Source organism: Myripristis murdjan, chromosome 8 (assembly GCF_902150065.1).
Source record: "Myripristis murdjan chromosome 8, fMyrMur1.1, whole genome shotgun sequence".
Lineage (NCBI taxonomy): Eukaryota > Metazoa > Chordata > Actinopteri > Holocentriformes > Holocentridae > Myripristis > Myripristis murdjan.
Window position 1 is genome coordinate 14,347,502 of NC_043987.1, and position 72,089 is coordinate 14,419,590.

At 40.6% G+C, this 72,089-nt stretch overlaps 3 protein-coding genes across 6 annotated transcripts; 2 read left to right on the forward strand and 1 right to left on the reverse strand.

Annotated features, from left to right (window-relative positions):
* The first annotated feature begins 20,673 nt into the window (after window positions 1–20,673).
* sgsm3 (small G protein signaling modulator 3) lies at window positions 20,674–42,351 on the forward strand. Of its 2 annotated transcripts, XM_030057651.1 has the most exons (22): window positions 20,674–20,844; window positions 28,179–28,277; window positions 29,534–29,619; window positions 30,229–30,292; window positions 31,063–31,274; window positions 32,018–32,125; window positions 32,759–32,902; window positions 33,073–33,268; window positions 34,910–35,055; window positions 35,333–35,566; window positions 35,661–35,843; window positions 36,111–36,266; window positions 36,402–36,456; window positions 36,553–36,602; window positions 36,826–36,978; window positions 37,165–37,235; window positions 37,742–37,790; window positions 38,335–38,420; window positions 38,906–39,028; window positions 39,488–39,548; window positions 39,700–39,771; window positions 40,277–42,351. In XM_030057651.1, the coding sequence occupies exons 2-21, from the start codon at window positions 28,271–28,273 to the stop codon at window positions 39,769–39,771; spliced, it is 2,256 nt and encodes a 751-aa protein (XP_029913511.1). In that variant the 5' UTR covers window positions 20,674–20,844; window positions 28,179–28,270; the 3' UTR covers window positions 40,277–42,351. The 2 variants fall into 2 exon arrangements, with proteins under 2 accessions (XP_029913511.1, XP_029913510.1); XM_030057650.1 differs by lacking the exon at window positions 39,700–39,771.
* A 171-nt stretch (window positions 42,352–42,522) lies between these two features.
* On the reverse strand, window positions 42,523–58,408 carry gtpbp1 (GTP binding protein 1). 3 transcript variants are annotated; one of them, XM_030057652.1, is made up of 15 exons: window positions 58,324–58,399; window positions 57,987–58,197; window positions 56,307–56,418; window positions 55,910–56,090; window positions 54,686–54,869; window positions 53,068–53,232; window positions 52,635–52,758; window positions 52,192–52,306; window positions 51,055–51,199; window positions 50,695–50,877; window positions 49,611–49,746; window positions 46,287–46,465; window positions 45,517–45,678; window positions 45,093–45,143; window positions 42,523–43,755 (listed from the first exon to the last, which is right to left on the reverse strand). In XM_030057652.1, exons 1-15 carry the CDS (start codon window positions 58,329–58,331, stop codon window positions 43,639–43,641), a joined length of 2,073 nt encoding a protein of 690 aa, XP_029913512.1. In that variant the 5' UTR covers window positions 58,332–58,399; the 3' UTR covers window positions 42,523–43,638. The 3 variants fall into 3 exon arrangements, with proteins under 3 accessions (XP_029913512.1, XP_029913514.1, XP_029913515.1); XM_030057654.1 differs by having other exon boundaries at window positions 57,987–58,408; XM_030057655.1 differs by lacking the exon at window positions 45,093–45,143 and having other exon boundaries at window positions 58,324–58,396.
* A 4,799-nt stretch (window positions 58,409–63,207) lies between these two features.
* lgals2a (lectin, galactoside-binding, soluble, 2a) lies at window positions 63,208–68,527 on the forward strand. Its single transcript, XM_030056924.1, has 4 exons — window positions 63,208–63,275; window positions 66,035–66,114; window positions 66,876–67,047; window positions 67,731–68,527. Exons 1-4 carry the CDS (start codon window positions 63,270–63,272, stop codon window positions 67,875–67,877), a joined length of 405 nt encoding a protein of 134 aa, XP_029912784.1. The 5' UTR covers window positions 63,208–63,269; the 3' UTR covers window positions 67,878–68,527.
* Window positions 68,528–72,089: the final 3,562 nt, after the last annotated feature.

A 72,089-nucleotide genomic window follows, 5' to 3' on the forward strand; every position in this document is an offset into this window, starting at 1 on the left:
CACATGACAGCGGCCCTCTAAGCATCCAGCCAAGTCAACCCTTGAGTAGCTTCAGAATATGAAAGTCACTGGGAGGCACATGAAAAGCTCCGACTTGACTCCACTGAAAATTCGTCAAATAACTTGAGGGTAACTGTTCACAGATGCTCCCCCATTCAACTTGATTGAATTTGAGCAAATCTGCTAAGAAGAATGGCTAAAACTCCCAAAATTAAGATGTGCCAAGCTGATAGAGACATATCCAAGAATAGTGGGAGCTGTAATCACTAAGGCTGTTTACCCAAGGGGTTGAATACTTACTTAAATGTTTTGATAAATGTAAAACAAAACAAAACAAAAAATAAATAAAAACAAAAACAAACAAACAAACATCTAAAATATGTTTTCACTTTGTCATAATGCCACTGACAAAATGTCTCCATTTTGAATTCAAGTTGCAACATGACAAAAGAGCAGAAGAAGTCAAGGGTGTTAATCATTTTGTGAAGGCACTGTAAAGGCATTAGTAAGTGATCTGGGAGGATGGTAATTAAACAAAAAGTTCTCATGGCATTTTTGAGCTCAGTGAAATTAGGATAGGCAAACGCTCCTGTCAGAGCTGCCACCAGGCACACAGAGATGAAACGCTTAGTCTGTGATGCAATTACTGCATGATGGCACTGCATTTACATAGGGATGAATTATTCATTGTTTTTTAAGATGACAAGAAGATATGTACAGGATGGTTTAAGTTTTGAAAGTGTGCATGGTTTAACACACACTCTTATCCATTAAGGTTTTGTATGTGCATGTTTGTGTGTGTGTGCATGTTGAGATCAGTATGTGGGAGTAGATGTGTGTTCCTGTGTGCTTGCAGTATTTTTGTGTTAATATGTCCATGGATGTTGCTGTGTGTGTGTGTGTGTGTGTGTGTGTGTGTTCGCGCGCGCACGCACGCACCTAAATCCATGTATTAAACTGTGTCTGTTTATCTGCAGTTTGGAGCATGGCTGCATTCAAGAGCACGTGTACGGGCATGTTTTCCACCAACAGATGGAGTTCTTGGAAACTTGGAGGCTTTCCTGTTGCTCGCTTGGTTCAGATAACCGCCGGGACGTGTTTACTGAAAACAGGATTTAATGAAGTCTCAATGGTAACTTTTCAGACAGTGTAGGCATCCAAATTGTACCCAGCATTTTACCTTGATCTTAGGCAGCAAGATTTTAGAGTCCAAATGCTCTCTTTGATGACATTAGCATTGTTATTCTGTATCCTGTTAGTATTTCAGTTCCATGAAACAGGGCTGAGATCACTGAGTTATCGCTTGTGTTTTGCTCTCAGTGAGATGCTACACAGACTAGTGACCTGGAATATTTAAAGCTGTTTGTGTAATCGTTTACCCAGGAACAAGACTTCATCATGAGATAAGTCAGAGGCACAGAGAGGTCAAGCGTCCTCTTTGCTGGAAGTCGGAAAGCCCCTCTGTTCCTACGCACAAACACACACTCACTCACTCTACAACCTACATAGTGTGCTCTCACCCATGCATTGCCACACAAAAGAGGGCTTTCTCACACACAGGTATAGTCATCATCTGCTCACAAACATGAACCACAATACCTCCATGCTAATTTTTTCCTTACCACACACTCCCACTCTCTCTTTCTCTCTTGCTATTTCTCCCAAATATAACTACACAATCACACACAGAGACCCAGCAGCATTTATCAGCAGCCAGAGTGTTGACAGAAAGTAAACAGCACTGTCTCTATCAGCAGATGTGTATCGGGGCCACCAAGACCCCATTCATTCCTATTATCAGTGATTACTGCAGCTGAGTGCTCACCCTGCCCAAGATCCTTATCCGGCTAACTGCTAGCAGGCTAATAGATCTCTATCAGGGACTACAGTAAGTAGGGCTAAAAGTGTGAACGTTAGCATTGGATGCCACATGCTATTGATGGCATGTCTCATAACTCATAGCTGTGGCATTTGGGAAGATAAGGAAGATTGGGTGATGGGGATGTTGTGGAGGTGGCAATGTCGGTCACTGCAAAAACTTGTATAAAAGATAGGTGCGTTTACATACGGAGTTAAAGATCTCTATTAGTATCTGGGATACATTAGCATTTCTGTAAGTATTGTGTATTGCTTTCTATAAATTGCAGTCCATCATTGAAACACCACTAAATATACAATATGTAAATGTATACTACATGTACAAGATGTGTATAAACAGGGGTAGCCTTTGCATGTTCAGTAGGAGGAAAGGATGCAAATTATGGTAAGATGAGGTGCTGGAAAACATGGGGGAAGGGTGAAGAAGCTGTGGATGTGAGGAAGATAATTATGGTCTCAACAGTGAAACGGATGGATGAAGACTGGTGGCGGTGGCAGATAATACTGTTATGGTGATGATGGAGGAAAATGACGATGATAAGGAGGAGAAGGTCAAAGGAAAGAGAGGTAAAAGAAGTAATGACGATGTAGGTGTCAGTTATCATCTTCACACCAGGATGTAAATTTTGTGATAAATGGTGCAGATATGGAAGAGGTGAAGCGATGGTGCTGGTGATGGGTGGGGGTATCGTGGGCTTGACTGATGTGGCACACCACATCTCCACAAAAAAAAAAAAAAAAAAAAAATGACAAAGGAATTGCATGTTTAGGAGTGCAATTTCTTCCTCTTATTTACCATATTTATTTTAATTTGTATTTTTAATACAGTATAAGACAGAACATTGTATTATGATTTCTTTCCAATGCGACAAATAATTCACAAGACAATAATTGATGCATTTAATATTTGTATTTGTCATGGAACTTCGGAAATTCATGCAGTTTCAGGTCTGTAGCAGGGCTTTGCATACATTGTAATAGCATTAGACAGTAAATGAAAATCAAGGAGGGGAATGATAAATATCATAGTAATGAGCAGTGACAGTAATACAGTAAGGTTTACAGGCAGTTCTATTGGATGGTGAGAAGGAATCCAGAGATTACAGCGGCTTGCAGCAGGAATGCCTTAGGAGCGCTGATGGCTCTCGGGAGAAAGGAATCAAACTCATCCTTATTTCGTAACACAACTGTGCATTTTGCAAAGTATTAAGAAAATGAGAGGCTAATAAAAAGAATCAGTTGTAAACTGAGCCCTTAATCTCAGGTAAAACGACGGTATTACAGCCGAAATGGATGGAAACTTTGGTAGGGAAATGGTTTTAGTGCTGTTGCATCTGAGTTGAAATGATGCTACAGTATGCCCCAAACCACACCGGATCTACATAACATGGGTCATGGTTTCACTTACTCAATAATTTATGTGTTCTTTTACTCTATTTTACTTTATGCTTTATGCTTTATATTTTGGTATAATGCAAAGCAAAGCGAATGCATAGGACACGTTTTTGAAAGTGAAGTTTATATAAGAAAATCTGTGTTTTTCATCGCAAAGGGGGAAAAGGGGAAAAGCTGCTTTAACAGCTCCTCTGATTGGCCATACAATTCCCATGAGCCTCCTTGCAGCCATTCACCATAGAGAACTGAAGTATGGTGTCATTTTGAAGACTTGCAGCTACAATGTCCACCATTTGCTAGTCACCAAATGTCAGAATGCGAGAAACATATGTAACATATGTAACACACAAACTGTATTTTTCCATGTTTACACAGCTACAATGAGGACACAACACAAACAGAAGGAGTTTGGTCTGTCACCAAGCTATCGTTTCAGATTCAGATTCAGATTCAGATATTTAATGTCACTCAAACATGTTAAAAAACATGGAAGAACGAAAAGTGCCTCCCAGGACCAATGAATAATAAATAGATAATAATAACCTAAAAACCAATAAGTTAAAAATATATAATAAATAAAAACATATAACAAATCATGTGTAAACTGCAACATGTGGAGTAGTGGTGGAGAGATGCAGAGGACAGTTCATGGCCCAGAGTCCATGAGCCTCACAGCTCCATGGAAGAAGCTGCACCTCAGCCTTGTTGTCCAGGCACTGAGGCTGCGCAGTCTTCTGCCTGAGTGGAGGAAGGGGAGCAGTTCATGGGCTGGGTGGGTGGGGTCTGCTGTGATGTTCATTGCTCTGGTTCTGCAACTGCTGATGTAAATGTCCTCAAGAGAAGGAAGGCTGCAGTTGGTGATCTTTTGAGCAGATTTCACTACCCTTTCGAACACCTTCCTATGAGCCGCAGAGCAGTTTCCATACCATACAGTTGTGGAGGATGTCAGGACGCTCTCCACCACACACCGATAGAATGAGGTCCACACAGCAGCACTGAGGCCAGCCTGCTTCAGTCTCCTCATGAAATACAGGCGTTGGTGAGCCTTCTTGACTATGCTAGCGGTGTTCATAGTCCACTTGAGGTTGTTGGAGATATGCAGGCCCAAGTATTTAACTGTGGTCACCAGCTCCACAGCCTCTCCTCCAATGAAGAGTGGAGGAGGGGTGTGAACTCTACTCCTAAAATCCACCACCATCTCTTTTGTTTTCTCCACATTGATGCACAGGTTGTTTGCCTTGCACAAGTGAACAAGCTCGCTCACCTCCCTCCTGTACATTGTTGTTATGTATTGTGTTGCATCATTACCCAGCACTGATATTTTGAAAATGGTTAAATTATGTGTTTCTCTATCTTCTTCTTAATGCTGAACTGTTGCAGGTTCACATTGAGCTGATTGTGAACACATAAGGCTTTGGTGTGTGTTAGCATGACCTATTTATCAAAGACTATAAATTTGCAACGGCAACAGAGAGCACATAGGTATTTTCCACTCAGGATATGATTGGTATCATCCTGAATAAGCTGTATGTTGTAATTTGTTACATCCCTTTGGGAATCATAGGCAAAGACCCTTCACCTGTGTTTCAGCTGTAATTGGGGTGAGTAGATAATGGGGGGGTGAACTATTCCTTTTAAAATGAGATTAAAAATATACAAAATACTTACAAAATCATGCACATTTAACAAAGGTGCAATGAGGTGTGTTGATTTGATCAGTAGTGTGGGTGAAAGGGGGAGAGAGCCTGGGGAGAGAACCTGGGAAGAACAGGATCTTCCAGCCATGGGAGCCGAACTGCTTCCACTTGTACTGATTAGAGACTCTCCACCTCTGCCCACCAGAAACATGCAGGGGAAGACACACAAACACGCAGCCAACAAGCCTTGTCAGACAAAACAGGAGGATAGACACACTTGTTATGTTTCTTTGCTTTTGGGTTAATGGTTTGCTATGCTTTTGGGACAGCAGGAAAGTAAACACGGAAGAAAACCTCCTGATGGCGGTTTGACTGTTCAGTAGTTTTGAAGCTCTTAGCAGGAGACTTAGGTCTATTTCAGCTCTTTCAGTGTTAACACCTGTTAGGGTGATTGTTAATCAAATTAACGCCTGCCGTGTTCATGTCGTGTCAGATTTACCATAGCCTAATATGATCCGCCAACTGGAAAAAAAATGCTCACATCAGAGTCCTAGTGGTAATTGCAGCTTTTAGATGTTTTTGTGGGCTCTTGTATGTACCACTTGGAGCCATAAATTGTGGAAGTCTCTCAGACAAAGCAGAAAACCATGCAGTGCATCCATTAGTATCAGGAGTCCAAGATAAAAATAACAATTCTCAGATATTCACAGTTATACATTTAACTCTACTTAATAAAAGTTAATAATATGTGATCCAGTTTGTTTGTAGTTAGTAAAATTCTTAAAGGATTTTGGATGTGGGTGTCCCAAAAATTTAAATGTGAACATGTTCTAGTTGTAGTTACAAGATGTTATCCCAGTCTTACCCTTTTTCTGATATGACATGACTGTAGCATAATGGACTTGACAGATGGTAGGCGACGGGCAGCAATGATTGGCAAAAGAGGCTGCCCCCTCGTGTGCCAGGCTAGACGACGGATGCAGCTCCAAAGCAGCTGGAGAATGACTGTTGCCCTGGAAACAGACAACGAATACTGGCTTGGAAGACGGAAATCCCGCCTAAAAGCGCTGTTATAAATAGATTACCCTTATTGCTATTATTTTTATTATCATTTTGGTACATGTTCACAAATTCAAAACAATATAATAATATAAAAAATGTATGGCATCTCTATGGCATCAATGATGGGTAAAGGGTTAAAGGTTGGATTGAGACTTGAGCTATTGGTTCAGAGTCTTTATGTAATAATAACTCTAAATCTCTCTAAATACATTTTCAGTGTGCTTTATATGTTATAAAAAAGCAAACACAGACAAAGGCATTATCACGCTCTCATATTACGAACTGATTTGCATTCATATATTCAGGTGCTGGCTGAGCACAGACAACAACTTCCACTGGCTTTAACAGGGTCACTCGTTGTCCTCACAGGAAGTGGACAATCATGGATCTATGTTTGTGCAAGCGTTGACTGGGCTTATATATGCAATTATTCATATAAGCTCAAGTACGCCAATGCTTTGTATTTCTCTTGTTCAGCTGAACTAGATCTTGTTCTGGGCCACTCCTTGGTATCTGAGACCTACTATGCGTGACAGGGAATGTGGTCCTTAATTGGTTTTTAGAATCACTTCTGAAGGAATCCCATTCCTTAGCGGTCCCTGAACGCAGCCCCTGTGGGTAGGTGAGGTGAGGTAGCAGCCAGCATGCAGCAGGCTGCTTTGGGTTAATTCTCCCCCGTGTGGGTTATGTCAATTTGAGGTATAGGTTATTGTTTTTGATGGCTCCTGAGTTCCATTGTGTCTAATGTAAAGTCACTAACATGTTTTTTTTTTTTTTTTTTTTTTTTTTTTTCCCTGTGGGTCCCCCTGTGCACTCTAGTCATGTGGACCTCCAATTGGGTGCAGCATGACACAAGTAGGCTGAATTTACTTCAGCCAAGGTAATAGGTTGGTCATACACCCAGAATAAATAGATACTGGTAACTAGGGCGCTTTGTAGCACTTGAGGTAGACTTTTTCTCATTACTGTAGTATTGCAGGACAGCCTATTCATTATGTTTGTTTGTCCATAGGTTCCTGTGGCTGCTGTTTTGCCTCCCTGTAGATATTAGTTACCTGGCTGGTTAGTAGCATTTCCCCCTCGTTGCTGGGGTTGTAGCCAACCAGTTATGGAAGTTTAGGTGGGGCCTAATAATACAATTTGTGTTAAGCTCTATTGCAGATTTCTCTGTACACCACTGGTATACCTGTTTTTGTATTGTATCGCTGCTTGATGGTTAACTGTGAGTATTTTGCAGGGGAGCTAAGTGCCGCCTGGTGGGGCTAGCCGCTTGGGTGAGATCCCCTTCACTGCATGCCATGACTTAATGCGCTGGGCACTGGGGTTTGCTGTGATTGTGTTTGAGTGTGAGTATTTGCACGCCCAGACACTTGCTTCTTTTAGTAGTATACCTCTCTTGGGTGGCCTCAAGCTCCACACTGTTTTTAATTAGTATTTAGCAATTGTCTTTTTTATAACACTTGAAACAGTTAATTTATTAAAAGATCTGGGTATTTGTAATAAAATAGGCTTTCCTACATAGACACACTAGTACTGTAGCTTTTATTTCTTTTGGTTTAATTTGCGTTTCCAACACTTTCCAGGCTCTTTCATGAAGCTTATCACTAAAAAGAACTTGTATCTGGAATCACATCTCTGGAATCACATCTCTCCAGGTTACCTGAAAGAACACAGCAATTTCAGAGAGTATAGTAACTATAAGGGAGCCTTTAGCATGCCAGGGGAAGTCTTCCCCTTTCCCATTTCATGAATACATTTTACTGTCACTCATGTTTTTCTGTTGTTGGACCCAAAGTGACGCGCAAATGTGGTGCATATATACGTGCCACAGTCCCCGCCGTGAGCAGTTCACAAGGCCCACATGTGCCAGTCAGTCTGTCTGTCATCTACCACACACATCTCTGTAATGACCAACAGCATCTGACCAATCTCTGCTCAGAGCCGGGCAGGTTAGTTACTTTTGATGAAACACATAAGCGTCTGGCTGCTAGTTTTGTTTGTTTGTTTGTTTGTTTGTTTTGTTTTTTTCAGGTTGAAGTTTTTTATCTGTTGAAATTTTTTTTTGTTATTACTTATTACAATTTATTTTATTGCAGATGTTTTTTGTGTTATTAATAAAGATTGTTACATTAAATGGCATTTTAAGGCCGAATCAGTCTCTGAAATGGGATGATCTTGTCTATAGAAGACTTCCTGTTTGTGTCACCAGCTGTTCCTGTCCTACCCTTTGCCTGGACTGTATCTTTGTTATATGTTGCCATTAATCAGTGAATCATAATTTGTCATTCAGTCATTTTCTAGGTTAAATAATTAATTTTCATTCATTCTTTCAGTCCATTTTCTAAATTCAATAACTTTCTAAGCTAAATTCTAATGTCATTCATCAAGTTATCATGATATCAATTGATCAATTTCTAAGATAATTTTCATTCAAAAAATGGATAAAGATACACTGAGGCAGATTATGGAGAATTATTAAACTAATTATTAACCTAATTTCTAATGGCCTACATTTACCATTCTTATTATCTGCAGGTTCATGTAGTCACTCACTAAAGTTTATTGATGAAAATGCATCATGCTTATTATAATAATGTCAATAATACATAAATGTAATAAATGCTGATATAAGTAATTCAGAGTAAGCACAACATCATGCTACTTGTCCAAAGCTGTTCTGAAAGCAGCTTCAGGCTTTGCGCAGGAGGCATCAACATCCATGCTGCTTTGAGAGATAGAGCAACATCCATGTCGTCATGGGATTTCCAGGTGCTGGTCTGCCTGTTCGCTGCACATGGAGGCTGCAGCCGTTTCTCCTGCTCATGCTTCACTCTGGATCACCAACATGTTGGGCAGACAATAAACAGACAGTGCAGACCTGACAGATACTGCAGGGCAAGTTTATGATATTTGGAAAACACAAATATATCTCTCTCTGTCTGTCTCTCTCTCTCTCTCAGGGAACAGTAAACACTGCCGATGAAAAACATTTTTACTGTGTTACTAAACTGACTACCCGGTTTAGCCTCTCTCCCCCTCTCTTCCTCTCCCTCTCTCTCTCTCTCTCTGACACACATACACACACACACAGACACACACACACACACAGCTCAGGTGTGTTCTGGTTCTGGTGTGGACAGTTAGACTTAAGGTCGAACGTACTGACAAACATCAAATCAAATATTATTCAGAAGCTGCTGCGATCTCCACCAAATATAAATCATAAATATATAAAAACATAACCCTCACCTTTCAGACCAGTTGGGGCTAGACAGACAAGCTGCTGGATCAAATTTTCAATTCACCACCAATTGTCGTAAAACTGCCAGTATTCAAAATCTACACAATTGATTTCTCGGATGAAAAATTATTAGAAGTGAATTTAATGATGAAACAGCATATGAAATTGTCAAGGAACTTACTGTAGTTGTCCTGTTTATATGCTGTTCTCCACTCCTCCTGTCAATGCCGAAGTGAATTCTGGGATATGGCGGACCGCGGAGGATACATCAGTTGTGTCTTCCAAATTCTGCCAAAAGAAGCCAGTATTTCATGGCCGTGTTTGAAGGAGCCTTTGAAATCTCTTCAAATGAGACAGCCTAGTCACGCCACTGTGACGTAATCAGTCTTCAAATGCAGCCTTGGAAGGCTTCAGCCCTGAGTTGAGACACAGCCACTGACTGAATCTGTCTCTGACAACCTGTCACAGCCATGGAGTCCCGGGTGTCTCTCCACTGATTGCAGGGCGATGTCCCAGGACATTGTCCATGTCATACCAAAGGATTTTTTTTCCCTGTCAGACACCACTTGTCTGCCTGCTTTGTACTGAGACTGACTTCAGTTTTTTTAGTTTTTCACAGACCTGTCCCGTTGTGTGTTGGATCGCCGCCACTATCAGCTCTCCTGCTATATATTTCATCACGTCCTCATTTCACCTTTTTGTTCGTTGGACATTATCCTTTGCCCAGTCAGTGAACAGATAATGTCCTCGTTTAACGAATACTGTTGTCTTTTTCCATTTTTTGTGTATCCATTATTCATCTGTGATAAAAGCAGGTTGATGAGAAATAAGCAATGCAGTGACAGCTTTACTCATCAGCTGCACCCGTCTCCCCACCCAGAGCCAGGTAACCCCTTTAATGTTGACCCCTTTAATGTTATTCGGTGGACCATTAACACCTCGAGAGTGGCCCCACTATACCCAACATTGATTAAAGACCAGAGGTGACAGTGGAGCCTTGGTATGCACAAGCTCACTGCATTTGGTGGAATAATGGAAAGGCCAGTCCATACTTAAACATCCTTGTTGTCTGTGGCTCCTGCATAGCCAACAGAGGCTGCTGTCACATCTTACATCATGCACCTCTCCAAAAATGTATCTGCATGTAGAGCAATGCAAGACCATAAGATCTGTGACTGATCCGCTTTGCCACTTTGTACTTCTTCCATGTTTTCCGGTTGATTTCCACTCATAGTAAAGACTACATGGAGCTGACTGATGAGGAGACGAGATGAGAAGGTTTGAATATACAGCATGTGTAGTTTTACAACAACTCATCCCCAAATGATAAAGATTGCCAGATGTCACTAAATTCATGGTGAGAAATATCCTAAAACATTAGTTTGGACAGCAAAGATTGTCCGAGAGTGGACTTTTTTCAAGTATTGTAAACATAATTCCTTCCATTTTTATCTGTGATTCATTAGCACAAGATTATAAATATGTCGCTGCTATCTAGTGTTTGAATAGTCCAGGAACAGACATTGCAATGCAGATCTCTAAATAGTTTATCCACCATAGACACTACTCCAAAGCGATGGCTACCTCTTTCTTGATGTTAACGGGTCATGACAATGGAGTATCCACCTCACACTTACATTGTGATGAAGTTCCTGGTCCAGTTTCTAATCCTGGGCTGCACAGGGATCCAAGGCCTGCACCAGACAAACATATTCTTTCAGTTCTCCTTAATTGTTCTAAGTTTCCAAGAGGGCTTCTTATATTTTCTTCTGTCTGCTCAAAGAACAGGTCGACTGCAACCATCATCTGATATTGTGTTTCAATTAGTCCATGTATAATTGTTTGTACAGTTAGGTAATAATTTGACATGGGTAATAAGGGAAGCACCACTATTTGTATTTGTAAACCACTATGTAACGATTATGCATTCTGCAATTTATTATATGATATCTGGGATTACACTGGCTCAAACTGTAATATTAGATGTCAAAGACAGCTAAAGCAGTGTCATCCTTCACAAATAGACTCGGATCACGAAAATATTACATGAATTATCTAAAGCCATAAGTTTAGAAAAAATGTCCGTAAGGGTAGTTTATTCATCAGAAAGCCACTGTTCGTTACTTGCCGAATATGGATTTAGGTGCATCCCTGAATGGGTAAAAAACATATTTATGAGAGGAGAACAAAAAACTAACCTGTTCCTCCATTTGCTCCTCTCCACAAGCATCCCAGGTATAATTAGGTATATGTTCCTTATTGAAAGCCATGCTTTCAGAGTAAATATTAATTAAACATAATATGTACACTTTGAAACCCTCTAAAAATAATTTGTGTTGTGCACTGTATCACACAAAGAACCATTATCACTCAGATGATGTTGTCAAGGCTGAAGGACAGGAACTCAAGGATATGACAAATAAGAATAGCAGAGAGAAGGAAAGCAAAGCATAGGCACATGTTTGTTTGATTGTCTGTTTGTTTTTTGAGCACCTATGTATTTGCACATATTGTAATGTAATGGGCATGTTGTAAAAGAATTGTACAGCAGTCACAAGATATGTTTGGTAACTATGTTCAGTATAACTGTGACAGCATTTGTATCCACAACAAAGGATAATTAATTCAATTATGTTAGGTAACTTAATTATTCTGAAGCTGAAACAAAAGAGGTTTATTTGTTTTTTTTAATCATCATCCCAGTATAATTTATCTAAACCTTGGGTGTATAAACTTAATTTCGTAGGGAAAAAAAATCATGGATTGAAATGCAGGTTTCTATTACTCCAATGTTAACAGGTATTAGATATCGAAGGAAAACATTTCCCCAGACAATGAAAAATTAAATCAATAAATTAAACAGTAAAAAAAAAAAAAAAAAAAATGTCTAAGCCTGGTCGTTTGAGGTCAGTCTCATCCTCCTCTTCAAACTCACTGTCAAATTCTGAATTGACAGAAATGTGTCCTGAGAACTCTTCCTCTTCATCATCTTCCAAAGTTCATGTCTCTTCAAACATCATTTTTAAGGCCCTTTGAGCAGAGATTGTTTTTACAATCTTGATCGATTGTGATAAGGGGCCACACAGGCAAAGCTATTTATTTGTTGTATCCCCCCAATTTGCAGCTGGGATAGAGTGTGAGAAAATACAGAATGACAGAGGGTAAAATGTCGGGGGATGTGAGAGCAGAGAGTTGTAGGTGCTTGAAATGCTGCAACCTTGTGCAGGAACAAAAGATGCTTAAAGACACACACACACACACACACACACACACACACACACACACACACACACACAGAAACAGCAGGTCGAGGTCGGAGGAGGACAGAGTGAAGGCACATAGCACCTACAATTTCACACATTTATTACCCTCGGGTCCAGAGGCCTCAAACACCACATGTGTAATATTTACATATAGAGGGATGTACTATGTTAAGTCATTGAAAATATGTTCTTTTTTATGTTCCTCACAGAAAATGAGCCAAGGCCAATGAGTCTGAGGTTGAAAAAATAATGACTAGCATAATTTTTCCTTTGACACTGAAAATGGGTCCCACAGACCCAGACACCACACAAGGGAAAAAATCCTTAGGTTTCCATTGATGAAGAAACACCAGCTTCTTTACAAGGAACAACTGACCTAATATTTGATGATAATGGGAATACAAGCATTCACTCTTGTCGGCAATAAATGAAGGACAGCCTGCGATATACAATGACCTTTTTTCTTTTTTTTTTTTTTTTGTATTGTTTGTTTATGTGTGTGTGTCTGTGTGTGTGTGTGTGTGTGATTGCACGTGTAAATGGGAGGTTGCAAAGCTGCACACATATTTTTATTGGCCAAAAATATTGAGGCCAGGCCCAGAGGAATATTGCCTGGTAATTCAACCCCCTTTGCACAGAGGCTTACCCTGGACCACTGGGAGTTGGTTTAATGTAATCTAGCTGCCCATTCATGATTGTCCTGCATTGATTGCATTGATTTGCTTTGATTGCTTTGCTTTGCAGTGTACAGTAATGAATAGTCGCCCACAAAATGAATTGAATTGCTTTTTTCCTCTTTGTGGCTTACACAAAAAGGGTTTGGACAGCATGGTGGCTCAGTGGTTAGCATAGCAGAAATCCCTGGGTCCAAACCATGTTGTCCTTGAGATAGCGGTGGTTTACTCTGTTGGTGTTCCAGTTTTCTCCCACATTCTCAAGACATGCAAGACTGGTGGATATCAGACAGTAAATATCCTGTAAGCTGCGATAGGCTCCACCCTTTGACCCTGAAAATGTGGAGAAAAGGAGTGAATGGTATGAAGTTTAATCTAGACAAAGGACATCGCCATCTGTACAAAGAAGACGTGATGTAACATCAGCATGTAGAGCCAACCTTCTCTTCTGAGCCTCGCAACTTCACATTTTCTGATACAATTGTCAAATGGTGGGAGTACACGGAAGCGACAGGAGCTGAAATTTTTATGACATGACATGAAACAGCTTTGTCTCTCTGTCTTCTTCGTGCTCTCAATCAATCGGCCAGATCCTGCATTAAATCTCATCGGTAGGTGGTTTGGGGAAGAGATGTATCCGAAAGGATGCAAGCTGCAAGCATGGAGATTGGAACCCATTTTTGCAAACTAGTACAAGCTCGCATTTGGGCCAAGACTAATCAAATCTGACACATGCCTCACAAACAGTGGCAGGGAGCAGTGCTATTTGTTTCACCAGGCCTCTAGGCTGGTTCAACACCCGTGGGCTTGTCCTCCTTTTTACCATCCTGCTTTCTGTGTCAGAACACCTCCAAAGCAGCTCATGGAGCTGGTTCTGTTTGCTCCAGATCCACAACATTACAAAATCGCAGACATGTGGAATGTCTGTACGTCTTGTGTAACTTCCTGCCATTTTCTTTCTTTCTTTCTTTCTTTCTTTCTTTCTTTCTTTCTTTCTTTCTTTCTTCTAGCTTCCCTATCTGTCTGTTGCCACTCTACAATCTATGTGTTATCTCTTTCTTTCCACTGTCTTTTTAATCCTGGCCTTGAGATCAATTATTCAGACCCCCCTGCAGAGTAGGCAGACACACTGATTATCCCTGACAGAGCAAGTGAAAGAGAGAGAGAAGGACAGAGTGAGAGAGAGAGAGAGAGAGAGAGAGAGAGAGAGAGAGAGAGAGAGAGAGAGAGAGAGAGCAAAACACAGGGAAGTATGAGGAAATTTAAAAAAAAAAAAGGAGCAAAAGAGAATGTGAGATAATGGTTTGGTGAGTGGAGAGGAAAGGGGAGGTGTGTGTGTGTATGTGTGTGTTTGCGTGTGTGGGTGGGTGAGGTAAAAACATATGTATGTCTATAATAAGTACATGTGACACCTACCAAAGACCCTGCCTGTAAATTGTTTTATTACTGAGACTCAAGCAGCAGTAAAGAGCACAACAAGAGAGGAGCATGAGTTGTTTATAGCTGCATTAGTAGTATTCTGCACTGTCTCTCTCTCTCTCTCTCTCTTTCTCTCTCTCACACACACACACACACAGTTGTGCATTTAGTAGCTCAACTTATAACAACTTTATTGACGGACAGTCTCTTACATTTTCATAATCTTTTTGCTTTTTACCCATTAAAGCTTTGTATGGTGCACTCTTTACAAACTGAATGTATTATTACAGCCATCATTTGTCATTGTGGTAGAAACTGTGTGTACCCATTATTATTAATAAGTCAGAAGACAGATCAAGGGCCGAATGCTCCTTTATCCTCTTAGCCAGCACTTAGTGACAGACATGCTCCACATACACGTGTGTGAGCACGCGCGCGCACACACACACACACACACACAGACACACACACACATATAACTATCCAGCTCCGTTCTCCTTTATTTTACTGTCCCCTAAGTTTTTTGCACTCTCTCCCCTTCTTTAACCAACAACAAATGGGGGTAAAGATGTACTACAGCGGCAACCATCTCAATCCATCTCAATAAATAACATAATTAGCATGCACATTTTGTCTTTCTGCAGGCAGGAGTAGAGAACCAATTATGTCTGGCTCCACCACAGTTACTGTAGAACATGGACTATATTTATTTCAACACAGATCTGCTGTAGTAGATATTTCAGGAAGTGTTTGATCACCCTCACATTCATGGTTGCAGAGTGGGCCGAATTATTTTTGCTTTTGTCATACCTCTTATGTTGTCATTTTTAAAAATAAGGTACTAAATCTCTTGATAATGCTGGTTTATCACCAGATGTAATTTTAGAAAATGAGACCACTTCATTAACTTCACATTTTTGACAGCAGGATGTCAAAAGAATATATTCACCAGCGTGTTTCTGTGGAGTTCCTCATGCAGAAGACATGTTTTAATGAGTCTGAGTCTTAGGCTACTGCTCATTTAATGATTCTGGGACCAGGGCTGAAAATATTTAGCCAGGCTTTCATAGAGCTTGAATGTCTTCTTTCTTTCCTTCTTTCTTTCTTTCTTTCTTTCTTTCCTTCCTTCTGGCAAATTGTCAGGTCTGCATAATTTTCCCTCACAGAAACAGCAACACACCTGCTCAGTGTTCCACTTGAAAACCAAAGGGTGTGATTCTGTACTGCACCCATAGGCCCAGAGAGGCAATATTATGCAATAGGAAAAGCCTGAGTTATTTGTATTTCATTATGTTGTTATCTTCTCAGCTATATCGAAAAGGCTTATGCAGTCTTGCACTACATAATTTCCCTCAAAAATATTAACAATAATAATTAAGATTAAGAGAAAAATAGATTACAGCCTTAGTAAATGAGGTATGTGACCTAATTCACATGTATTTGGGCATATTTGATGTGAAACAGTTTTGGGACCCCCTACTTTAATCATCGGAGGACCATGAACATCTGCCCTGCTGTCTCACTGTAGTGTGAAATGACACAAAATTAAAATCCACATGCATAATGGACGGTCTGGTGACTGGGATGCTGCCGACACAGACTGTGGAGCACATGTGGTAATCTGCTGGTTGATGGTGGATTAAATCCTACCATATTTCTGGATGTTTCTATCAACTCAGAGGTCACACACATAGACACTTACTGTACTATACACATAGATACACATGCATGGTAGAGCAAGGGGTTGAAGAGCTAATGACACTCACACACACAACCATAAATTCCATGAGGGAGGCGGTTAGAAGGATTTATGGAGCAACAGTATCCATCCATCTGTGTCTATCACTAAGACAAATAATGGCTGGCCCTCAGTGCAGCTAATGTGTACTGCAATCAGATGAGTGACATAACTGAGCTAGACCAATTCAAGACACTGCACAGAGGAATCCAAAATGTGTGACTGGGATAACTACAAGGGATACTTAATGGATGACTATGTGTGCGGATATCCTTATTTCTACTATGGTGAGAGCTAAGAGAAAGTCCAACATTCTTTGGTGTCCTATTAGGGTAAAAATGCAGAGGTTTTATTGTCGTGTTGCATTACAGAGATACAGGCTTTTTATACTGCAGTGAAAACAAGGTCTAGAAATCCTGATTTGACTTGATCCTTGCTATCTCACTCGCTCCAGCTCTCTCGTGCTGTAAATCCACCTCCTCTCGCTTCCTTCACCTTCATTCCACCATTTGCTTTCTTGCTGCCTGGCGACCTTTCCGTCTATCACTTTTCACCTCCACTATCGACATCACTTCAACTCTCTGTGTTTGTGTGTGCATATGTCTACATGTGTGCCAGCTCAGTGCACCATTTCCCAAATGACTTGGCCTCCATAAATGATGGAACAAGCTTGGAGAGCAAATCAGAGAGAGAACAAGAGAGAGAATGGTTTATTTGGCGTACAGTATATTGGTACATTATAGAAGTCATGACACCCATGAGACTTCCCTGCCTTTCTCTCTCCCCCTCCATCTCACTCATGCTTTCCTTGCCCTGTACCATCTGAAAAGAATCATTCCCTGTTTTCTCTTTTTATCCCATGTAGTTCAAACCTTTGCAAAAGGGTCAAACAGAAATGAAAACATACTTCCCTTTTCCACCAAACACAGGTCTGAAGATATAACGTCAGACGCACGCGAAAAGGAGCAGCTCCCATCTAAATACCCCTTGAGAAATCAATTGCTGTTGCACTGCATCGCCTCAGAGCCCCTGCCCTTTACAGCCAATCCTGCTCATCCCAGGAGATGCCTTCTGAGACAGGGGGAACAGCTGCGTGAAAACCCCACGATCCTGCCCAGGAGACCCAGCATTGGCTTTGCCTAGCCTGGCCTTATATGCAGAAATTATGTAAACTAACCCAAAGGCAGAGACCTCGTCATGCTTGTTATGTAACCCCATGCACTCTTTGCCCCTTGAGGGTTGCCCTATGCCTTTGTGATTGGACAGCCTGGAAGTGCAGACTTATTATGGGTAATCATATTTCTGGCTCGTTGGCTTGTAGTTGGATGAAGCTGTGGCAGTGGCAACGCCATTTGTTGATGCTCTAAATAAAAAAAAAAAAATGAGAGGGTGAATGTGGACATAGGAACGGCATGGTGTACAGTGATTTTATATGCATCCTGGATAAATGTAAGATATACATATTCACATGGAGGCACTATTTTACCAAGGCATGCACACACACACACACACACACACACACATATACATATGTACACATGTATGCATCATTGCACAGATACATGAAAGCATACAAGCCCATTCACACATCAACACATTTATGCACATGTACATGCAGGTGCACACACACACACACACACACACACACACACACACACACACAATTTGTTTAACACATTTCAATACACAACACAGTATCCTTGCCTGAAATATGACACACAAGTGCAGTTGATTGTATACCATCTCATGAAATGCAACAGCGCTATCTTCTGTCTGGGAAAATAAAAAAAAAGTCTGACTGCAGCAAATTGATTCAGAGTGAACAAGTGGTCTAGTTGCTCTTTTTTCTCTCTCCTCTGACAGTAACCTGCTGATTCATCCGAAGCAATACACTGATCTGAACCAATGAACATGTCAATAAAATATGTGTGCGTCTGTACTTGTGTTTGTGTGTTACCGACCTATCAGTATTTGAGTTGACGAAAAAACCCACCCACATACATAACTTGGCAGTGAGCCGGAGGTTTCTGCCACTTTGTATGAAACAGATTTCAGAAAACTCTCCCTTTCACCCACTGCATTCCCTTTCTTCCTTACCTTGCATTAGACCTTTCCACCTTTTCTTGCTATACCTACTGCACCACACACACATACACACACACATGCAAAGATATGCACACACAAATGCACACACACCCCTCTTTTGTTCTATCTGTCGCTCATTGCTCAATATCTTTTTCACTCACTCCCTCTCCTTATCACAGCTTTGTTTTACTCCCCTCCCTCTCCCGCCCATTTCCCTCTTTCAGCCCCCCTCCACCCCTCGTCTTCCCTGGCATCTCGCTCTCCCTCTCTCTGACGTCATAGCAACTGCAGTGTAGGATCCAGGGCTTGCTTAACAGTGCACATCTTTCCATCAATAATGATGAAGACAGCAAGATAGAAGACCACTGGAGGACAAGAGGGAAGGGAAAAAGGAAAAATAGAAGTACACGCGCACACACACATCATCCAACACCCCAAACTCACATCACATGGAGGATAGATGCACTGTTGTTGGGCTATTTGGCTGGCAAGCTGTGGGCAAGGTCGCCTGTGGGGAGGGCATAAAGTTATTCTGTCGGCAGCATTTTTAATGATATGACTCACTGTGGCATGGTGCAGTGAGCTGAGCGTGCAAGCAGTGCAACAGGCCAGGGAAACAATGAACGCACTGGCGTCATACTGATGTGTCAGAGGGCAGAGGCAGATGAAAAGGGGGGTGAGGAGGAGAGCAAGCGGAAGGGGTATGTGAGGTGAAAGAGAGATTTAACAGACAAAGTTTCCAGTGGATGAATTTCTGTCAGTGCTGAGAGATGACAGAAAGAGGGATGTTGTTAAAAAAAAAAGAGGAAGATGGCAGAATGAGGGATAGATTAGTGGTGAAAGAGATGGAGAGTGCAATCGGTAAAGACTGAGTGAGACACTAAGTGATTAGAAATCTAAGGGAATTGGCTGCTGAGTCAGGAGGCTATGAAGCAGCACTCTGTGTGTGCATGTGTGTGTCTGTGCGTAACATGGACACACACACACACACACACACACATACACACACACGATGATCTCATTTTTAGAACAAGAAAATGAAATCCTTTTTTCCCACGGCGCAGATTTTCCAGCTCCAGCATCAAAGCATGCACTCCTTTCATGCATGAATCTCCAGAAAGATAGGTGAATGGCTCATCATTTGGTTGTAAAGCCCATTTAAGCTGGCTCTCACTGTATGTTAACATACCTGAGATAGCACTGAGTAGCTGGTCCCTTCAGGCCAGTTTGTACTACAGGAGCACAAATAAGACCACTAACACAATCCGGTCTATACTATCACAGGTGTGCATTTGTGTGTGCATGTGTGTGTGAGAGAGAGGATGTGTGATTAGTATGGGTGTTGGTGGAGGAGAGAGGTGGGGCAAGTGCTATAGGTCTTTCTGTCAATGGTTGAGCTATATAAGATGTGCTAAAATGGATAAAAGCTGTGTGATGGAGACATCTTGTGGATGAAAAGGGTAAATATATCATGGTAAGACAGTCATCGGGTTTTATAAGCACAATTCCAAACAACTTTAAGGTTGTGCCAAAATAATTTTAGAAGAATGATTCAACATTGCATAACCTCGCTTCATTTTAAGGTCAGGTGCTACAGCTGAAATGCCAAAATCGACTGTAATGGTCAATCAGAGGATATTACCCTATTTCGATTCTGTAACAACTACTTTCATAAATTGTGGGTGAACGTCACAATAACAACCCCCATCCCCGCCCACTTGACCCAGTCATATGCACTATTGCAGCTGCCAGTTCATTAGGTAATAAAACCCAATTCACAGGAAAGAAAGAAAGAAAGAAAGAAAGAAAGAAAGAAAGAAAGAAAGAAAGAAAGAAAGAAAGAAAGGGAAGTGTAGTGTCTTGATCATGTTCGCTGACATAATCCTGTGTGTTTTAAATTAATGGTGTTTGTCACTGTAAGTGCGGAAGCCCTTATGAATATTATCCGACTGAAATATTGTGGTGATGCAGCGACAAGATGCCATAATGCACCACAAATGCGATTAAGTCATTACAGCCCCCACAGGAATATGATCAATTGTCAAATTAATTTCATATTGCATTTTCAACAGTAAAATTTGTCGTGACTCTATGCGTCACTTGCACTGAAACATTCCGTATGAATGAACCAATGTACTATTTGTATGAATGAATGGAACAAATTAAACGACGTATGGCCACGTCATTCGTCTGCCCCAATGCGGAAGGATCTTCTTAGAAACAACTGTAGTTCCGGGATGGGAACTACTTTTCAGGATGGGAAAAACCTTAGGGGCGTAGGGATACGAAGAAGCTACACGTCGCTAGCAGGTGCATGTAAACGCAAAATAGAGAGGCAAACCCGCACATTCAACAGGGGAGATGGTAAACAAATGCTGTTTTCCTTTTCGTAGTGAACAAGACGCCTCCGTCAGCAGTCATAACCGTCTGTTTTGAGTAGAATAATGTTTCGGTAAGTTTTGCATCTAAGCTATTGGTCACTACACAGCCAGGGTCGCTAGCTAGCTAACGATAGCCTGTGTGGCTAACAGCTGATTACAATAATTCCTAACAGAGACTGCTGTTTACGTGAATAGTTTATCCCACTGTAGATACTAACCTAACATATTCCCTCACAGTGTGCATTTGTTGCGGCGACTACCACGGATAGATTTAACAGTAGGCAAAGGTGTTGTCATTCAGCAGTAACCTAATATTGTATGTCAGCCTTTTGACTTCACCTAAGGTACGTCAGCTGGCGTGCCGTAGGCTTGCTAACGTTAAGAGTGTGTTTTCCGGGCTGTGACATATTAGCCTGAACAGTGTAGTGCAAACCTCTAACCCATCTTGCCTGGAGCTATGAACCTGTTTCACCTGCACTAAGCTAGACAAGGTTTAATAGTGGCTTGTGGAAAGCAGATGACTGCTCTTGCGTTGTGTGCTGATGTGTGCTTGTGTATGATCCTACAGTTGTCTGTCCTCAATTAATGACTGCCACTATTTAAAGGAAGAAAGGACACAGCAGTATCTCCTCTGTATTCCTTTAGTGCAGGGGTGTTGAACCATGTGTCATGGAGGGACAAGTGGCTGCAGGTTTTCATTCCAACCAAAAACTCCACCTCACCTTCAAGCAGATTGGAGGAACGAATCAGTGAAATCACCGGGTGGAGTTTTTGGCTGCATTGAAAACCTGCAGCCGCTTGTCCCTCCATGGCACATGGTTTGACACCCTTGATTTAATGTATTCAATGGTGAGCCTCCACAGCAAGGGAAAATGGGAAATTAAAATAAACATTGTTATCTAAAACTAATCTTATTGTAGTACAGATGCTTTAAAAGTAATGATTTTTGATTAATGATTAATAATCATATACATTTTACCACTAAAACCTCAACTTTAAACATGACTCAGACCCAAACAGATATGACACAAAAATAGAAATATTGCCCAAAGCATCACAGCTGTATTAAAATTAGAGGAACCACTGCAAACCATAGTAACTGATGCATAGATTTATGTCTACATCCATGGACTTCTGATTTTAGGTCTGATTTTAGGGATTTACATAGGTGAGTATTTCATCGTCTTTAACCTCTTCCACTTTGAAAATATTATTATCGAAGTATATGATTGCCATTCCCATGCTCAGTTATGTCGTATAAGTTGTTGCAGCAACCTTTGGGTTGATACCATTTGTTACAAAGATATGGTGCAAAATTTAACTAGTTTTGACCCCTCGAAAATTGATAAAGATGGTTAAAAATCCGTCCAAAAGACCACATTGAGACACCAAGACCTGGAACAACATAGAAGAGTTCATACTGTTATTTGGTATCAAAAAATTTGACATTTTTTGGCGATAGGATGGTGAACACTTCTCTTGTGGAAATTGCTTAGAAATTCCCCCCTATTGTCTATATGTCTGCAGGACCCATAATTTTATACATTGATGTCAACATCGTCAACCATGAATACAGATTGAATCTGAGGAGTCTTTGCTTTCTGGTCAAACCAATTTATGCGACTCCAAGTCTGTTAAGGCCCCAGTATGCAGAAATGCACCATTTTAGAATAGCCCAAGATAACACATTTGTACTGCATGCAAAAAGCTGCTTGTTTTTTGCCCAAAATGCATGGGATTGGCATAGGGTGGGCATGTCTGCAAACGGGAAGACCTGTTGTTACCCATAGAACCCATTTTCATTCAGATATTTTGTGGTGACAAGTCAAGGGACCCCTGTATTTCCAAGCATGCTTCTGAAAGACAGAGGTTAAAGACTACCAGTATGACACACCTTGTTGTATGATTAATGTTAGTCTTTGCTCAGTCTCTCTCCCAGATTCAGTGGAATCACCTGTTGCTGCGTACAATATAATATCTGGAGTGGTTTGATGCAGATGTAAAGTTGTGGCACAGACGGCTGTTTGGTTTACAACTAGAATGCATGTAGAATTTTAAATTGTTGTAAAACCTGTTTTACCCAGCAGAGATGTTTTTTTTTTTTTTTTTTTTTTTTTTTTTTTTTTTTTTCAGTCTAAGCTCCTTGGAAAGCTGTGGATGTAGGGGGCTTCCCAATATCTTCTTACTTCAATGCTCTTGAGGAAGTGGCATTCCTTTTCACCACAGTGCCGCTTGTTTTAATGTGTAAATGGGTCTGTGAATGGATGGATGTGACACGTGGCTGTCTGCACTGATTTTTGCGTGACTCACTCTGCCAAAGAGAACGAAGGCCCGGCAGTCATTATTCAGCCACACTTAACTCAGTGGGGCATGAGGCAGCCTTTCCCTGATGTACGTGGGTGAGTTCACAAGAGGGAAACGTGACTCACCATTGTTGTTACTGTGAGGGCCAGCTGAAGGAAGTGATGGGGTGGGGATGGGGCAACCGGCATTTGGGTACTTACATAAACAGACTGGTTTAGCCATGGACACATACACACTCCACCTATGTAGCAGGATGTCTTATTCTTTGCTTTCCTTGCCACACACAGTGTTGACCAATGTGTGCAAACACAAGTTAACAGAGCCTCACCTCAACAATGGAAAGGCTTGTTTGTATTCATGCAGAGTGGAGGTGGGAAGACTCTTTATAAGCATAGTTGATCATCTACTAAGTCTACAGGAAGGGTTAAGTTAGTCAGGGTTTTCCTGTGAAGTTGTAACATGGTGGTGCTTAAGAGTACCTGGTCCATACAAGATCCTTTTACTGCACAATCTACTAAGGTACTTTCATACATGAATGGACTTCTTCTTTTTTTTTTTTTTTTTTTTTTTTTTTTACTGTTTTTTTTTTTTGCTTGTTTGCAGGCTAATTTTACACTCAGTAGTATTACAAAACCATTTCATGGTTTGCAAAAGACTGGCTTTCCAGCTTGTGTGGCTAATCCATACATGGAAGACACAATTCTGCAGATATTTTAGTCACAACTGGAAGAAGCACTGAGGTCCACCTGCAGCAGGAGCCTCCTGATGACATCATCATTGCCCAGGCACTCCCTTCTGGTAGGGCCCATTGAGATGCTGACATGTTAACCAGTCAGCACTACTGCTGCTACCACTACTACTGTTTTCATTACCAGTACTGCTATATCTGGCATTACCTTTTGTTGGTGTTGTGTTTTTCACTGAGAAGGTGAGGATGTGCGACAAGGTTCAGGAGGTGTTCTATCTTGTTGGCTTTCTTGGCAGGTGATTATAGTATTGGTGTTCTTGTAAAAGAGCTGCCTCTAAGTCCCAGTTCTCCCTGAACTACACTCCAATCTAGCTCAAAACTGCCTGGCCATCCTCCAAGCTTCAAATTGATTTCTCATTTCTATTACTGTAAGTCCTAAATCTTTCTGAAGGTTTTGAAAGCCTGGTGCTGGAATGAATAACTCTGGTAGTGCATTTGTATCTCAGTGAGCCCCTTTGGCAGGCTACAAACTACAATTGTTATGCTATTGTGGTCTCCTGTGTATATTTTTGTGTGGATTATCAGTGATTGCTTTGATAAGGGTTTCCCTTTTTGTCGGCATATTTGCCTTCACAAAGTGGCAATCCTGTTTTTCCATGTACAGTATGTTTTCAGTGTGAAGCTCAGAGAGGAGAGCACAGGGGTCTTTTTCCAGGAATATATTGGGGTGACATTGTTAACATGGAGTCATCACTGTGCAGGGAACTGAGCATAATTGTAAAAACAAGGTTCCATATGTTGCTTGCATCAAAAGCCTTTCCTCTACACTAGGCCCCGACTGCTATAGTATTTTTGCCTCTAATGAAGCTGATAATTGGGGTTGACGTGCCTTGCGTGCCTTGTGAGCAAGAAGTAGTTGGACAGAAACATATTTGAAGTGTTTGATCACTGCAGCCTTTGGCTCTCGCTCTTAGTCTTACGGATTGACAGCTAAATGGCATTTTTCGTCATAATCCTTTGAGTATAGTGTGTTTTGCTAAATCTGACTGTGCCATGGACACTTAAGTCTTTGCATTTTACTGCTGTTTTGAAGAAATCTACTAATGCCACATGAGCCAAACCTTTTCTGACAGCTGTATATAGCTGATAATGTCAGTGACTGACCTATCTGTGCCATGTGGGTAATGGTGTGACTTTGTTTTCAAGTGTACACAAATGGATGCTCACTAGAGTGTCCAATTGCAAGCTAGCTGATGCTCTTAAGATGTCATAACAATAGCCACCACTGCCAGAGCCCCTCACGGCTTTATCTATGTGTTTATCACCATAGCAATGACGGGAGGAGATGGGGATTGGCACAGTGGGACTGTAAAAGGCTGTGTAAAGCTTGAAGCTTGGAGACTGCAGAGATAGTGTAGTACTTTGAGTTAGGGCACTTCCTTATTTGTTTCATGACCTTTTCTAATGAGATTAACACTCATCTACAGGCCTGCCTGATTTGTAAGGCCATGTGGTGACCACTTTTTAATCACACTATTCTATACATAGGCTTGTGTAGAGAAGCACACATTTTCTAACCATTGCTGTGTTGAAAAAACTGATGTCGATTGCAAAACTTGCCACAGCATCTTCGAAATCATCATCCTTCTGTGACCATGTCTGGGTGGTAAAATAAAGCTGAAATGTGTACAGCTTAGTGCAAAGTTGCTCAAGCAAATGCAACATTGATAGTGGCTTAAACAAAATTATTTACAATCAAAGAAGTAGTGGTGAGGTAAAAGTCCCATGTCAACAGCAGCAAAGCAGGAATCTTAGAATTGCAGTCTCCTTCGATAACTTTAAGTTAAATAAAGATGAAATTATTTTTTACCCCTTCTTTACTTTGTTGTGTTTTCTTATTAGTGTATTGTATTCCCATGTGCATTGATTAAACTATTTCCAAGAATAGGCTATATGTAACAAATCAAACCTACAAGGCCTACATTAAGTACAGTAAATATTTATTTTATTTTTTTTTTTTAAGAGGACGTGTTCTGTTTCTCAAGACAGCTCATAGCTGCTGTTGAGTTGTTGCTTTTTTATTCACAAAGAGAAGAGTTGGATCTCTCCTTGGCCCTGTGTGTATGTGTGTTAAGACAACAGTGCTACCAGTGATCTCAAGGCATGAAACATCTACCATGAAGTAGTTTAAGTGCTTAAACAAAATCAGCCATCACAGTGACTGAAACTGGGAATACTAGGCCCAGGCTGACAGTAACCAGAAATATCCACTAAAAACTGTGACTAAAATAACATAACTGGAATTACTTGTGTGCTGCTAATGATGATATGGATTTCATTAATTTTTCTAGTCAGTGCTTTTCTTAGTCACTGTAAGTTTGAAACACTTACTTATTCATGAAAAAAATATTTTCTGTTCATGAGTGGAAAAATAGATTTTTTTCTCAGGAATAACTGTAACCACCTGTTACTGACACTTTGAGCTCTTGTACCAGAGTTCAGTATTGAGGAACCCAGTGAACGATAAATTTTGTGGGTTGTTTCCACCTTTGTTGTCTCTTCACCATCCTCATTGGAGAGGAAGTGCAAGTTGCTGTCTGGGACAGCAGCTTTCATAACATCGACCTCACAGTCTAGTCATCAGTATTGACTTACTCTGTCTGAGACACTAAAATAGTCAATAGTTGTCAGCTCTAGAGTTTATGGAGAGTTGTGTTAGGCTGCTTGTCTGTGAATATGACCTTTTACTTTTTGCGGTTGACCCTCCAGTGTGCATTAGTTTGTTGTTTTTGGTTTGCACTCATGCAAACGTGTTGATGTGACATATATGTCTAGCACACCGTATAGTTGTACAATGCACTGTAGGGACACATGCATATGCCTGAAAATTAGTACATTAGTATTTTTATTTTATTTGAAATAAAAGCAAATCAGTCATCTTGTTTCAAGACTCATGATTTCGTAGAAGCTATTACACTGTTATTTGTGTCTGCCAGATTGTGTAAGACAGCCCAGTTTGCTCTCTATCTCTCTCTATATTTTTTCTTCTAGAAATATGTTTTGTGTTTTTGTCCTTTTTTCTCCTTTTCTCTACTGTGTTGAACTGTGTTGAACTTTTTATTCATTTATTTATTATTTTTTTAAGTTTAGTATTGCATTAATCATAATTTTAATCATGACAAGAGCTAGTGGACTTAACAACACCATTGCAGCTACCTGTAATGGAAAAACAGTATTACATTGTTAATCCATGCACTCCCTTGTGGCAAGGTTGGAACTAGCATTGTGCTAGTTTTAACTTTTGTTATTTAACACCTTCCAAAACATATGACAGAGATGCTGCATCAGTTTTTTTTTTTTTTTTTTTTTCTTTCTTAACCTTCTTGTCACATTTGGTCTTGGTAATTTCCCTTGAATGGCAAGTTTGTGCTGTTAGACAATAAATTACATGTTTAGTGCATAAGGAAATGCTTTTACATAACATCAAATAAGGAAATAGTATGTTTTATCTCAAGAGGGAAGATACAAATGTGCTGTATTTCTCCAGAATGAGTATTACAGATTACATTTGGACAAAACTGAAAACCAGGCTACAAGCAATAGGCTACTATTGGTCTACAGTCAGACTCTCCCCAAAAGGCTCAAGGCTTTTTGGAACAGACATCAGGCCTTTCCTCTCTTATCACCGCAGAAGCGTGCCGTGTCATGAGTTTAGCCCTGAAGACTAAAGACACAGCTGTGTTTGTCGGTCTTTTGTGCCACCGACATGTTTGAAAAAATAAGCATAAGGGTAGACTGTTGCCATCGGGACTTGATTGTTCAAAATAGAGACCGGCTGAAAAATAGCATCATGAACAAACACACATGCACACACTCAAGAGAAGTTAAGTGAGGTAATTGGCCTCCAGTAAGCAGCAGCCACAGTCATATGGTCATGAGAACAGATACAGCCCAGAACCTCCCCCATTTTCTCTCAGTATTTCTGCCTCTGTCACTTTAACTGTAAGTTAAAGGTTTTTTTCTCTCTCCCTCCAGCCAAGCCTGAAGAAGGAACTTTGTTTTGTGCAAGGAATGTTGGATTTGATACTTGGGTCTTTTCCTTTACTTGAACGGTACTTCCACTTGATTGGATTGATCAGTTGATTTTTTTTTTTTTTTTAATTAGCTGACTTAATTGTCGAATGAAATGTTAACACAACTATTTGGATAAAACTGTCTGTAATGGTTTGCAGGCAGTAACAGCAGTAGCAGCTGCAACAGAAAAGACCCTGTAAAGAAGATTACGCACAGTGTAGGAGTTCATTATGCATTATTTTTCCTTGGATGGTTTGTCCTTGCACATTACGTAAGTCAACAGGTCATTTGGTGCTAACTGACCTGAACTCGGATTTTCTCCTATTTCTTTATTCTAAGTCTCTGCAGAAAGTGGACTATTGGCTGATCTCCCTCCCCAGAGTGGCTGCTGTCTCTTCATATAAACACCATTGACTCCACTGCTCAACAATATGTCAGGTATAGACTGCCTATGTCCTCTCTGGTTGTTTCCTTTTTTCTTGCATTTGTGTGCCTTAATTTTTACAACAAGATGTCATTTAAAGAGTATGCCAAGACTAAGCTTCCAATAAATCAGATTTCAAAGTTATGAAAGTGTTGAAATATTTGAATCTTGACAGAAACTTTATTTTGTAGTGCACATGCAGCAAAGCTAAAATTAGTTTTGTATCACTCTATTCAGTCTTGAGTTTGGTAATGTAATATCTCCCATTGTCACTGGTTAAAACTTTGTCATGATTTATGAACTTTGGTGAAAAGTGCACTAGCCTGCAATCCATACATTATAGTCGTTAACACTACATTCACTGCTTTCACAAAGTTTTCTGTATGTAACTTTTGTACCAACAACATAAATTAATTTAATTTAAACAATGGTCTTAGGTGTTGTAGTCATGCAGAGAGGTGAAATTAAGTTGGACATCCAGCCACTGTGTTTGACAAATTACCTTTTTCCACCCTTTTTAACCTCATGTTATAATCAAGAGCTGGAGGACTAGTGTGGTGCTACGTAAACACAGTGCAGAAAATAGCCCATGTGACACAACACTAGATGTTACAAAAAACTGTTCCACCACTGTCACAGGAGACACACCCGCACACACAGCAGATGAACTGATTTGCCATGATCACCTGCTTGAAGATCATGTTGTTTGTTCATCTTTCCGAATACTGTTAAAATAACACTGAATGTACAAATCATCCAAAGGCACAGTACTGAACTTAGAACCGAAGGCTTTTGGTTTGACAAGAAATTAAAAGAATCTTTGTAATTTCCCTTCCTATGAGATTTGTATATGTCTTCAAGTCTTTGCTGATCTTAGATTGCTGGAATAACTGCAAATTCTGTTTTAGCATATCTTCACTGTCCAGTGCAAACCCTGCATCTCCACCTCTGGTGATTTTTCATGTTTTTTAATTTGAATTTGAGGATTTTTACCTGCTCCTCTGTGGTTAGAGGAAGTTCTACAACCCTTTTCACCAAACCTTTTCAAAACTAATTAGATAAATGGCTGACAAAAAACATCAAACTAAAAAAAGCCAAGTTTATGAAAAGTTGACATTCTTGAGATACATGGACAGCAGAGATATTTTATTTTCTTTCTTCTGTCTTTAGTCTGCTGTTTCCTCCCAGTTCCTCCATAACTAGAATATCTCATGCTCTGATTTTTATTGCCAGTTATTTCTCTCATGTCATTAGTCTTTCTCTGTTTCAGGTAGCTACACGCCAGCCCCTGGGGGGCCCTTTTCTGCTCTTACCCCCAGCATGTGGCCCCAGGACATTTTGGCAAAGTACCATCAGGTGAGGATGTGACTTCTCACAAGTTGTCTCATTGAAATTGTATTTATAAAGGCACTAGCCTATTGCTTTGGTTCCATGGCTTCTTAAAGTTCATATCTGCAGTATGCTTAGCAAGCAGTCAAAATACCTGCATTTCATGTTATGTAATGTGTCAAATGCTTTTGTAACTGATTATCATCATTCATTGCTGTTGTTCAGACAGGGTATTCCCCACTGTTTATGTCCATACTTTATTGCATCATGGTAATTCAATATAGAAGTTGAATTGCACAGTGAAAAAGACACAGACGCTAAGAATTTTTTTTTTTTTTTTTTTTGTAGTGATGATTAAAATTGCTGAAAAAAATGCAGTAATTCAGGGCTGGCAACATAGAGAAAAAAATTAATGGCGTGATAAAGACGTAACATCAAAACAGCACCTCTGAAGGAGTGTTCAGACAAAGCGCAAAGAGTGTTTTTGTGTTGCAGACTCGTGTAAATACGGCTGCAAATTTTTCACTCAAGTTGAAAAATTTCATTTTTTTTAATGGAAATATGTGAAATTCACGTCATTCATGACATGAACATGCAAAATTGTTGCTGAATGTTGTTATGTGTTTTGCTCTACAGAAAGACCCCTCGGTGGAATCCGAACTCATGTATGACGAATTTGGCTTCAGGATGGACAGTGAAGGTAACACATGGACACACACCAATCTGTCATGCTTTCCCTCCATTGTTTTTTTTTTTTGTTTGTTTGTTTGTTTGTTTGTTTGTTTGTTTTTTGCCCCTAAGCAGCTACTGTTTCCTACACAGCTAGCACTCTTTGTCAAGGAGCAAACAAAGAAACTTTAAGACTCCTTTCACCTTTAGCGATAGTGGCTACATTATACATTGTGTAACCAATTGAGTGCACGTGATCTTGGAGTGATGACTGCAATTCAATTGAGATGCTCTTGGACTACGTCCCAAGATAGCTCTCACTGATGGAAATGTATTTTGTACCACTTTGAAGCTCAGGAGAAGAGACACTGGCTTTCTTGTTCAAGGCTGATTCTTAAGCTTAATCTGGTAGAGCAGTGACAGTCACTTTTCTCCATTTGGCTTGTTGTTGACAAATTTAATGCAGGCTTTATTATTTCGGTTTAAATATTATGGAACAAGGATCATGTTTATTTGGCAGTGAGCTGCTAAGACTGACAAAGTCTGTTTTTTCCTGATCTGTTAGACCTCCTCTTGGCTGGTGCTGGTGATGCTATTCAACTACTTTTCTGTTAATACTCCCTTTCTCACTCTTGTGACATTCTCTTCCATAGTTTTTTCATAGTATTCCACAAAATGTGTCTGTTCCTTTTGGCTTTACTTGACCATTAACACTCACACAGATAGGTATTGGAATTCTCCTTGTTTCAAGAGGAGTAACTGCATCATTAACACCTCATATACTCCTCTCACCTCATTCAGACGGTGAGGAGCCAAGGTCTTGGCTGGGCAGTGAAGGGTCACCACAGCGTGAGGACCCCCAGCAACGTTTGCGCTGGCAGGCCCACCTGGAGTTCACTCACAACCATGCAGTGGGCGACCTAACATGGGAGCTTATTGCACCTGTCCTTCCACGCTCGGAGCGCTTGCGCTCTCTGGTGCTGGGTGGGATACCTCACAGCATGAGGCCACAGGTAAGTAGACTGGCACAACAGGAGTGAATGACTTGAGCTATTCTCTGCTAACTAGGACATAAGAAACAGAACAGTGACTAGACATGGTCTGCAGGGGGTTAAAACACTGCCTGAGACCACGGCCACGTTTGGAGCTGTGGGTAGGGATAAAACAGGGTTTTGAGTCAGCAGGTTGCCTGCAGTTAATTTTGGTTCTGTTTTGGTTCTCTTTGCTTCTTGAAAAAGTTTGCAAGGATTGCAAGAAAGCATGTGTTTAACCTGTTTGTTATGTTGTAAATATGTAAAATAAAATGAATAATTTTTAAAGTGTTACTGAAACAATTAATTGATGAGTCAATTAACTGAAAATAAATGTATTATAGTTTGGATAATCGATGTATGGTTTTAGTCATTTATCACGTAGAAATCCCAAACATTTGTTGACAGCATGTTCACTATTATCAGATTTGCTTACATTTCTCCATTCATATCATTTTTAAAAAATAACCTCAGTATGGTGACTGGCTGCTGGTTAGACCAAATAAACAATTTGAAGATATCACTTTGAGCACTAGTAACCAGTGAGTAATTTGTCATTATTTTTTGAACTTTGTGGATAAAATGATTAATTGAAAAAAATAACTAATAGATTAATCCTCAGTGAAAATCATTAATTAGCCCTAATGTAAAATGGTTTTCACTAGAGGACAGTGCCAGTTTGTCACAATGAGGACTGTCTGCTTTGTTTCTGTTTTCTCTGCTAGTTATGGATGCGTCTGTCTGGGGCACTGCAGAAGAAGAGAGCGTCCGAGATCTCTTACAGAGAAATCATTAAGAACAGCTCCAATGATGACACCACCACAGCTAAACAAGTAATACACATAGGCACATGTGTGCATAAATATCTACACACGTGTACATACCTACACTCTCTCTCTCTCTCTCTCTCTCTCTCTCTCTCTCTCTCTCTCTCTCCATCAGAATATTTAGAATATTTATATCACAAAGATGGGAAGCATGGGAATTTTCATGACAGAACTGCAGTAGTCTAGTTCAGACATTCACTCTGTTTTACATAATCCACGTGGATTTCTATAATCCTCCACAGCCTCTACCACACACATGGATGCAACAGCTTTAAATGTAGCCCAGTGGTAATTTAGTCCATCTCCGACACACACAGAGAAAGAGACAGCGCTGGTGAGAAAAAAGACAGATGGGGGAGGTGAAGGGTTGAGCACTGCCGTGTTGCCATGAAAGTCAGACATTTCCAAATCGCTTTAAGCCACAATTAATTGAGATGAAAATGCCTTCAAAATTCGATCCTGGATAACAAAGTACTGACATTAGAAAGGGGGGATTTGATTTTTTTTTCTTTAGTTTGCTTCTCTCTCTCTCTCTCTCTCTCTCTCTCTCTCTCTCTCTCTACCACAGTCTTTAGTTGCTGGCAGCTGTTTTCCTTAATAATGACCTAATAGTTCTGTGATCTTCCTGTTTTCCTTCAGATAGAGAAGGACCTTTTGCGGACTATGCCGTCCAATGCATGTTTCAGTAATTTGACCAGTGTCGGTGTGCCCAGGCTGAGGCGGGTCCTGAGAGGCTTGGCTTGGCTCTACCCAGACATAGGATACTGTCAGGGCACTGGCATGGTGAGAAGACATGCATACAGTCATAGTATACCAAGACACACTGTGTCCACAAATTTCCATACCATTACCCTTTTCTCTTACCTTTTTCCTATTTTCTCCCCTGTTTCCCTCTTTGCTGTCTCTTCTTCCTCTTACCTATGCCTTGGCCTTGATTCCTTGCCTCCGTTAAGGTGGTTTCCTGCCTCCTGCTTTTTCTGGAGGAGGAGGATGTGCTGTGGATGATGTGCTCCCTGATCGAAGACCTTCTGCCTCCTTCCTACTTCTCTTCCACCCTGTTGGGTGTGCAGACCGACCAGAGGGTGCTCCGTCAGCTCATTGTCCAGTACCTGCCTGCCCTTGACCGCCTTCTGCAGGAGCATGACATTGGTAAGCATGGGAACGGAGCAGGTGAGGGGAGATACGCTGAGCTGCAGGCATGGAGAACATCCTCAATTTTAGCTGAAAATGGCCCTGAGGCCAACAGTTTATTTATAACAGGCCCAAATTCTAACCCTAAATTTAAGCTAATCAGATCTATGCCAAACCTTAACCATCTGTAACCAGTTTAAGTGTGTTGGTTAAGAGAGATATTGGTGTAAATCCTGATCTGGTGGCCTGTGTGCCTTCAGCTCAATGATATTGGGTTAGGGGGAGATGGAGGAGGTGAAGGCTTAATATATTTAAACCGCCTGCTGCAAGAGCATTCATTTTCTAAGAGGAAAGAGTGTAGAGGGCAGATGGGGGAAGGACTGAGTGTCAGGTCATTGCTTAATTCTTGCCTGCTCCTCTCTACCCTCTGCAAAAGACTAAATACAAGGAAGTACCAAGGGGTTGAGAGGAATGAAGAGACATGGAAGAGGAGGACGATAGGGATGTCTGCCCTTCGCCTCCTGCTGCAAGATCACATTATAGATGATTGAAGGACAGGGAGGGGGGTGAGAGAAGAGATGGGGGAAGGGATGAGTGACAGTTTATCTTACAGCACCAGTTTGCCAGCAGCCAGTCCTCCTGGACGACTATGATAGTATGATATTGACAAGGTGAAAGAGGATATGTGTGATAGGAAGGGAGAAGAGCAGGCTAGGGCTCGATTTGGGCTTTGAAGGAGCGAGAGAACTAACCTTTGCACGGGGAACAATTGTGGGTGTAAAAGTTAAAGGTAAGAAAGAGGAACAATGTGCGTGATGTAATCTGAGACAAATCTCAGTCATTCCTGTGGGGGAACTGAGATTTTGTGTGAGCACATAATAATTGGATAAAGCAAAAAAAAAAAAAAAAAATGAATTCATTTAAGAGTTTAAGGATTTCCGTATTATATAACCAGTGATAAAAGTACCTCAATGAGTTTGTTGGTTAGTTTCATCTTCTAATGTAACTGGTTTGCTGGATTAATGTATTTACATAAAACACCTTCCTGATGTGGCAACCCTTTTCCAACTTGGGCCAGATTAGGGTGGAAAAAGTGCTCACAACATATGCCAAAAACTACAGAAAAGTGAGTGCTGGAGTCTTCTAAAATGATGCTCAGGAGTCAGGCAAAGTCAGTGTAGGCCAGGCTTTATTTCTGTAGAAGATCTTCAACAGATGTCATCACATGAGCCATCCCTGGGAAGACTGATGTCAACTAACTTTTATTCCTGTTTTTTATACTGTTTGGAGGGCCCACACAGCTTTTGCAATTGGCAGGAGGACTGCCCTCTTTATTTTTTATTAGTGAGATTCTTTTTGGACCCCAAAATAACTGTGCCAACAAGCATTTTTTAAGAAACCATCGTGTCTACTCAAGCAGACTCAAGACAATCTCATACAGGTCCTAACACCATTATAGCCAAGCCTTGTTCACACTCTATTTTAAAAAGAAAACAACTTTTTTACCTACACAAACTAAGTGTTTGGTTAACTCATTGAACAACTTTGAATATTTAGGTTCAAGATTGATGCTATTTAATTGCTTTCTATCCTAAAACAACTTCCACACTCTGACCTTTCCTCTTCTCCCTTTCCCTCTTTCTTTCTGCCTTCCCCCAGAATTGTCACTGATCACACTGCACTGGTTCTTAACATCATTTGCCAGTGTGGTGGACATCCGCCTGCTGCTGAGGATCTGGGACCTGCTCTTCTATCAGGGTTCTTTAGTGCTCTTCCAGGTCACACTGGGCATGCTCAAGATAAAGGTACTTGGACTACATTACCACTTTGTCATTCTTGATAGCCTTTTATCAGGGATGCTTTTATTAACATTTTGATTTTGATTCTACATCATTTATGGTAATCGCTATTTATGTTGATTTGGCCTTATTTTAATGAAAATAGTATGAGTCATTGTGTTTCTGTGTGTTATTAATATAGCTTGGAAGCACCCCTCAATGAGTAGCCACACCTATTCAAAAAAGCCCCAAAAAACACAATGTTTAGAATGTAATCCATATGAAATTTACTTCCCCGTTCCAGGAGGAGGAGCTGGTGTCATCAGAGAACTCAGCTTCCATCTTCAATACGCTGTCAGACCTGCCTAGCCAGCTTAGAGATGGGCCAGCAGTTCTGGGAGAGGCCATGAGGCTAGCAGGGACACTGTCACAGGAAACACTGGAGGCCCACCGACACAAGCACTTGGCCTACATCCTCAATGAGCAGGCACAGCTCAACAATGGAAACAATGGGACTCTCAATGCCAACCTCAACAAGGTCAGTCATGTCACTTGGGCAGAATGGAACATCTGTCCTTCTTTTATGTTTTAAGATATAAAATCACATTGTGTTTGTATGTGTGCGCGCTCAGGTGGTGAGGAGGCAGTCACTGCGCAGGAAGTCCACCCTCAGTTCCCTGCTGTTTGGGGAGGATGAGGCAGAGGCCCTCAAGTCCAAGAACATCAAGCAGACAGAGCTGGTTGCTGCTCTGAGGGAAGCCATTGCTCGCACTGCAGAGCACTTCCACTGTCTGGACCCGCATCACTCCAGCACCGTGAGTCCACACCCTGAGTCACAGAATTTAATGGGCTATTTGGGTTTGTCCTGTTGCACTAAATGAACCAGTAACTCATACTGGTATAGTGATAAATCAACTAATGCCACTTTTACACCAAGCAAGCAGATTTTATGTTTAGTTTAGGCTAGTTTAAACACAAAGCCATCGTTTCCCCTCCCTGCAATTGCTTCCATGTATTGATCACTGTCTCCTCTTGTCTTATATTTTGCTTCATATTTTGTGTCTGCCCTGCCCTCACTGTAGGACCTGACTCCTGATTACTCCATGGAGAGCCACCAGCGGGACCATGAGAACTTCCTGGTGGTGTCCCGCAACCGCCGAAGACGGGCCAAAGCCTTGTTGGACTTTGAGCGACATGATGACGATGAACTGGGCTTCAGAAAGAATGACATCATCACTGTGAGATTTGACACACACGTACACAGAGTACATCTTTCTCACTTGTAAAACACACACACACAAACACACATCAAGACACTGTACATTCCTATTTCCCTCCAACCTTAAGCTTTTTATGTTTTTTTTTTCTTGCAGATCATTTCACAGAAGGATGAGCACTGCTGGGTGGGAGAGCTCAATGGCCTTAGGGGTTTGTGCTTTTTGACTATCTGAGAGACCACACCTGCTACCACCATTGTCGATTATTGCTGTTTCTAATAATCTTTCACATTTCACATTTGAACAGGTTGGTTTCCAGCAAAGTTTGTGGAAATCCTGGATGAAAGAAGCAAAGAGGTATTTTTAGAATAAACTCATTTTTAGATTGGTGAGAAAATCACATGTTTTATATTGACATTTTACTGTCAGCTCCTCCTGGAGTATGTTAATTTATTGTTTTTATCAGTCAGTTCTCATTCCTATGTTTATTTCATCACAGTCATTAGTCTGTCCTCCTTCCTGGATCCTGGTCATTAACTCATCCAGCGTCCAAAATATTCATTGGTGTTCTTGTGCCCAGTACTCATTAGCAGGTGATGACTCTGTGACGGAGGCAGTGACGGACTTGGCCAGAGGGACCCTGTGTCCGGCCCTGAAGGCCATCTTCCAGCATGGTCTCAAGAAACCTTCAATACTAGGGGGGCCCTGTCACCCTTGGCTATTCATAGAGGAGGTATGAAACAAACTGGGCAAGAGAGACACAACTTGACAGTTTTTTTTATTCAACACAGTGCCATATTGCAGACAATTGTTTTTTATTTATATCTTATTGTGTGGGCTGTATTCTGGTGTACACTTTTTCACTATTCCAGTAACAGTTCCCTGCATCATTCTGTGCTATGCTCTGGTCTCCTCTCAGGCGGCTAGTAGAGAGGTAGAGAGGGACTTCAACTCTGTCTACTCCAGACTGGTGCTGTGTAAAACCTACAGGTAAAATACACACTCATTTGGTCTCTAATTAAGTTACCCAAAGCTATGAACTTCCTGTACAACAGGTCAGTAAAAGTAATTAAAGGAAGAAGCTCATGCACACTGTCCACTTCATTTGCAAATTAGGATTTCTACTACGAACATTCCAGTAACCTTCCTAAAGTTGCTTACATTGTTTTGTATTTTGTAATCAGTTAAACCAAAACTGTATAAAAGAGGAGTGTATTATGTGCTCAAGATGTGTTGAAGATCGAGTCATCCAACTACCTCTGAATGTAGTCCAAAAAACTGACACACTAATTGTGGAGGGGAAACAAATGAGCCAAAGTGTCAAAGGGCCGATAGAGGAAGAGAAAGTTACCTTTATCTTCATGTTCACCAGCATGATGGCAATACAAAGAAATGAAATTCTTCATGCACACAAGAGACACATTTTAATGCAACCCAGCTAAATCTGATGATGATGATAATAATTTCACAAATCATTCCCTCTCAACATCCTCCAGATTAGATGAAGATGGGAAAGTACTAACACCAGAGGAGCTGCTATATAGAGTGAGTACTTAATGCTGAAAGATTGTTTAATCAAATGTCTTTTTAATCACTTAACAGTATGAAATACAACTTAGTTAAACACCTGTAATAGTTAGTCTGGTTAAATTCAGTGCAGAAGCTGAGGATGAAAGTAGAATATTGTAATAATTTCATGGTCATAGATTATGCATTGCTTTAACCTTAAATTTTTTTTTTTTTTTTTTTTTTTTTGCCCCAGTCATTGTCTCTGTGAAGAGAAATGTCTTAGTTGAAGGCTGACAGTGTCTGAGGAGTTTGGAACAAATCTTTTACCCCGTTGCTCACTCCATTGTTTATGCTTTTGTGTTCATTTGACGTCTAAACATCAGATTTAAGACAGGCATTGTGATACAAGTGATACATTAACTCTATGGGTTAATATTCTTGCCATGAACCTGAGGGGTTTTATATCAGCCTCATCCTTAACTTAAGTAAACAAAGTGATGTGCCCTCCCATTTGAAAACTGCACAGTCTGCCTGTAAATCAGCATTAAGGTCATGAGCGCCCTCTGTCTGTCCTGGCCAGGCGGTGCAGTCAGTCAACATGAGCCACGACACAGCACATGCCCAGATGGACGTCAAGTTCAGGTCCCTTGTCTGCGTTGGCCTCAAGTGAGTCTTACACACAAAATCAAAGTCCCTCTTCCCTGGTCAGGGTTACAAAACTGGTACCAAAAAGCACAGATGCTTGCTTGAAACTTGTCACTTACACTTGTATCAGCCGCGGTGATGAGACATGATTTTGGCAAGGGACATGGAATTCCACAATCTACAAAAAGTCTATAAATTCAACATGTCATTGTAAATACAGGTGATGAGGCCAGTAATTATTGAGGTCCAAATCCAGATATACATAATATTATCATCCTTTATAAAGATGTAAAACAATAAGCAGTAAACCTGGATGGCCTTAAGATCTTGAAATATGGGGACCTTCTCACCATTGCCCAGGTTATAGGTGAACATTCAAGCGCTTCAGTCACTTCATAGTTATTGTCTATCTGACACACACACACACACACACACACACACACACACACACACACACACTCACACTCACACTCACACTCTCTTCAACATATGTTGATCCCCAACAGTGAGCAGGTGCTCCACCTGTGGCTGGAGGTGCTCTGCTCCAGCATGGCTGCTGTAGAGAAGTGGTACCATCCATGGTCCTTCCTTCGAAGCCCCGGCTGGGTCCAGATCAAGTGTGAACTCAGGTAAGACACACTGGACTGTAAGTGTTAACCATTTCTTAGTCTCATCAGCACCTGCAATTGCAAATAAAGTAATTCAGCTTAAGTACAGAGTGACAGGAACTTGGTAAGAGAGAGATTACTTCTTCTGTTTTCTGCTTTTGTCTGCCTCAAAAGTGAAGAATATGAAAATCAACTAAATTAATTCGCTCAAATTTTAACATCCACCCACTTTAATGAGGGAATAATGATTCAGTAGGCTGACATTCATAGCAGCCTGGTATTGTGGTCTTGAATCTAGGTGAGATTTGTTATATTAGCCTTACCCTCTTCTCACCTTCCACATCACTTTCTACCATTTACTATCTAAGTGAAAATGTCATCAAAACAAAAAAGGGCTTGAATTAAAGAAGAAATGGAAGAATTAAATAAAAGGAAGTTGTATATAGATACAGACCTGTGATTGTTTTTTTTTTTTTTCAGGGTCCTCTCAAAGTTTGCCTTCAGTCTCTCTCAAGATTGTGAGCTGCCTGACAAAAAAGAGGTGAGCCAATGTTTTCACCATACCACCGCTACCACACAGAGCACCTCAGCACTGAGTGTTTGGAGAAAATTGAGGAAATACAAGTCATTACAAAATGTGGGCACGCACAGTATCTGTAGAAGAATAAACCCATGACTTCATACTGTTTCAGAGTTGCCCTGTTTTGAAATCAGAAGTTGTGGATGTGTTGGTTCAGCATCATCTCTTTAGTTGGGATCTCTAGGTAACTAGATCAGACTGTAGATGGAGTAGTTGGTAGTTACACTAACCTCTGCAGTCTTAAGCTTACTGACGTAATATTCCTTTATTAGACAAATTTTCCTTAACTCAAGCAAAATTGTAACTTTACTTGATCTGTAGCAAAATTGAGGTAGAAGAAAATTTTAATAGTAGCTACTGCACACTTAAAGTATCAACATAATGCCACAACTTGAAGTTGTGGCATTACCCTGTTTTTAGTTACCTAAACACCTCCATTGTTGTTTGAAAAGCGAGTACAGCTTGGTGCTTCTAGCTTGAACTTCAAGGCTCTTGAATCTCTGTAGTGCTCATCTGATAGCTGAGCAGACTGTGGAGCTTCAAAAGACTTCTGAAATTCAACAATGCAGCAGAAGTGATGACACTAGTATTATAGTGGAGTATCTAGGTAAATTATGGCAGTGAATGTAACCGCATGGATTTTGCTTGATGATAGATATTCACTAAATTTGTTGCAATTTCCTTTCCAGGAGAAGGAGCAGAGGCCACTGAAAGAGGGAGTGCAAGACATGCTGGTGAAGCATCACCTGTTCAGCTGGGACATTGACGGCTAGACACACACATTGCAGAACATGGCTGCATCCCAACGCGTTCTTGTGTGCGTGTCTATGTATGTGTGTGTATGTGTATATTTGATCCGTCTAGCTGTCGCTTATGGACTGCTATCGTACATTTGAATGCATTACCTCCAACTGTCGGTGTCTGCATCCCAGTTCTGAGGTACGGCACGCACTCCTTCACCATTTCACTGCATCATGTGATTTGCCAAACTCACCTCGAAAAGACATTATCTTTTGCTGAATTGCTGGCTGTGAATGAATTGTGTCACATCAATCAGTACACTAAGTTCATTTAATTAATCGAAGGTCTACATGTTATGCCACAAACATTTACCATTGGACAGTGGTGATGTAGACATCAAAACTGCAATACCTCTGAAACACTCATGTCTTTGAAAAGTTCTATTTGTTTGTATGGGCTGACGCATGTGTGCATGCTTGTGCATACTTGTGCATACTTCACAAATTTGTTTTGCTTAGACCTAGAGTTTGAGTTTTCACTGTAGGGTGAACACTACAACATTTTTAATAACACTCCTCATGTACAGAACATTGTCTGTACCATAGGAGGTGGGCACTCAGTGTGCTATATTGAGTATTTCTTCAGTAGTTGTGAACTACTCTGGCCTTTCATGTTTTTATGTCTAGGCAGGTGTGTGTTTGGTACAGGAGTGAGAAATACAGGTCATTCTATTGTATGGTTGATGTGTCTCCACAAAACAGGGCACCAGGTTTCCCTCACAACACTTAGCATATTCTGTCATTGTCCTAAATTAAACATCATTCCATGAATTTCCAAATATAAGAACAGGACACAACATTCCAAAACATGGAGTGGCTATTTTGTTCCAAAAAGGTTTTTTTAAAGAGAGGTGGTATTTTTTTTTTTCTCCCTCAACAGCATGATAAATTCCACAGAGTGCTTCATTTAAAGGTTATTACTGCACATGCCAAGTATAGCCTTTACAAGTTGCATTTCTGGACAATGGATGTGCGCTGACTTACTAATCAACAGCAGTAGTAAACACTGTATGTCCACTTATATAAAATAATGTAAATGCAGCAAACTATTTTTTGTGTGTCATGTACACAAATGTTACATAAATGTATATGATCTATAATTTGTAATCTATTCTTTTTGTATAGAGAGTATACATTTTCAGATATGTCATATGATTAAATGTAATTTTGGACCGTTAAAATAATGCACCATAGACCTTGGTCATGTCCTTACCTGGCATAATGATTTTTTCTAAATTGACTTACAGCTCCTGCCAAAAACCCATATATTAATCACAATGAATTGTATGTTGAGATTTAGAGAGTCCCGTTCTTGTTAATTGAAAATGGTAAATTGAGACTTGTAATAATTACTCTGAAAGGGGAATACATTTTTACTTTTCATGACTACTCTATAGTGAAATTTTCATTACAAATACTTGTGTTCAAATGTTAACTTTTTGTGTAATAGTTGTTTTCTGGCCAGTTATTAGCCACAACTGTTACTTGGGACTGCTGTTACTATTGAATTTGTCATACTGGTTGTCATTGATCCTGTGTTGAGCTGTTCTAGCAGTCAGGCCTGACAGTTAACATTTTCTCTCCTCAGTGTTAATGACATTTCAACATTTTGGACCCAAATAATTTTTTAATATCTTTTCAAGACCTGGTAACCACAACTGACATATATATATATATATATATATATATATATATATTTATCTTAATTTTCCATGATGGATTACTAATATAGTTAAAAGTGGTCAACTGAAGAAATAAACTGTAGCCAACAGTCTGGTGTCCATAAACCTGGGAAAATGAAACGGGTCTTTATCCAGTCAATACTTCTACTCTTGCCTCCTGTTTTGGTGTAGTACAACTATCAAGACTGATACTACAGTGCTACACTCCTGGACTTAATGTACAGACAAGGTGATACAGGATGTTAAAAAAAATGAGGATGATAAACTTACTATCAGAAACCAGCCTCTGTCCTGTTTAATTATTCTAAGATTTTTTTGTTACATGTTCATAAATGAATTACATGCTGCATTCACAATTAGATTTTTTAACATTTTAATTTCCTACATTTTACAAGGAAGTCTGGGGAGAAAAATGCAAATGTGGCTCATGAGAGAAGAGGCACTATAGATAAGTTCAATAAAGCCTGTTTATTAATGGTCAGTTTACCAGAGGCAAAGTGTGTTTAAAATGTCCACAACATGTAAACGGCATCGGACCATAACGCATGGGGAACTAGAGATAAAAACAGCACTACAAATACTGTATGTCCTACAATCATGAGCAACTGTTGGATTAACAATGATGTGTTGCATTCATTTGGATTGTGCCGCATACTATCGGAAAAAGGTTTTGAACTTGTGACTGACAATGTAAGCTTGATAGACACTGCGGGATGTAAGAGCACAAGTGAGGGTGGGGGGGCTGGAAGATGGAAGACCATCCATGAGTTAAAACTTCTGCACATATGGCAAATAAATAATTGCTGACTATTATAAAATGTAACACCTTAAATTTTCCATATCTCAATATGGAACCACTATGTAACTTCTGCTACATTCATGTGCGATTTTTCATACATTTTTGTACACTGTCATCTTTCCAATTAGAACACAACTAATAGCTATATTACATATGCAATATATAAATATTACAAGGAACTGTGTTTCATTGCAGAGACAGAGGGAATGCATGGGGGTTTCAGATATAGCTGCTCATATTGGTACTGGACCCTTAACCTCATGTTGTGGGCTTAGCCTCCCTCCCTGCCACTGACAGGATCATAATGAGCTTATTCCAAGAAAAAAAAAAATGTTCTCTTTGACTCAGTGGTGTTATTAATAACTTGATTTGATTGATAATAACCAATATTTGTTATCCTGGATAAAATCAAATCATAGGGTGATTACCAAAAAGCATCCTGGGTGATGCTAACCTCAAATGCCACAATGCTTCCACACACTCGAATCATTCAAACCAATGAAGACAGCTGTCAGAAAACTGCATGTGCTTTTTGGTTTAAAGCACATCCCTTCGTATTCCCCTTTGAAGAAAACTGTTTCTGCATTGGGCCCTGTGCAGGAAGGCAAGTGAAAGGAATAAAAAGACTGAATAGTGCGTGTTTGTGTGTGTGTTTGTGTGTCTTAGTCCACTCTAACAGATTTCCTTCATAATGTGTACAATGCCAAAGACACTTGATGGAGTGACAGCAGAGAGGGAGGTACAGATCTCAGGGAAGGGGACGGAGTAGCTCAGCAGCCTCCTATCCCTGATGAGGAGGGAGCTGCCATGGAGTTGGTGCTGCTGTTCTGGCCTTTGCCTTTGTGCCTCTGGCCTCCTCTTCTCCTCCCACCTCCTCCAGACTTTGGCTACAAAAGAGAGAAAGCAAATCAACATTAGATAAGGATCCTTTGAATTTACTTCTGGGTTATTTAAAGACACAGTTCACCAAAATAGAAAAAAAGACATTTCCTCCTAGTACGAATAGGAGCAAAATGTTTTCCCTGTCTCCTGCCACCATAATACAAAGGTAGATACAAACTGAACCCCACCCCAAACCCCTAAAGCGTACTACTTTGGGGCAGATAGACATTTTCCAAATCTTCTTTGACATGAAATAGTTCCCGACAAAACTCTTCACTCCCAAGGATTGTGGATGTCGGAAGAACATGTCATTGTTTGTGGAAAGAGATGCTGCAGTTGTGTTTTTCCACATGTAAATATTTGATGCTTTAAGCTCCAAAAAGCAATATCCATCCTGCTCTGTTGTACTGGTGCTAGGAGACAGGGTCAATCATGGCAGAGATGAAACCTCACCAAATCACACAAACTATCTGAATGGATAGATTGCACAGGGATATGTGGGGAAAATCATATTTTAGGCAAAATGGTACTTTACCTGAGTGTGCTCTCCAGAGTGATGTGCAATAAATGCCCATGGCAACATTATAGAGCATTTGAATATTTCCACAGCCGAAATCAAACTAAAGCTCGAGAAATTCCATGCTTTCATTCACACATCCAAGGAAAAAGACCACAACAACTCCAGCTATTGCACCTCAACCACCTTTGCTGTTTTTCCATACACATGCTGGCCTGGCTCTGCTTGGTTTGATTGCATGAGCTGAGTGTGGCTGAGATTTGCATTTCCATTACAACAGGGCTACCCACTTGAAGCCCTTCTAGTCACTTGTGGGCGTGCTGGGGCGCTACCAACACACCACAAGTGTTTTATTTTCAAAATATCTTAAAGACCAACTAACATGGCTGTTTCACATGAACAATATTAGTGTAAATGAGAGAGTCACTGAAAAAAATACATATTTCATATGGTTAGATCATCAACGGTGTTGTGTTGGGTGTTGCGATCGGTGTTGCAATGGGGACTTCCTGGTTGTAAACAGTTCTGTTTCAGAGCTGTCTAATTTCTCTCTGACCAATGAATGATGTCGAAGCCCTCTGACATCGCCGCAGCCCACTTGTAGGCAGGTATGGCGCAGTTTGGCCCTACTCTGTAGATGGTCCATCTTGGGCGAGGCTCAGCACAACTCAGTGTGTTTAAACTGGTAATGGAAATACAAATCTAAGCGGCACAGTTTGACTCAGCTCAGCCAACAGTGCCAATGGAAAAACCACATTTGTTTAACACACCACCGTCTTCTGTTTAGCCTTCAGTTCTGTTTCAGTTCAAATTGACCCATTTTACCTTGTTCTCTTTGTTGCCCTCCTTTATCTGAGGGTCTTCATCTCCCTCTCCCTGGGGCAGCCAGCCACGCAGTGAAGGAGAGGGAGCCGGGGGGGAGGGAGTGATGTGGCAAGAGCGGGTGATTTAGAAAGAATTTAATGAATATTAAAACAAAATGAAATGGATTGTGGTTCAAGTATTGCCACAGAAGAAACCAAATGTAGAGTTATGATGAGAGAGGGAAGGAGGGAGGTGGAAACAAGGAAGAAAAGGTGAGAGGGAACACTGACGTTAGCGCAGCGACACAGGAAAGGAAGGAAAAGCATGTAGGAAGAGCTCTCGGATTAATCTAACTGTAGGATACACAATATAATTTACACTGATCTTCAAACTGCAGTCAATAATGTCTCATATTAATAACATTTTTTATACAATCTTCTCTCACCGGTTGTGTCGAGTTTGGGTTCGCTGTCTGTGATATTGTTGCTGCGTCATCATTGGCTGCCGTGGTTCCATCCTCTTTACGGGGAGGGGCCTTTTTCGTGGACTGCATTTTGATTTGTGGAGGTTTGGAATTCGATGGCAAATTATTGGTGGATTGCAACAGCTGAAAAAAAGTATCAATCAACATTTTATTAACAGAAGACAGTCATTTTTGCACCTAAAGAGTTATAAAAACAAACACCAAATGAGTGATGAGCTGATACTGAATTTGTGCAGGTTAAGTTATTGGGGCTGCTGTGGCAAGTGGTAGCCGAAAGTAATTACATACTTGTTTAGATTGTGCCGTCACTAGTAAGGACGGTCATGTATCGAGACTAATAAATGATTTTATGTTCAGCTCTATGTTTGATTCAACCACTATTACAGAACCCCCCCCCCCCCCCCCCCCAAAAAAAAAAAAAAAAGTGAAGACCATGAAGATCAAGGCAGACTGGAAACGTTATCAAATCTCACAGAAAATATCTGGTTGGATAGGCTGCACTAGCAGTGAGTGAGATTTTTTTTTTTTTTTTTTTGGATGGGCTTGGATGAATCTTAGAATCTAGTTTGAAAAATCCTAAACTGACTTAAAATCTTGCACCACCCTATCAAGCAAGCTGAAGCACTGGTGTGGCTGTCGGACAAGCTTGAACGCACAGTGTGTATCCTGCTGTTCTGTGTGTGCAGTGAAAAAGCATATTATCAGAGCAAATGCTAGACATCACCAGCTACCTTAGTGATGGTGCCCACAGCCTTGGTGCGTCCCTCTCTGAACACCAGCCTCTGGTCGCAGTGCAGGTACTCAGGGGTCTTAATGAAGCGGAAGTGGACTGAGGCCTTGTCCCCTGTCCGCAGGCAGTCTCTGTTCATGGTCAAGATGGTGGCTGTCTGTCTGATGCTGCCACAGTGGACTGAGTTGAAAAGGACCGAGAGGCGGTTGGATAGAGGATGAGAGGAAAGAGAAAAGAAAGAAAAGGAATTGAATGATATATACATATTCATTATTTCATGAGTGTGTCACTGAGATCTTCACATTTATTCACTGTTAAGGATCTGTGTGTGTGTGTGTCTTAGTGATTGCACACATTTGTTCCAAGTTAGGGCTGAGACACTCCACTGCTGTACAGTGAATACTATCACTTTAATCACTGTTTGCAGCACTGGAAGAAAATACTTGTCCTGGGGTTATCATGTAGGAAAAAACAAACAGACAAAAAAAAAACAAAAAAACAAGTGTTACTCAAAATCGAATGTTGATGTAGGCCCACAGAGGTCTGCTGCTTCATCCTTGTCACTGCATGTATTAACAATATGCTTTCATTATATTACAATGAAATCTATGTCACACAAAATGAAAAGAACACAGCCAAGCACATCTATCTATCTATCTATCTATCTAGGGTATCAGTCAGCCCCCGTCATTTTAAAACAAAGAGTTATCAAAAGATCATTCTGCATCCTGAATGCACGCAGAAACATTCCAAAAGGAGTTGGAGAGAAGGACGTCCTCCCTGACTGCTGAATACCACAGCAAAAAAACAAAAGTAGTGAGCGGCACAATGAAGTACAATGCCTTTCATTCTGCCTGTTGGTTTGGCCAGGAGAACACAGCCAACCACAAGCTGGGTCTTCTCCTTGAACTTGAGCAAGATTTGGGATTGGCACACATGAAAGCTTTTGAACAAAGGAGTCAAGAGAAGCCAAGAAACCATGAGACTGCTGCTGGCACAGCTGATTAAGGAGAGGCTGACTGGTAAGATTCAGGAAGCAAAGTATTAAAGCATCCTTGTCAACAAAGTCACTGACTCTGCAGTCATGAGGCATCTGCTCATGTATGTTGGTTATATTGATGCCCATGGAGAATCTCATTTTGACTTCCTTTAAAAAGATTAAAAGATTTGAGCAAAGTGGCTCTGCTAATGCAGAAACAATCTCTGCCCTCATACTTGAAGAGCTACATGCATGTGGCCTACCACTACAGAATTTGTGGTTTTGGATCTGATAGCACCAGTGTGCTATCAGACTGACTGAGGCACACTTAAACTATTATGACAAGAAGTCACAGGTTAGCACGGGCATGTGGAGACACAAATGACCTTGTGAAGTACATAGAAATGATTGAGGTCCCATTAAGGGAATTGTGGAAGTGGCTGAAGCATCGGCAGCACTAAGCAGCATTTGTCAAGTCTCACAAAGCCTCTAGAGTGATAAAGCTTAAAGTTGGCAAGAGCGTGACCAAAACTATGTCCCTCAAGGTCCAGAAGGCATGCAGGACACATTTACCTGTCCACTGGTAAAGCTGTGCCCAGTGTAAGCCAAAATCTGCTACCTCTGCTTAAGACTCTCATGCAGATCAAAGAAAAGGATAGAACTGCACCAGGCCTTCTCTTGTGAATGAACAATACAAAGTTTATAGGTGGACTGCTCATGTTAACCTGTCAAAACTCTTTTAAAAACACCACATCTGTTATACATTTCTCAAGCCTGCCCTTGACTCGAGTAAAGCCAAACTGAAAGATATCAGAGAAAACTTTGACACTGTCAGTGTCCTGACTGAGCACGGAGCTCTGGTAGTGAGAGCATGCTGACCTGAAGCTGCAGCATGAGGGTGACTCAAGTATCCACTTTCCTGGAAATATTGGTGTATAATTACACAAAAGCAATGGAAAAGAGCCTGGACAAGAGGCTCCAGGAAGCCTGTTCTCAGTGTTTGATCCAACTTGCCTCCCTAAACCTACACATCCTACTTTTTGGATTATGGAGACCAATACATCAGAGTTCTTCCTGAACAGTTGAAGATGGACAAGGCACTAGCCCTTGCCAAGTGGAAAAACCTAAAATATATGCTGTCAGATTGAGAGTTGTCAACCTACATCCTTAAAGGCCGCCCCTTTAAAAATGATGGTTTTTGACATTTCACCAACAGCACATGTTCTGAAGGAGGTTATCAAGGAACAAGCTGTGAATTCCCATTAAATTGTTGCAATGGCAATAGTTTGCCTGTGTCAGCCACTCTCATATGCAGTGATGCAGAGAGAAGCGCAGTCAAATGACTCAAAACATGCCTGAAGAGTTGCCTCAAGAATGATGTGCTCTCTGCACTTCCTCACATTACTGTAAATGGGCCACTGAGAAGGTCAGAGGAATTCAAGTGGCCTATTACTTTTGCCACCAGGGTGAGGAGGTAGAGCCACAGCGGTAACCACCCCTTTCTGAGGAAGCTTCTAAAAATTGGTGGAGCAGACTTCCTGCAAGCCAATCTCTGAACAAAAGTCAGTATTGGGTTTCAATGTGCCCCAAGAGATAGAGATAAATAAATAAGTAAATAAATAAATAAATAAAAATGTTAAGAGCAGCAAGTATCAGATCAACCCAGCCCTAAAAGATCTGGCTATGGATGATGATGATTTTTTTTATGTTTGGGCCATCTTAATGTTACTCCCCAAAAGTAATGTATTACACTCGTTACTTTTTATAAAAGTAATACATTACTTTACTTAGTTACTCCCTGAGGAAGGTAATTTGTTACACTGCTTGGTACGTTACTTTAGCGTTACACAGCAACATCGCCTGGGATGCATTGTCACGCAATTGCCAGTTAACAGTATAACGTTAAACCTTACATATGCCCATGTATCAGCACAAATCTCCATCCTAGTGTGAAGGACATACACCAGATATTTCTTTTATGCTCTTTAATCAAGTAATACTACAAAGCCAACGGCAAGGTTGGTGAAAACCAGCCCATTTGATGTTTTGTTCACAGCAGTGGATAGTTGTTTCTGGCTTGCCCACAGTTTGCACTTTACCATTATATTCTTGTCCTTCTGTGCAAAGTTAAATATATGTGATAACCAACTTTAGTGCACATTGTTGAGCTGGGGCAGCAGCAACAGCAAAATTTAACTCACTACAAATATGCAAACATTCAAAGAACCCCGAGAACTGCATAATTTCCTATATATCATCATCAAATGAAAATGTGTTGTGCGAATGCATAGTTGTTTGTTTACTCATCGATGCAGAGTGTGCCTCTGTGTATTTTATTTTACCCACCCATTGCCTGGTATCTGGGAGATATCGTGGTGGGATGATGCAGCACCAGGATCTCAGCCTCAAACTCCCAGGTGGCCTGGGGGCTTAGCCTTGGAGACACCATCACCATGCCTTTTCTTATGGACGAACGCTTGATCTACACAGAAAGAGCAGGAGGTACGAAGGCCAGCAGGAGAGAGAGAGAGAGAGAAACAAAAACAAATGAGAAACAGATCACTAAAGGACCATATGCACTATAGAAGCACATGAACACTGTGATCTATATGCCACAATAAGAATACTCAGAATTAACTGTAGTTCATTTAAACAACTAAATTTAATTATTTTAATTCTACAAACGTCAAAGGTATTCATGCAAGACACAGGCAGGTATTATTGACATTCTTTCTTCATTGTGAATCTAAACTCTAATTAAATTATGAACATAGTCAGATGGGAAAAGCAATTATTGGATTATTGTGTGCATGTAAAGGTCACTGCTGATAGTAGTTCATTGTTTAATAGTTTATTATCCCTTGTCCCACAGCACTGTTATTGAACATCACAGATAGAGCATGTTTCTTCAAGTGCTGTGAACAAAACAAACAAAACTTCAACAATAAAAGCAATCCTCCAAGATAAACATCAGTCTGAGAAATCTAAGTTCACACTGGGTCACAGTAACAACGTCAGTTCCAGAGTGCGTTATTCTTAACAGAAAAAGGATGCGGTCAGATTGCTCTAAAATAAGAAAAGGTGGACAGTTCATGTCAGAAAAAGTGAGAACAGTACATTCTGTAGAACAGCAGTTCTGCCATTACATACATTGACATAGAACCAATGTTCTTTTAAGGTAATTTTAAGACATTACTGCTTTATTAGATTTGTTGGGAGTGATCAGGAAGATAGCAGCGGGGAAACTACATGTGACCAAGGTCATGAACAAGAACCTAGCACATGACAGCATAAATACGTGGTCAATACCTTCACTCACTGTCAGGGTGCCACCTTAAGATCATCTCAATTATCATAATACACAGAAAACCTGTGCGACCTCCAACTCTCCAAATAGACAAATATGGCTGTAGATGATTTCCCCCCCTACCTTTTTGAGTGCAAATGAAGCGGTTTGTCCCCCTCTAACCTCCTTGACAGGCATCCTCTTGCGATGGATGGATTTGACAGCAATGGGTGTGAAACTGCCCAGAGGATCAGGGCCCAGCAGCATGGTGTCATTCAGACGTATGAGTCCACGTAAAGTAGTCCCTGATACTACTGTGCCCACACCCTGACACGTACATAGAACGCAATTAGTGGACCAGCAAACAAGCAGTAAATACTGTTATGTATGAGCTTTATACACTTTGCACATTATTTGACAATGCACATACTTGAATGTATTTAGCAACAGCATCTGTCATTTAGCAACAGGATCTGTCAATGGTCAGTGTGAGTGTATATGTACCGGTACTGAGTAGGTGTCATCTATCTGAAACTCAGCGGGCTGGTCATCACGGTAGGACGTCCTGGAGGACAGCAGATTCAGAAACATCTTCAGCAGGTCCATGTTCTCCCCTGTCACGTTGGAGATCTGAAAGATGGGACACATCCTGGGGAAACAAGGAGGCAGGGTACATACACACATAGCTTAGACAGGACTATTTTCACTCCTGAGTATTTGGGTACAATGGGTGTGAGTGTGCTGCAGACTGACTGGGTACAAAAATGTACAAAAACAAACTTGCGACACCCTGTTCATACTTGGCATACAAAATGCATCTTTAATAATGAGATAGCCACCAGGCTGTGTCTAATCATGTAAAATTCAAGTGTAAACACAAAACCCAAAGGTGTCACAAGAAGCCCAAACAGGGAATATCTGTGCATTGGCCCATTAACCTGTGAATTTGGTGCCTCTCAAGACAGGACAGTATCAGACACACAGGGTCAGCGACTAAGTAAGACTATGTGTGATGAAAGCTCAGTCAAGGCTCTAACTTGCACCAATAAAGTTATGGCAGCCTACATCCATGTGCTTCAGACATCAACCTTTATTCTCGCATCCACTAAGCATCTGAAACCTGACTGATCATACCACCTACAGAAGAATTTTGATCAACTGGATGCTGCTTCTATGATAAAACTACCAATGGAGATGATTAGATCAATCAAATTTCTTCTTTGTTGTGTTTACACACACAGTTTGACACAATGAGGTAGGAGATAGATTTGATTGCCCAAGATGCATTTTGTATGCTGTGCAAAAAAAAAAGTGCAAAAAGAGCATACATTTTCCCAAATGGACTTTATTAGCATGAGTAAAAAGTAGCATTTTGAGTACTATGCTCTTCCGAAGAGTCTTGATATTCTTTTATTTTTGGCCTCTTGTTGACTTTTCAAAAAAGGGATCTGAGGAAAAGTACAGTGTTTGAAATTGTATTTTTTCACTCTTGTTAATAAAGTCAACTTAAGAGCATTTGATACTAAAGATCTGTTTTTGTCAATTTAGGCTGCTGCCCTTGGTTGCAGAGGCTACTTATTACTGGATGTGTTTTTCCTTGTGTCTGTTTCTTCCTGACTGACTGACTGATCGACTGAGTACCTCTCAGAACTGAAGTTGGAGGCTGTGACTATAACGTCATCCTTGTTCTGTACCAGGACGGGGATCTTTCTACAGCCAGGGGACTTCAGCAACCTCTGGAGCAGCTTCAGCGTCTCTGTAAGGACCAAAACAAGAACACAACAATTACATAGCCTGATTATGAAGACTGCACATCATGGTTTTAATGTGTCACATTCTGTTAGCATCACAATACAGCCTTACAGCAAAGTGAAGCAAAACAAATTAGTCTCAATCCCAACACGTACACAATGTTTTACTGGTAAGAACACGTTATGGAGCTTATTGAGATATTTCGGGCAAATATATCTCATCATTATTTAAAACATGAGAGCATGTGGACATACAAACTATTCCTACAGTGCATTAAAATGTGCCAAAGAAACAAGATAGGGGAGAAAGACAAGATAATCTAGAAGACAAACCTTGTAGGATGTTGGCTGGACACATATCTATCTTGGTTACCACTACAAACACAGGAACATTGAGAGCTAACGCCAGGCCCAGGTGTTCTTTGGTCATCCCCACAATACCTGCATTACTGCCCACCTAAAGAGGCAGAGAGAGCATTGCACTGACTTACTCTAAGGGATGTAAAAAGAGGAAAAGCAAAATTCTGCAGCAACCTAAAACTAACAACCGTTTTATCTGAAGTTTAAATATTTGATGGCATATACAGAATGCTTTATAGATAGATAAAATATAATCCAGACTGATATAAAATGTATAACCATTTTTCATTTTTGTGATGTGCGACAACCAATCCTGATATTCACAGGCACAGTGCCAATCTTCATCTCTCACATCCTGCCCACACACACACACACACACACACCATCTCCCCATCCCCTTCCTGACCATGAGCATGCAGAAGTCGGGCAGGTGTCCAGTCATGCCGAAGACGGTGGTTTTGAGGTACTTCTCGTGGCCGGCCAAGTCGATGAAGGTGATGACTTTGGAGGACTTCTCACAGATCTTGGTCCAGTCCAGGCTTCCTCCATGACTGTCTGGTTTGTTCACCACCTGGGGACAGACAGTGGGGGACTCGGTTATACCCTTTGCATCTGTATGGTTTCCTCATCCCTGTTTTTGCTACCTCATTACTGTTTGGTCATATCTACAGTATGTACAGTTGTCACCTGGTCATATCTATACACAGTGCTATCTATGTCAGCTGTGCACCTACAATCAGCTGTTCTTTCACAGTCCTCTCCTTATTGTTGGCATTTACTTTGCAAAGTTGCCTGGCTCTATAGAGAGAGGCTGCTGGCTTGATCCCCAGTACCTACAATGTCCAATATTTCTAAAAAGCCTCTGAGCAAAGGCTCCCTGTTAATGCATAAGCCTGCTTTGAGGAAATACACTGCCCAACATTAAATAAAATGCAGTGCAACAGGTAATGGCTCACAATATGCCCTTGAGGTGTCTGTGCTTATAATATGACAAAGCGATCTGACCCATGGGTAAGCACTAGCCAAGATTAAATAAAATGTTACAGGTTCAAGTTAGCAATACATCCTAAAGGTTTCTGTCCTAGAAAAATATAATTATACATGCACTTATAATATGGTACTTAAAACCACCTTCAACTCCCTGTTTCGAAGCATTTTATCTCAATGAAACAGTAAATATTGGCTTAAAAGATAAGAAAGCACTGTGCCATACATGACAAGCAAAATGACCCCGCTGAAACTTGGATTGCCATATCTACATCTTATTTTTGCTGTATCCCAGCCTCTATATTCTTGTTATATCCTCTCCCTCAACTCTAGTGCTATTTTACCTCCTTACTTATCCAGTTCATGTCAACCATAATATCAACACATTTCAGCACTCCTCTGCAGCACCAAACCACATGATGCTGTTATTTTAAAGCAATTTGTTTTACCTCTCCTGTATAGAGTGGAGAGGTGATGTGATTTCTCCTGTTCTGGGAAATTCTTGTCCAATAATCTATAGCATATCAACTTCAGAATCAGCTGGATTTACATCATTTTCATATGTAATTGGGCCAGGCGAGTGCTAAGCAATAACCTGACATAAAATGGCGAAATGCTCAGAGACTGAATAACCTGAGACTGTGTTGCAGGCTTGCATTCAATCAGCAAAAACTAAGCAAAGAAGTGCTAAAACAATAGCAAAAGTATCATGATAGTCATCAGTATGTTGAAAAAGATGTTTTGAATGCTTTTAGGGTCCTTGTTTCCAGTGTTCATTCAGGTCTAATTGGCCTGAATTATTACCAGCCAATAACATGATATAAATTGTGAAATGCTGCATAATCAGAAAAATCAGAGACTTTAATAACAAATTTTAACCAGAGCTGTCACTGCATCACTAGCTGGTCATGTAGACTGATGGAAGGAGGAGAATCATACTTATTGTCTCTATGTGACAAATGAACAGTTAAAAATTTTCAACAACCAGGGCAACGAGGAGACATCTATGCTCCGGGTGGCATCCTCTTCCCCCTCACCTGTCCCTCCTGGTCAAATCCCAGAATGTCGTTTCCCACGCTGCTGGTCCTGCCACTCTCCATCTCATGCTTGTGTCTGAAGAGCTTTTGGCGAGCAAAGCCCCTGCCATTGTCTAGCTCACCATGGGTCAAAACCCCAAGGAGGGTACTCTTACCAGCATCGACATTCCCCACCACGGCCACCCTGAGGGGTAAAAGGAGTGGAGGAAAGAGAAAAAAAGAAAATGTTTAACAGGTGAGAAAGAGTAAAAACTGCCCCTCTAACCATATTGAAGGACAACTGCAACATCATTTTCAGTGAGAGAGAGAGACAGAAAGAGATAGTATCTATTTATAATTTTCAGGTTAACACCTGATAATTTAAATAAAAATTAGGCTGAAGTAATGACAAACAGCATCAAACCTGCACAAGAAAAGCAAGAATTACCAACATGTCTCATTATAAAACATTTATTCGGTGTGTTGAAAAAGATGGACCAATTTTTTCAGGTGGTGGGACTGCATTGTACTGGAGAGCAACATGCCCAGGCAGGTATAGCAGAAGCAGCAATGACTCATGGCAGTGATTGTTGAATTGTAGCTTGATAGTCACAATTGGTGGTTTTCAGTGAAAAACTAGGGCATAGAACAGGAGAGAAGAGGGGTGAATAATGTGGTAAAACAAAAATCGTATTGCAATTACAATATTTTGATTATGATAGGAGTCCCAATTTTAGTGGTAATGATAATATTGTAATAATATTAATAATGTTATAATATTGTAATTATATTATTGGATGTGAGATTGTGATTTTTGCTGGGGTTTGTATCAAACAAACATGCTTTATAACATCTGGAAAATTTGATTTGTAGGCCAGAGCATCTCTGTTGCACCATAATACTTCATTGATAATGGAATTCTGTCACACATTTTACCTTTATCAAAAAAAAAAAAAAAAAAAAGGCTAATAATTTAAGTTCAAGTGAACTGGATATTGCACTTGGCTATATTATGATTTTGATAATATTTAGATTAATTAGGACAAAACAGGTGCAAGAACAGAACAACAGAAAGACAAAGAAGGATTTCAAAGAGATGGAGAAGCACCTCAGAAAGAGGAACACCTGAACCAAACAAACAAAAGGAATTATCAAAGCCATGGGTACTGTGAGGGGAAGCTCATACCAGTTCGTAAACCATAACCCCATTTTCATTTTCATCTCTGAACTCTCGGCTCCACTCACCTGACCTCCAGGAAGTCCAGCTCACCCACACGACGACGGATGAGATAGTCACGGACCAACCCGGCAGTTTCGTTGCGTTCCCGCAGAGGGATGAGGTCAGCATCTAGTTGCTCGCACAGAGAGTGCACCGTGGCAACTGAGGCCTCCATGTCAGTTTCATCAAGACCCCAATCACCACCATCTAGAGTGAAGTGGAAGTGAGGAGGAAGAAGTAAGACAGAAACAGAAAGAGATAGAAGGAGCTAAGTGCATAAGGTCAAAATAAGAAAAATGCCCTGTGTGTTGTCCAGGCTTTACAAGCTGATCTGGCACAGACCAAGTGAGAAAAGATAGTGTGATTCACATATGCCATAACTATGCATGGAAGCTGGAGAGGTGAATGTGAACTGTTTCGCACCTGAGCCCATTCCCACCACATAGATGGTCTCTCCACAACCTTCTTCCATCCTGTCCCGCAGTTGGCGAAGTAACGAGTCATACTGCTCTCCATTTGGGCTAACCAGTGCCAGCTAGTGGAGGGACAGGGATGGAAAGAGAGAGAGAGACAGAAAGTGACAGGAGCTAGACAAAGAAAGATGAAGACGTGACCATTGCTGCAAAACCACTGTCCTAACTGTATGGTTGTTTTGTCATATGTGACAACAGTATAATCAATGCATCCTTCATTAATCATTCACCCTATCAAAAGTCTTCAACAGCAATAGCTGTAAATCTACCACTGCATCAGATGCTGTTGCTTTTACGCGAGATAGTGAATTTACCCCCCCCCCCCCCCCAACACACACACACACACACACACACACACACACACACACACACACACACACACACACACACACCTGTGTTTCTTCCCAAGCAGCGACTCAAGGACACATGGGCCACATACTATTGTCCCTTTGAAAAGCCCTAAAAAGCTTCTTGACACCAATCTATGCTGTAGTTGAACGAGTTTATGTTGGAACTGGCTGAAATGAACCTTGTGATACAAGTAAAACAGGCCCCTGAAAACACTGCTTCCTTGAGTGCCATTAAAACATCATTTACATAAAAGTCAACATAGTTTGAAACATTCTGACTGCATTTTCACCTGCCTTATACCTTACATATTAAGCTGGGAGCAAATATGTTTTGCCAAAACTGGCTCTGACAGAACAACTGTGAATTTGTAATTTTGTTAACCAGCCAGGACATCTATTTAGGATTGTACCAATACCACACTACAGGTTACAGCTGCATGATACGGTGGAGGTTTTCTGCATCACAATTGCAATACAGTGTGATAATTACTAGTTAAATCACAATATATGCCTGCAGGTTAACAGGTGAAGTTACAACTATGATGTCAAATGGATGTGACACAAACAGATGACAAAAATTGGTGCCAAAAGTGAACAAGAGGACTGCCTTCCTGTTGCAACCCTGTGCAATCTCTGTACACAGGTCATCTCATGACTTTGTAATGTGTAATTTGAGCCTTCATGAGTCATAGACTTGTTCGCATGTCAACCTGTACTCACTCACTGACTCACACCTTTATTGCCCTGTGTTTCATAAGTTTGTGTTTTGCCACAGGAGGAAAGTCCACTAAAGTCGATATTGGGATTGTGGTTTGTTTGACAACACTGTCATTCAGGTTGCAAGGAATTACATCACCCAGCACTGTTTGAAAGTTGCTCGCAAACGTGCTGTAGTTGTAAATGATGCAGCTGTTAATGTCAACGTAGACTTTTATCAAAGGCTACAGCTGCATCTGCCCCGACCGAGAGGCAACCAACGATGCTCATTTATGTGCTTGCTGCAACGGTGGCTAGCTTTAGCCGCAATATGCTAACGTTAGCTTAGTTAACATAAGTAAAGAAATTTTCCGTGTCCAGAAAGCAGTCCTGTAATATTAAGTATGTAAAGAGGCTTCATTTGCAGCCTACAAGAGTTTCAAGTATTTACATGCATGTAACTGACACACCAATGCATGTATCATTCATTCATCCATTCATTCATTTCCAGCAGCACACGTAGCTAGCCAGCATTAGCTACAACAAGAGCTAGTCCTGCAGCCCCTCTGCTGCACAGGGCCTACCTTGCTAGTGAAGTCGACTCCACGGTCCCGGGGCTCGCCGTTTAACACGTCCCCGTCCTCGAAGCACTCGTCCCCGGCGTCGTCTCCACAGCCTCCCCGGTCCGGAGCGAATATACTGGCGGGGACCAAAGTTTCTGCCAGCGGTACAGACCCCGGGCTTATGCTCGGCTCATGCGCCGCGGCCATCGATGCCATTTTTCTGCCAGCCTTGCTGCGATAAATTACAAACCTGTCCTCACTGTTGTGATGACGACTGGCACCCAAACACAGACACACACCACCAGCTGAGACGCTACACTAAGGAGACGTGGTGACTGTTGTCTGGCTATAACCTTACTTTAACATGCTGACGTTACAGCAGCAACAACGAGCAGCTTCCCTGTTTGTTGTCTTGTTTGTCTTCAAGACGTTTAACCTGAAATCGCCACAAACTCGTTTATATTTATGAGGAAGGTGTGGACCAGCGTGCGGAAACGCCTTTTTATTTACTATTGACTAGCGTGCAGGGCGGCAGGGGCTCAGACTGTGGGACAAGAGGTGTTGCAGCTGTGAAATTACTTGCCTCAAAATAGTTTTAAATTTGCTAGTGTTATAATCCTGTCATGAGCCTGTCAATGTTAAAAAACAACAACAAACAAAAAAAAAAAAAACAATTAATTCAGTTCAAACTTCCATTCTCAAGTGATTTTATGATCATACTGTTTTCATTACAGTTAAGAGTATTGATATTCAAAATGTTTAAAAAAATAAATAAATAAATTGATAATTCAGTGGTTATGTGCGGAAGAGATCCTTGTTACAATTTGGCACAGACCATAAAGAAAAAAAAGAAAAAAAAAGAAAAAGAAAAGTTTTGTGCTGACAAACATGGCAAGAAATCTTTAACCAAAATGGGAAACTTTCAGCTTGGTCATTGTGGAATTTCATCAATTTTGTCTTTATCTACATTTTCTCTCCCAACAGCTGCTGGTCAGACTGAACTGCTCTGTACAGCAACAATTCAATATACTGCAGTCTGATGTAATGTCATGTAATGGTGAGCTCATCCATTTAGACTGGTATGATACTTGTCTATTAGTGTAGCCAATGATGCTCACCGACTTCAAGAGAAAAGTTGATTTAGTGTCTTAAACAAGTTCAACATATGTACATTTATGTGGAGCGAACACCTTGTATTATTGTATTCTAGCTCAACCAACACAAAATATGAGTATTGAGTATTGCTTCACTTTCCTGAATCTCTAATATGCTATATGTGCATATACACACAAACACACACACACACACACACACACACACACACACACACACACACACACACACACACACAGACACCTATGCACAATGACTATGTAGTCAGTCAACAGTGCTCAGTGTGTTTTGCATGAAGTGCTGAGGGCAAAACTGTAAAATAGAAAAGTATATTTGGCCCCACAGGTTATTGTTTATATTATGATGTAGATAATAAATTAGTCCTCCAACATGCTTGTTAAATTCCCTTTAACAGGTAATACCTCAGCTTTATTGATATGTAAACATTTATAATACAGAGTTGTGGCATGAAAAGACATGAAAAGTTAGTTATCTCTTTCTTGCCCCATGTCCAAGTTTTTGACAAAGTTTTGCCATGTTACTTGAGCCCATTTGGAAGTTATGCACCTTTTCATGATAGGTCACACCCACAGTCACACCTCATTTTGGCCTCAGTTAATCTGCTCTTCCACAAAATCTGTATTGCAACAAACCATTTTGCAAATAATGTGGGGGTAGTAAAGATTTCACAGCATGTAATCAAAATTCCTTGATTTTCAAATTTCAGGCTTTGGTTGAAACATCCACCTTGTAATGTTCTATTGCTAACAAAGTCGTCAGCATTAATAAACCACAGAACTGATAATTCACCATGTAAACATTTCCCCAGGGACTATTTTCCAGCAGAGAGACCATTTCAACTCGCCCAAGTTCAAGTCATCAGAACACAACAGAGTTGCTGCTTTTAGGAAGACTAATGTGGATGACTTTATTACATTGATGGAATCCTGGTTTGAAGAAAGTTAATTTTTACATGATAGTGAAATGAATAGAGAACCAATGGCTGGATAACATGTAGGAGAAATTATATCAGGTTTCAGTTATACATTTTGAAGATATTACACTAAACCTGCAAAACCACTGGTCTGGTCCTTTAAGCCCAGTGTTGTAATAGACCATTTGCTGCCCTATGACCAGGTTTTCAAAAAAAAAAAAAAAAAAAAAAAAAAAACTGTCATTATCAAAAAAAAAAGCAAAAAGCCACAAAAAACTTTGCCATGTTACGTGAACACATTTAAAAGTTAAATGCCTTTTTGTGATTGGCAACGCCCACTACGATCATTGCCTCCTTTTGACCAATCAGCATGTGAAACAGCTTTTCCGTGGCCCATGACTAAGCTTTTCACATAGTTTTGAGCAAATCCATTCGTGACCTTTTGAGATATCACGCTAACAAACAAACAAACAAAGAGATCGAATGGGGTGTAAACATAAGCTATCCACACAGGACAACATGGATACTAATGATTAAGTTATGAGGTTGTAAACACTTGATGATTACCCCTAAGAGCAATGTACAGTGAGGAAAAAAAAATCTCAGACCTCTTCCCCTTCCTCCTTTAGGCAATTAACTCTACTGAATTCAACTCAATAGCCTAGCAGTTGAATGCTGCACAAGATACAACAAAATGTGGCTCGTCCACTGTGGACACATCCAGATCTTCAGTGTGATGTCTCTCCAAGACAAATTAGGAGAAACACACGACTCAGCATGCTTGTGGCTAAAAGCTGATGTTCCTCAACAGGTTGAAGAGCATCTCCATCAATGTGAACCCGGCTCCTTCAGGTCTTGGAATGGGAGAGTTTCAAACATTTTTTAGATTACGGAAAAGATTGCACAAGTCATGGTCTAAGAGAAGTGAAAGCTGGAATAGCAGGATTACCTTGGTCTTTGGGGCCAGCAAGAATGAAAATGCATGCTCTAACTATTAGGTTTCTTTGGTGTTCAACTTCCACAGCAAATGATTTCATAATAAAGCTAGTTCTGAATGCCACTGGGGTCTGAGGTACATGCTTGTGAGAGTAAAATGATAACAATACAATTTTCCAAACTGTTTTATCATGCCAAGACCATATAGGAGACATACGATCTAACATGCTTAACTAGCAGCCCAAAGTTCAATCAATTTCATACGCCACAAACATCTGTATAAGATTCAAGGCAGTGGCAGATCTGGAAATTTTTACATTGGGTTGGGAGAGTGCTGACATTGGAGTTAGGTCAGAGTGGCAGGTGGGCAGGCGGGGTTGGGTGTGCATTGCTCCATCATCTTTGAATGAAAGAGAGAGAAACACACAGCTGCAAACTACACAGATTACTGACCTTTTTTTTTTTTTTTTTTTTTTTGCCTGACCAAAGTAGATTTTTAAGCTTATGACTAACACATCCTCCATTCTCTGACCTATGATAATTGTGACAACAAAGTAGCTGATGAACTTCATTTCAGATTGCTAGATAACCCATGTTCTCTTTTGCCAAACAGACAATTTGTTGTTGCAAAATCAGTCACCATTCTTGCTGTAAATAACTCAGTACAAAATCTTTTGCTTAAGAGTCAGAGTATAGTTAGCTAATCTGTTTGATGAGTCAGTAAAATAAGCAATGACATCATCTGATTACTCAATGAATTTTATCTCTGGCAACTTGAATAACTCAATAATGTACCCAGAAAGGTCAGTTTTCTTTTCTTTTCTTTTCTTTTCTTTTCTTTTCTTTTTCTTTTTTCTTTTTTTTTTTTTTGTTAACAGATGAAAGTTCTTTCAATCTGTATGTACTCTAACCTTATCTTGAACCCCTCAAGTTTGAGTACTTATTGAGTACTTGAGTACTTTTTTATGCATTTTTGAGACAACATTTCTTTTAATGGATTGCACTTAAATTTTGTCCAAAAATTCATTGGTCACGTTTGCAGCAGAACTTGCGCTGATCCCTGTTTCCCACATGTTCCACATCTCAGGGATCATAAATATTGAATCTCAAAATTTTCATAGCTGTATAGCAAACATAGTGTTAAATGATAGATATTTTATTTCTGTTCAACAGTAGAGATACTGTTTGTGTGTGAGCATGTCATTAGATCTCATGACTGTCTCAAGACTGGGTCTTGGCGCAAGAGGAAACATATCAGAACTCTTTGCCTCCTTGAACTTTTGATGCAACCATTTCCTCATGCCTTAAGATATATTTTCATACATGCTGTAGAGGCAAAATATTTACGTTATGGGGAAGTGGGGATTGCTATGAGAGATGTACAACTTTCTCATGCACTTACAGCTGTAGCTATTCCTTAAAAAAATTATCTGATATGAAGACAGTTACAGTGATATGAACTATCAATTTGTCATCCAGACCCAACGCACAGACACACTAGGCTTAATAACCTATCCCCTCTCAGACCAATTTCGCACCCATCTCACAGATGCCCCAACAGACCTGTTATAACTAACAGTCACAAACAAAAACTGTCACCAAGGACATTTTACAAGGGTGACAACTGGTTTTGGTGCTATAAAATGAAAAGCATAGTTATGTTGTGCAGTCATGTGGCTTTTGTCATGACTTTCTGACCCTTTTGAGTCACAGCAGTCAGCTGTCAAGTGTACATCAGCTGGTGAAAGTCTCCCTGTGGCAGCATTTTAGTCAGATACATTTTTAACACTGAGTAAAAAAATCCACTAAGATTTCTCTCCAAACCAACGTTTACTCAAAGTCAGTCTGAGCTCAAACGCTGCCATATGGCCCCACATTACAGGCTCTGTATGTGGACACTGAAGGATATCGTTTGAGCCAAATATTTAGTTGTCTCCCCGGCAACAAAGTAATTTCTATTTTTATCTACCTTGGCCCCTTCCTCTTGCCGTCTGACTAACTCCACTATGTTGTAGTAACAGTCTCATGTTGAAATTACTCCTCTAACTAATTAGATTCACCGCAATCAGCCTCATATATTTCTATTGGGTGCTACATAGCTTATTTCAGGTTTACGTCTTATAATTTGTCTTCGGGCCGTGATTGCTAATGGCGCGATTCTATTGGCTGCTTGAGACGTCACTCAAGCGGAGGGACTCAGCATTTTGCACCTCCCATGCTGTCTATAAATCTGACTGTCAAGCTGCAGTGCGGCCCGGCCGGACACACGCAACACAGCTACCCCTTCACCTCGGCGACAATTGACGACACCAGCAAGCAAGATGAGTGTAAGTATGGGCTATTTCTAAAGCAACAATCCTGTGATCCTGCAGTGCCTTTGCTCTGTGTATTTTAAGAACCAGATGCACCAACACAGATAACTTATTTTAATCACAGCTGGGAGTGACAGCTGTTTATCATGAGCCAGCTCAATCTGATAGGGTGAAGTGAGTAAAATTACCTAAACTACACCAAGTTAGAGCTGTTGTCTTTTAATGCTGCTTTACAGAAACATATGCATTTGTGAATTGCCTTAATTGCCTTTTATGGTCAAACTATGCACTGCAGAGCAAATAGGAATATCACCCACATTACTATTGGATACTGCATCAGGGACATTCATTCTTCTTTACTGTGTGTAGATCATACTGGTAGCATGCACAATACCTTCAAAGTAAGTAAGTCAGTTGTTGGATTGTAGCTCAAAGTATCTCTAACTACATGTAAATTCATGCTGCAAATTTCACAACCCTAAACTCCCTCCAACTAAAACTACCTGGAGTCATCAGTCCATTTTAATCAAAGACTTAGTTTCAAGAGGTACAAGTGGGAGCTGAACACGAGGCAGCATTGTGATTTCTTTGGACTCATAAGTTGCGCTGGGGGAGTACGGCTTACAATAAAGGCCCTGTATCACTTTGGCTTTTTGTTGGCTACAGGGGTAAACATTTGTCGGGATGTATTCGGAGGTCAGCAGGCTTAAATCACATTAAGGGATATAATGAAATAAAGTCATCCGCTGGAGGCAAGAATAGACTGCAGAGCAATGCAATACAGTGATTCTCAAGTTTACCTCAGGGGGTGAGCAAATCCATTTCAGCAGTGGCAGATTTTGGAATAGTGTGCTGTCTGGGATTAATTTTCTTGCTGATGTATAAGGAACTACCGTTTGCACTATCTTGGATCTGTTTTTCTTCTGCCATATCAGAAACTGGCTCATATTAAGTTGAAGCAGGATGGCATTGACTATAGAATCAAGTAATCCGTTTATAGCTGTATGCTATATTTGTGCAAGTTAGACCCATTTGACTCCATACATATTTGGGAGGGGTGTTTCTAGGCAATTGGCAGCTCCAGCTGTCTCTTGTCTCTCTGTTGGTGAGAGGAGGGAGGTGGGTCGGCATGTCACACACATATGGGGATTCCTTCAGACTGCAGTGTCTGGGGGAAGTAGGACCACTGCCAGGTCCGTCCTCTGCCCAGCCCCAGTGCTGAGTGTAATTCACACACTTTACAGTCAGAACCAAAGACTAACATGGAAAGAATGTGGTTTACCCTATGTCACTTGATCCCTTCCTCCCCACTTTTCATCCTCCCCTTCATTTTGTGGTTTGGTCCATCTTTAAGATAAACTTTTTTTTTTTTTTTTCACATTATCTCGCCTTTTCTCTCTCCTTTTCTCCAGATTAATCCTCTCAGGCTCTGCCAAAGTGTGTGTTTCTGTCTGGCTCAGCACTAGACTACACACTGTACAATTAATGCTTGAATTCATGCAGTTTGTTGTGGACTTTTTGTAATGCAGTCTTAAAAAGACTATCTCTGTTTTATTAAAAATAGGAGTATTTCTCACCGATGTTCTGCTTTCTGGGAAATAAGCAACATGCAGCCTCATTTTAATAGTCAAAGGAAACTATCATGTTCCTCTAACATCTTGCATGCGCTTCCATCTAGCCATATAACTCATTCTGACCCTTATTTCAGCATTTTTAACTGAATAAACTGCATTGATTCTGTTGGTGGAAATCCATAGCTCATTATGGAGTCATCCAACTTTGATAGGAATTTCTCAACAGCTGCAGCGTGGTAATGACATCTGCCTGGGAGCCCTGAAAACAGGCTTTGGACCCACAAGATAGGCGTCTGACAAGCTTTGTTTAAATGAAATATCCTCAGATAAAAACCACAAAACATGTCTGAATGTATTTGTTTTCTCATGAATTAGGAATGCTTCCTCACAAACAAGTGCAAATACTTAGACCTTGTCAGCTGCAAATAAGCAAATTGAAACACATCCATGTGTGAACCTGAACTGTTTAAAATTGATGAATGCTACTGCAGGGTATGCTCAGAATTAGATTGCTCTAATGTCTAAGGAAACAAACCGCTTTAGTCCGCATATTTAGCTTTATTTTGAAAAAGCCGCCAGTTCTTATAAGAGCTGCTATTGTTGTAACTGATACTAATTATTGCCTTGGTGACAGTTAACAGTTGCCCAGATGCAAAATCTGACATACTGACAAAATGTTGAACAACAGTGGTCTTTGTGTAAAGACCAAATAACAGCGCGCTCGGTATAATTTCCTAATCATGGAACACAAGTCTGTATTCCCCTGCCACATGTACAGCACTGACCTAGCTGAGCGAGTTCTGCTGCGCTCAGCCTTTTTTTCTCCTCTGTGCATGAGCCATCCACTGTGGCGTGGAGGGAAAATATTACTCAATTTAACAACAGCCTTTCCCCATCAATTTTCAACATTTTTAGCCCTCCCTCAGCCAAAATCAGTGCAGGAGAAAGTGGTGAATGACGTGCAATGCTAGAGCAGGAAAGAGCCGGAATCTTTGACCAGTCCTACGGTGGGAGAGCGTAATTGGAAACACATGTTTTATTATTTCGATGGATGAAGTAAGGTTTTAAGAGTAGGTTCAAGTGACCTTTGGTGCTGCTACAATAATAAAGCAACAATAATGAATGGATCGAAGCAAAATCCAGTAGTATTACAATACAATAATGCATTATATAATTTTCTCCCTCTCTCTTTCTCTGCAGAAGATGGCTATAAGGAATATGTCCTTAAAGGTGGGACAGACCCTGACCATTGTTGGAGTCCCCAAGCCTGATGCTACCAAGTGAGTGTCCCAGAAGAATAATCATGTGATCCCAGCCATCTAGGCACTCCTTGTTTTGTGTTTCTTACACTACCTGTCTGCCTTCCACAAACAAAGAAAAATTCCAGCATACCGAATCGCTGATGTTATCCTTTTGCTCAGTATCTCTGTGTTTCTTTAAATCATTAATGCCTCCCTTGAAAAACAGCAAGAGAGTAGAGTTAGTGTCTAGTCTGCGATATCACACTGATGTGTGGACTGACTTCCTTCTCACAGGTCAAACAGAAGTGTGTATGACCATTAAGGCTTGAGGATGTGTGAATGTGAGGGAAGCAGAGTTGCAGAGCTGAAATATTGTATTCTTCCTCAAAATGTTTAAACTGAAAGTAAGAAACAGAGTGTGGGGATTTTAATGCACGTCTCCAGCATTAAAAATAAGTGATTAAGAAAAGGCTGGATTCAAACCCAGGCCACAGCAGGTACATATGCACTTTATAACTAACTGAGCAACTGGGACACTGCAAACTCATCAGTGGTCTGTTGTCTCTTTTTCTTTAGTTTGTGTGGTTATGTCACCAGTATTTTGTATCACATCAAAAGACTATCCACATCACAGGGAGACTGGTTGAATCTTGAAGAGTACAAAAGAATTTTCAAGCGCTGAAACATGGATTGTGCAAAAATCAGGGTGCAACCTAGTGTTGCTGATATTTTGTGCTTTACTGTTTTTATTACCTTATCAAATGTATTAAATAGCATCAAAACACAATACACGTGTTCAGCTTTGCAGTGAACATCGGCCCTAATGAGGAGGATATTGCCTTTCACCTCAATCCTCGCTTCAATGCCCATGGAGACGAGAGGGCTGTGGTGTGCAACTCCTTCCAGGGAGGCAACTGGTGTGAGGAGCACCGTGAGGGAGGCTTTCCATTCAACCAGGGAGAGGAGTTCAAGGTGAGAGGAAAATGTGTGTGTGTGTGTGTGTGTGTGTGTGTGTGTGTGTGGGTGGGTGGGTGGGTGGGTGGGTGTGCAGTTTGTCCCATGCTTCCTTCCTCCTCCTGTGAGCAGTCTCTACAGACAGATCTATGTCGTTGTTCCTCAGATAATTTGATCATTTTGCCACTTTTGGCACTCAGATGCATTGACCATAACACATTTTTCACTTTTTAATGTGTAAGGTTTACATGTAATTATAAAACACAAACTAGAAAAATGCAGTAAATCCTTGAAATTTTGAAAGAATAATTATCCCAGTTTTTAATTATTGAGAATAATTATCACAATGCAAAGTGATAGTGATATTTTATAATATTCTTATATTTTATAATATATAATATTAAACATGAATAAATGTCTTTTATTTTGGTACTATGTTAAAAACTCGCCTAATGCCTAATGCAATCCTCCATAAAAACAGATTCAAATAAGCTCAAATGCATTTCTAACTGATCTGGTCTCTCTGTTTTGAAAATAATTCAGATATGACAAGAATGCAGCAGATGCTTGCATGAGCATTGCAGTGTTTCTTTCTCTATGTTCTCTTTCTCTCTGTTATACAGTCTATCTCCAGACCTTTCTCTTTTTCTCAACCGTCTCGCTCCTCCTGCTCCCCTCCCAAATCTCTCTCTCCCACTTAGATCATCATCTCGCTCTCGCCTGAGCAGTTCCTGGTGACTTTGTCAGATGGCTCGGAGATACACTTCCCCAACCGCATGGGTGCAGAAAAATACCAGCACATGAACTTTGATGGGGATGTGCGCATCAAGAGCGTCGAAATCAAGTAGACACCCATCCTGCCTGGAGTCATTAGGCTGAATGCTTGTGTTTTTGCCCCGCAATTTGGCTAACATTGGGCAAGAGAGTGCTATGTATTGCTGTAGCTTTCAGAATTCTGAATACATGTGGTAACATCAGTGCCTTACATGCATAATATCACACAAAAGATATACAACTTCACAGACAGACAGATGGACAGACAGACAGACAGACAGACAGACAGAATCATGCTTGCATGATTGTGGTGATAGTGTTTCAGCATCATGCACAATGCATGTTGCAGACACAAACAGCCACAGACAGACATGCAGACAGACAGATGGAATGTATGCATATACTGTGTACTCAAATGCACACAAAGACACACGGATGCCAAAGTGTAATTGCATGCCGGTCCTGTGCACTTGACAGTTACTAACAGAAAAGTAAACCAAACAAAAAAACAGCCCCAAACTCATTTTATTTGACGTATTCTTCGCTACACAGTTGCAGTGTTTAGTTAAAAACTACCAGATAAAATGTGATCAGTTGTTCTTCAAGGTGCCTTCAAATACTGCGTTCAGTTTTTTTCTCCCTCCCAGACATTCCAGATTTGTAACTAACTGTAATGCTTTCTGACGATCATAACAGCATGTATTAAAACATGTATTTTTATGATCAAAAACTGTCTTTGGTGTTTCCTTGAGAAAAAGTTGTTTGTCATTGTTGCTTTAGTTTGACGATGATTTTATAACTAGCTCATTTAGGACTAATACAATGCTTGCATTGCTTTGACATCATATTGTTAAACATTTCCCGTTCATAATCTGTTCCTTTCTCTTAAGCAGTGAACTATATCATTATGATCACTATGTTAATTATAGGCTAATCTGAGTAATAGATTAATCAGGGCTTTACTCTGTCTCTCATTTTACGCTCGTTAGGTCTCTTGATAGATGAAATGGTCTCACATACTAGTAATAAATTTATCCAGACAAATGTTGTGTGTTACTTTGAATTTGGTTAGGCAAGACCAGACGATTTCTCGGTTCAGACAAGGTGCAGAGGATTTCTCAGCTCCCACCTTGAATTTAAATTCTTTTTAGTTTTATCTGCCCACCACCAACATTATCAATATTCATTAAAATTTTAAAAGTCATGGCAAGCAGTACAGTCTAACATCTACAAACATCTCAGATCTACAAACATCCCTAAGACCTCTAATTCCTGTTTATGTCTATCATAACTATAGTATTTAGTAAATATAAACATCACACATTCTGTTTGCCATATATTTTCATGATCGGGGTGAAATGTGCCATAAATTTATTGGAGCTCTGTTTTTATGTGGGTGAAATACATTGGCCAAACTATAGTAAATTATTCCTTTCTGATGAAGTGGTAAATGGGGAGATTAAGCAGGCTTGAGAGGCTAAGCACCCTGAGCATGGAGATAATTAGATCCACAAGAAAACCAAACTAAATCAATAAAACATGCAGACTGCTGTGAGTAAATTAACTCAGTAATGTTTTTGCTCATTCCCAGATAAGTCAGGATAAATTGCAACAATATAAACAAATAGATATTTGGGACACTGATGAAAAGCATACCAATGCATCAATTTGAATTTATTACCAAGAGTAACCACTAGATGTCACCACTGCCTCAGTGATGGAACTTGATCTTTTTAGACGCAAGAATGTTTAGAGCCACATGCTGCAAAATTGTAGCTGACTTTGATTTTATGGGAGTGAACACTACTGACTTCATCTCTATAATATTTGTGGTGTACAATAAATTGCGCCTACATTCAAAGGATCCCCTTTAGCTGACAGTATGCACTGACAAATAGTTCAGAATGAAATTGGAACTGAGCCATAAATCTGTGCTGTTTTAGCAGCTACACATATGACTGTGCGTGTCTGCGTGTGCATGTGGCTCTATGTGTGTATTATTATAATGTAATCTGATGTAACAGAAGGCAATATGTTTGAGGCTGCTTTGAGGGGAGATGGATAAAAAAAGGAAGAAGGAAGTACAAGGAGAGAAGCTGTGGGTGAGCAGGTTCCCATGCTCTGATCTACACGACTGCAGCTCATGGGAACATTTAAGGTGACCTTTCCTTTGTCAAGACACATTAGCAACAGCCCTGTGTGTTTGTGTGTGTGTGTGCGTGTGTGTGTGTGTGTGTGTGTGTGTGTGTGTGTGTGTGTGGCTCTGTGTGGCTCTGTGTGTTTATGTGTGAGATTGATACTGTAACCCCCAAGTGTGTATATCTGCGTGAGTGTGTGTGAGTGTGAGGTAATCAGTGGTGCGACTCTACCTGCCAATGTCAAAGGTGCTCTCTCTAGAGGGGGAGAGAGAGCAGAGATTTGGCTGCCATGACGACCATGTTTCCCTCCCTCTCCTCCACTCCACTATCTCTCACTCTCTTTCTGCCTCCCCCTCGCCCCTCTTTCCCTGTTCTCTCCCGTTATATTTTCGGATTCCCTTTATCATCCAATGTTTTGTATCTCTTTTTGCGCTTCTTCTTCCCCTGCCTCTCTCTCTCTCCTTCTCTCCTGCCAAACTCAAGCTATAAACCTTCTTTCTCACTATACTCTTATTTTGAAATCACTCATTTGAACACTTCCCCTCTTCATTATTGTGTGGGAGCGGAGATCAATACCAAGGCTCTATTTTTGGTGTGAGTGTGTAAGCCTGTGTGTTTGTGTGTGCGCTGCATCCACTTGGATAATTTTAGCATGGCTGCAGACTCTCCCCTCCACCCCTGACTCTTTCCATTAGCTGTCTCCACACATTGATGCTAAAACAAAACGGTCACATTAAGAGAGAGAGAGACAGTGTGTGTGTGTGTGTGTGTGTGTGTGTGTGTGTTTGTGTGTGTTGGTTAGATATACATAATATCCTTTCTTACAGGAGACTGTGATGCTCGTGTGAACCCTCCCCTTGCCACACACATCTAATCAATCTCGTCAGAGCTTTGATTAAGGCACTGTAATTACCTTCATCATAGTAGGCCCAGGGGAATGAACACACACACACACACGCACATACACGCACACACACACATACACACATAGACAGACAGACATGCATATACATGTGTGTGGTTTCAGCAGGTAGACAGCAGGAATACAGTGTGTGTCAGCTGTTCTCCAAATCCATTTCATGTGATGAATATCGCAAACGTTTTACCACATCCCAATATTTCCCTCACCCATACCTTGTCACTTATTCAATATGTGTGAGCAAATGTGGCAAAATGTGTGGAACAGAATGATTCACCTCAGCTTACATAAAACCTTTGTCTATATTTAGCGCCAGCATGACTCCAGATTTCTGCACCGAAGCTATCAGCCACATTGAGATGTGCGTGGGCCCATCCTGAGCTGACTGCGATCCTGGATTCACGTTCTGCATGCCTGCCTTACCTCAGGCTTAGTGTTAGCTTAGTAACATGGTAGTATATCAGCTCAGACAGACCTGTGAGGTAGGCAACATGGTATTGCCACCTTGGGGAATATAAATAGAAACAAAGAGGAAGGAACCAGAGAGAAAAGGAACGACAGATGCCATACAAGCAAAACCCCACTATAGCCAGTATTAAAAATGTATGTTTTCTGCCTCTTTTTACTGAAGGTTCCAAACTTTCCCTGTATTGCAATAATAAATATACCATCGATAAATGTGACAGCCTCTATTACATACCTGTTACACACTCTGGTGGTAGTTTTTCAGAAGTGAAAGCATGGCATTCAGCTTGTCAAACTACTGAATTGTTGACATGAAAGCTATGGTTAACAAAAGTTATTAGTAATCAAATATTTTCCCTTGCTGTTTTGGGTGCAGAAAAATGCAATTTTTGGAATAAGTCAAACTGGCTGGTTATATGTATATATTAAAAAAGACACAATCACGTAATGTTACCAGGGTCTAACATACTTAATGCTAGCTATTGTTCATTAGTCATGTAGTGGACTGACAACATGCAGTAACAACACTGCCAGTGACAACACTTGCATTATGTTAACAAGTTTATTAAAAATCAAAACAGTTGATTGACTATAGATTGAGTGCTGACTTGAGGACACAACACGATTCTACCTGAGTGTGCTGCCGCCTTCCATGTGTTTTCCACCTAGGGTGGTCAAAACATCTCTAATACTGAATTATCCTGCAGTTAAGAGGAAAATGTTATTTTCCTTAATAGAGTAATACAGCTTAAAACATTGTTTGA

Excerpts from the sequence above, each read along its gene's own strand:
- sgsm3 (XM_030057650.1), top strand. Across the intron at positions 33,269-34,909 it reads TCTGCAGGAGCATGACATTG|AATTGTCACTGATCACACTG; the intron begins GTAAGCATGGGA and ends GCCTTCCCCCAG. Across the intron at positions 36,457-36,552 it reads AGAGCTCAATGGCCTTAGGG|GTTGGTTTCCAGCAAAGTTT; the intron begins GTTTGTGCTTTT and ends ACATTTGAACAG.
- gtpbp1 (XM_030057652.1), bottom strand. Across the intron at positions 54,870-55,909 it reads CTGGACTTCCTGGAGGTCAG|GGTGGCCGTGGTGGGGAATG; the intron begins GTGAGTGGAGCC and ends TTTACCCCTCAG. Across the intron at positions 52,759-53,067 it reads CCGACTTCTGCATGCTCATG|GTGGGCAGTAATGCAGGTAT; the intron begins GTCAGGAAGGGG and ends CTGCCTCTTTAG.
- lgals2a (XM_030056924.1), top strand. Across the intron at positions 66,115-66,875 it reads CCCAAGCCTGATGCTACCAA|CTTTGCAGTGAACATCGGCC; the intron begins GTGAGTGTCCCA and ends ACACGTGTTCAG. Across the intron at positions 67,048-67,730 it reads ACCAGGGAGAGGAGTTCAAG|ATCATCATCTCGCTCTCGCC; the intron begins GTGAGAGGAAAA and ends TCTCCCACTTAG.